The sequence below is a fragment of the Arachis hypogaea genome, chromosome 18 (genome assembly GCF_003086295.3).
Source record: "Arachis hypogaea cultivar Tifrunner chromosome 18, arahy.Tifrunner.gnm2.J5K5, whole genome shotgun sequence".
NCBI classification, from domain to species: domain Eukaryota; kingdom Viridiplantae; phylum Streptophyta; class Magnoliopsida; order Fabales; family Fabaceae; genus Arachis; species Arachis hypogaea.
This window is the reverse complement of record NC_092053.1, coordinates 55,723,158-55,795,246: the sequence shown is the minus strand read 5'-3', so window position 1 is coordinate 55,795,246 and position 72,089 is coordinate 55,723,158. Positions and strand designations below refer to the sequence as shown.

The 72,089-nt window shown below is 36.4% G+C and overlaps 1 non-coding gene and 1 pseudogene across 1 annotated transcript; both read left to right on the top strand.

Moving 5' to 3' along the window:
- The first annotated feature begins 33,800 nt into the window (after positions 1-33,800).
- Positions 33,801-33,908, top strand: LOC112773874 (small nucleolar RNA R71). The gene has a single exon (XR_003188398.1). It is a non-coding gene; the product is annotated as a small nucleolar RNA R71 (small nucleolar RNA).
- Positions 33,909-39,759: 5,851 nt separating this feature from the next.
- LOC112770026 (receptor-like protein 35) lies at positions 39,760-40,511 on the top strand (annotated as a pseudogene).
- Positions 40,512-72,089: the final 31,578 nt, after the last annotated feature.

The following is a 72,089-nucleotide window of genomic DNA, read 5'->3' as shown; positions in this document are numbered from 1 at the left end:
TACTTTTCTGGGCCGAAAACTGGGTCAAAATAAGGCCCAAAATTGCCCCCAGCGATTCTGCAGATTATGCAAATCGCGCATGTCACGCGGTCGCGTCATCCATGCGGCCACGTCATTTGGCATTCTGCTTTGCCACGCGGTCGCGTCATCCATGCGGCTGCGTTATTCGGCTTTCTGCTTTGCCACACGGTCGCGTCATCCATGCGGCCGTGTCACTCATGCTATTCCATGCCGCGCGGTCGCGTCATCCATGCGGCCACGTCGCTTCTCGCTGGTCATCTCCTCAATTTCTTGTGTTCCTTCCATTTTTGCAAGCTTTCTTTCCAATCTCCAATTCATTCATGCCCTATGAAGCCTGAAACACTTAACACACAGATCACGGCATCGAATGGAATAAAAGAGAAATAAAATATATAATTAAAAGTCTCTAGGAAGCAAGTTTTCAATCATGCAATAACTTTAGGAAGGAATTATAAATGCATGCTTATTTAATGAATAAGTGGGTAAGGATCATGATAAAACCACATAAATAAACACAATATAAACCATAAAATAGTGGTTTATCAAGGTGTCAAGTGAAAACTTGAGACTGAGCGGTTAAAGTCAAGGTCCAAAGCAAAAAAAAAGAGTGTGCTTAAGAACCCTGGACACCTCTAATTGGGGACTTTAGCAAAGCTGAGTCACAATCTGAAAAGGTTCACCCAATTATGTGTCTGTGGCATTTATGTATCCGGTGGTAATACTGGAAAACAAAGTGCTTAGGGCCACGACCAAGACTCATAAAGTAGCTGTGTTCAAGAATCAACATACTGAACTAGGAGAATCAATAACACTATCTAAATTCTAAGTTCCTATAGATGCCAATCATTCTGAACTTCAATGGATAAAGTGAGATGCCAAAACTATTCAAGAGGCAAAAAGCTACTAGTCCCGCTCATCTGATTGGAGCTAATTTTCATTGATATTTTGGAATTTATAGTATATTCTCTTCTTTTTATCCTATTTGATTTTCAGTTGCTTGGGGACAAGCAACAATTTAAGTTTGGTGTTGTGATGAGCGGATAATTTATACGCTTTTTGGCATTATTTTTACCTAGTTTTTAGTAGGATTTAATTAGTTTTTAGTATATTTTTATTAGTTTTTAAATAAAAATCACATTTCTGGACTTTACTATGAGTTTGTGTATTTTTCTATGATTTCAGGTATTTTCTGGCTGAAATTGAGGGACCTGAGCAAAAATCTGATTCAGAGGCTGAAAAAGGACTGCAGATGCTGTTGGATTCTGACTTCCCTGCACTCAAAGTGGATTTTCTGGAGCTACAGGAGTCCAAATGGCACGCTCTCAATTGCGTTGGATAGTAGACATCCAGGGATTTTCAGAAATATATAATATTGCATACTTTGCCCGAGTTTAGTTGACGCAAACTGGCGTTTAACGCCAGCTCTCTGCCCAATTCTGGAGTCAAACGCCAGAAACAGGTTGCAAAGTGGAGTTAAACGCCAGAAACAGGTTATAAACTGGCGTTCAATGCCAAGAAAGACCTCTCCACGTGAAAGCTTCAATGCTCAGCCCAAGCACACACCAAGTAGGCCCCAGAAGTGGATTTCTGCATCATTTACTTATCTCTGTAAACCACCTAGTAACTAGTTTAGCATAAATAGGACTTTTTACTATTGTATTAAACATCTTGGGACGTTTAGTTCTTAGATCATGGGGGCTGCCCTCTCGGCCATGCCTAGACCTTGTTCTTATGTATTTCCAACGGTAGAGTTTCTACACACCATAGATTAAGGTGTGGAGCTCTGTTGTTCCTCATAAATTAATGCAAAGTACTATTGTTTTTCTATTCAATTCAAGCTTATTCCTATTCTAACATATTCATTCGCACCCAAGAACATGATAAATGTGATGATTATGTGACGCTCATCACCATTCTCACTTATGAACATGTGCCTGACAACCACTTCCGTTCTACATGAAGATGAGATAGAATGAGTATCTCTTAGATATCTAATACAGGGGACCGAGTCTGAGATATTAGAGTCTTCGTGGTATAAGTTAGAACCCATGGACGGCCATTCTTGAGATCCGGAAAGTCTAAAACTTGTCTGTGGTATTCCGAGTAGGATCTGGGAAGGGATGGCTGTGACGAGCTTCAAACTCGCGAGTGCTGGGCGTAGTGACAGACGCAAAAAGATAGTAAATCCTATTCCAGTGTGATCGAGAACCGACAGATGATTAGCCATGCAGTGACAGCGCATTGGACCATTTTCACAGAGAGGACGGGATGTAGCCATTGACAACGGTGATGCCCAACATAAAGCTTGCCATGGAAGGGAGTAGGAATGATTGGATGAAGACAGCAGGAAAGCAGAGGTTCAGGAGAAAGGAAAGCATCTCTATACGCTTATCTGAAATTCTCACCAATGAATTACATAAGTATCTCTATCCTATTTATATTTTAATTATATTTTAATTATTAATTCTCTATAACCATTTGAATCCGCCTGACTAAGATTTACAAGGTGACCATAGCTTGCTTCAAGCCGACAATGTCCGTGGGATCGACCCTTACTCACGTAAGGTTTATTACTTGGACGACCCAGTGCACTTGCTGGTTAGTTACCCGAAGTTGTGAAGAAGTGTTGAGATCATATTCGAACGCACCAAGTTTTTAGCGCCGTTGCAAGAGATCACAATTTCACGTACCATTCATCCCACAAGTAGTACTTTGCATCAGAAATCAATTTTTTTGTTTGCTGCTTACTGTACTCCTTAGGTATGAATCTCACAGCTTTATAGTTTGCAATGTCTACAAACCATGGCACTTCCTGAATGGCAAAGATTTGCTCATCCGGGAAGGTTTCAGAGATCTCAGTAGGAGGGAGGGACGCTCCTGCTACTGGTTCTATCCAGGACAGGTGATCAGCTACCTGGTTCTCTGTCCCCTTTCTGTCTCTTAATTCTATATCAAACTCTTGCAGAAGCAACACCCATTTTATGAGCCTGGATTTTGAATCCTGCTTTATGAGGAGATATTTTAGAGCAGCATGGTTAGTGTACACAATCACTTTTGATCCCACTAAATAAGATCTGAACTTGTCAATGATATAAACCACTGCAAGCAACTCTTTTTCTGTGGTTGTGTAATTCTTCTGTGCGTCATTCAAAATGCGGCTAGCATAATAAATGACGTGCAGAAGCTTGTTATGCCTCTGTCCCAATACTGCACCAATGGCGTTTTCACTGGCATCACACATTAGTTCGAATGGTAATGTCCAGTCTGGTGCAGAAATGACTGGTGTTGTGACCAGCTTAGCTTTCAGGGTTTCAAACGTCTGCAGACACTCTGTGTCAAAGATAAATGGCGTGTCAGCAGCTAGCAGATTGCTCAGAGATTTTGTGATTTTTGAAAAATCCTTTATAAACCTCCTATAGAATCCTGCATGCTCCAGAAAGCTTCTGATTCCCTTAACATTGGCAGGTGGTGGTAATTTTTCAATTACCTCTACCTTAGCTTGATCCACCTCTATTCCCTTGTTTGAAATTTTGTGCCCAAGAACAATTCCGTCAGTCACCAAAAAGTGACATTTCTCCCAGTTCAAAACCAGGTTAGTCTCTTGGCACCTTTTTAGAACAAGTGCTAGATGGTCAAGACAGGAGCTGAATGAGTCTCCAAATACTGAAAAGTTATCCATGAAGACTTCTAGAAATTTCTCTACCATATCAGAGAAGATAGAGAGCATGCACCTCTGAAAGGTTGCAGGTGCATTGCACAGATCAAAAGGCATCCTTCTGTAGGTAAATACTCCATATGGACATGTGAATGCTGTTTTTTCTTGGTCCTGAGGATCTACTGCAATTTAGTTGTAGCCTGAATAGCCATCCAAAAAGCAGTAGTATTCATGATTTGCTAGTCTCTCTAGCATCTGGTCTATGAATGGTAAAGGAAAATGATCCTTTCTGATGGCTGTATTGAGCCTTCTGTAGTCAATACACATACGCCACCCTGTAACTGTTCTTGTAGGAACCAGTTCATTCTTTTTATTATGAACCACTATCATGCCTCCCTTCTTGGGGACAACTTGGACAGGGCTTACCCAGGGCTATCAGAAATAGGATAAATAATCCCAGCCTCTAGTAACTTAGTGACCTCTTTTTGCACCACTTCCTTCATGGCTGGATTCAGCTGCCTCTGTGGTTGAATCACAGGCTTAGCATCATCCTTCAATAGGATCTTGTGCATGCATCTGGCTGGGTTAATGCCCTTAAAATCACTTATGGGCCACCCAAGAGATGTCTTGTGTGTCCTTAGTACCTCAATTAGTGCTTTCTCTTCCTGTGGCTCTAAAGCAGAGCTTATGATTACTGGAAAAGTGCCCTCTTCTCCCAGAAATGCATATTTCAGCGAGGGTGGTAGTGCTATGAGCTTGGGTTTAGGAGGCTTTTCCTCTTCCTGAGGAGTTTTCAGAGGTTCTTCTGTTTTCTCTGGTTCCTTCATATTAGGCTGAACATCTTTAAAATGTCCTCTAGCTCTGATTCGAGACTCTCAGTCATATTGACCTCTTCTACCAGGGAGTCAATAATATCAGCGCTCAGGCAGTCTGTTGATGTGTCTGGTTGCTGCATAGCTTTGACAGCATTCAACTTAAACTCATCCTCATTGAGTCTCAGGGTTATCTCCCCTTTTTGGACGTCAATGAGGGTTCGTCCAGTTACTAGGAAAGGTCTTCCTAGAATGAGAGTTGCACTCTTATGCTCCTCCATTTCCAGCACTACAAAGTCAGTAGGAAAGGCAAACGGCCCAACCTTGACAATCATGTCCTCAATTATGCCTGATGGAATTTTAATGGAGCCATCAGCAAGTTGGAGGCATATCCGGGTTGGTTTAACTTCATTAGTCAAACCAAGCTTTTTGATAGTGGATGCAGGTATTAGGTTGATACTTGCCCCAAGATCACACAGAGCTGTCTTGGTGCAAGCGTCCTCTAATGTGCATAGCATCATAAAGCTTCTGGGATCTCTAAGCTTCTCTGGTAAGCTTTTCAGAATGACTGCACTGTATTCTTTAGTGAGGAAAACTTTTTCAGTTTCTCTCCAATCCTTCTTATGGCTTAAGATCTCTTTCATGAACTTAGCATAAGAGGGTATTTGCTCAAGTGTCTTTGCAAACGGAATCTTTATTTCAAGAGTCCTGAGATAGTCTACAAAGCGAACAAATTGTTTATCCTGTTCTTCTTGGCAGAGTTTCTGAGGATAAGGCATTTTGGCTTTATATTCTTCAACCTTAGTTGCTGTAGGTTTATTTCCTACAGAAGTGGTTGGAGTGGCCTGCCTAAGGGGGTTGTTATCAGCACTTGCAGGTGTCTGATCCCTTATTAGCATTTGAACGCCAGAGTTGGGTGCTGTATGGGCGTTTAACGCCAGATTGCCACCCTTTTCTGGCGTTTGGACGCCAGAGTTGGCCGTCCACTGGGCGTTTAACGCCACTTTTTCACCCTTTTCTGGCGTTTGAATGCCAGAATCATTCCTCTCTGAGCTCTTACTGTCCTCAGAGGGATTTTGGGCAGTGGTTTGGTTATCCTCTATCAGTTGTTCCTTTCTTGGTTTTCTGCTGCCTTGAGTTGATACATTCAGTGTCTTCCCACTCTTTAATTGAATAGCTTGGCACTCTTCTGTTATCTGTTTAGATAATTACTGTCTGGTCTGATTCAATTATGCTTCCATATCCTTGTTAGCCTTTTTAGTATCTTGTAGCATCTCTTTAAATTCTTCTACTGTTTTGTTATAAAGTGCAATTGCTGATTGAGTTCAACAACTTGTTCTGGAGGACCAAGTTCAGTAGATACTACTTTAACCTCTTCTTTTATGGAGGACTCACTACTCAAGTACAGATGCTGATTTCTAGCAACTGTATCAATGAGCTCTTGAGCCTCTTCAATTGTCTTTCTCATGTGTATAGATCCACCAGCTGAGTGGTCTAGAGATATCTGGGTTTTTTCTGTAAGCCCGTAGTAGATGTCTAACTGCACCCATTCTAAAAACATTTCAGAGGGGCATTTCCTTAGCATCCCTCTGTACCTCTCCCAGGCATTATAAAGAGATTCATTATTCTCTTGTTGGATGTCCAGCCTTAGCTGTGTCATACTTTTTGGAGGGAAATATTGATTTAGGAATTTGTCTGATAACTGTTTCCATGTTCTTATGCTTGCTGTGGGTTGGTTATTTAACCACCTCTTAGCTTGATCTTTTACAGCAAATGGAAACAGTAATAATCTGTAGACATCCTGATCTACTTCTTTATCACACACTGTGTGAGCAATTTGTAAGAACTGTGCCAGAAACTCAGTAGGTTCTTCCTGTGGAAGACTGGAATATTGGCAATTTTGCTGCACCATGATAATGAGCTGAGGGTTTAGCTCAAAATTGCTGGCTCTTATGGGGGGTATACAGATACTACTCCCATATATAGCAGTAGTGGGGTTAGTATATAACCCCAGAGTCCTTCTGGACTGTTCATTTCCACTTAGGTCCATGATGGAGAAAGTGAGATGATGTGGATTGCAAATAAAATATTTTTTTATTTTATTTAATTAAGGATGACCGAATTAAAAAGAAAATAAGATAAAATAAAATAAAATAAAATAATTGGAAAATAGAATATAGATTTCGAAAATTAAAAGAAAAGGAAAATAAATAAAAAAATTCGAATACTGAGATGACTAATTAATTAAAAAGATTTGAAAAATTTTGGATATGACTTTCGAAAAAATCGAAAGAGAGAAAGTGGTTAGGAATTTTTGAAAAAGATATGTCTTAAAATTAAAGATACTTGTAAGAAAATAAATAAAAGAAAAGATTTGAAAAAGATATGATTGTAAAATTTGATATTAGAAAAGATAAGATAAGATTTTAAAAAATATATGATTTTTGAAAAAGATTTGATTTTTTTTCTGAAATTTAAAACTAAGATAAGATAAGATAAAAATTTTAAAATAAAAATCTGAATTTTTAAAGGTAAATTTCGAAAATCAATTAAGATAAAGAGAAAAGATATTTTTGAATTAATGAGAAAAGAGAAAAACAATAAAATGACACCAAACTTAGAATTTTTATATCAAAATAAAGAAAACAACCAAGAACAACTTGAAGGTCAAGATGAATACCAAGAACAACTTGAAGATCAAGATGAACACCAAGAACAAATTTTTGAAAATTTTTAAGGAATTAAAAACACAAAGGACACCAAACTTAAAAATTTTTATACCTTGGACACTAATAATTCGAAAATACACAATAAAAACAAGGAAAAACACAACAAGAAAAACTAAAGATCAAACAAGGAAAATAAACAAGAACAACTTGAAGATCAAGAAAGAACTAAGAACATGTAATTCAAAAAATTGAAAGAAAAATAAAAACATGCAATTGACACCAAACTTAAAACATGAAACTAAACTCAAACAGAAGACTAAATTATGAGGTTATTGGTTTTATAAATTTTCGAAAATAATCTAGAAAAAGAAAACAAGAATTTTAAAATTTTAACAAAAACAATATTAAAAAACTCAAAGAAAAATCCAAGATTAATAAAGAAAAATAAAAATTTTTGAAAGATTTTTGAAAAGAAAATAAAAGACTCAAATTTAGTGACTCTAAACCAGCCAAAAAGGTAAATTCTTCCTAATCTAAGCAACAAGATGAACCGTCAGTTGTCCAAACTCGAACAATCCCCGGCAACGGCGCCAAAAACTTGGTGCACGAAATTGTGATCACACTTTTCACAACTCTACACAACTAACCAGCAAGTGCACAGGGTCGTCCAAGTAATACCTTACGTGAGTAAGGGTCGATCCCACGGAGATTGCCAGCTTGAAGCAAGCTATGGTTATCCTATAAATCTTAGTCAGGAGATTAATGATAAAGATGATTTTGTTTATGAAAAATAAATAACATGAAATAAAAGGTACTTGTGATTCAGTAATGAGGAACGGGTTGAGGTTCCGGAGATACTCTGTCATCTGAATCTCTGTTTTCCTACTGTCTTCTTCTCCAAACACGCATGGCTTCCTTCAATGGCAAGTTGTATGATCCTCTCGGATGAAAAATACCAGGTACGATCTCTGCACGGCTAATCAACTGTCGGATTTCTCATTTCGGATGAAAAATACCATGTACAGCTACCGCACGGCTAATCATCTGTCGGTTCTCACTAGCGTCGGAATAGGATCTCTTTATCCTTTTGCACACTGTCACTGCACCCAATATTCGCGAGTTTGAAGCTCGTCATAGTCACCCCTTTCCAGATCCTACTCAGAATACCACAGACAAGGTTTAGACTTTTCGGATCCCAGCAATTCTGCTAATTGGTTCTAGCCTCTACCACGAAGGTTCTGATCTCACGGACTCGGTCCGTGGATCAGAGACCTAAGAGATACTGATGAGCGGATATGTTATACGCTTTTTGGTGGTATTTTCATGTTGTTTTTAGTATGATTTAGCTACATTCTAGTATATTTTTATAAGTTTTTAAATAAAAATAACATTTCTGGACTTTACTATGAGTTTGCATATTTTTCTGTGATTTCAGGTATTTTCTGGCTGAAATTGAGGGACCTGAGCAAAAATCTGATTCAGAGGCTGAGAAAGGACTGCAGATGGTGTTGGATTCTGACCTCCCTGCACTCGAAACGGATTTTCTGGAGCTACAGAAGCCCAATTGGCACGCCCTCAATTGCGTTGGAAAGTAGACATCTTGGGTTTTCCAGCAATATATAATAGTCCATACTTTGCCCGAGTTTTGATAACACAAACTGGCGTCTAAACACCAACTTTCTACCATTTTCTGGCGTTAAACGCCAGAACTAGCATAAAAGTTGGAGTTAAACGCCCAAAGTGGCACAAAAGCTGGAGTTTAATGCCAGGAATAGCCTATGCACATGAAAGCTTCAAAGCTCAGCCCAAACACACACCAAGTGGGCTCCGGAAGTGAATTTATGCACTATCTATCTTAGCTTACTCATTTTCTGTAAACCTAGGTCACTAGTTTAGTATAAAAACCACTTTTAGAGATTCATTTTGTACCTCATGACATTTTACATCAGAACTTGTATTTTCTACGGCATGAGCCTCTAAACTCCATGGTTGGGGGTGAGGAGCTCTGCTGTGTCTCGATGGATTAATGCAATTACTATTGTTTTCCATTCAATCACGCTTGTTTCTATTCTAAGATATTCACTCGCACTTCAACATGATGAATGTGATGATCTGTGACACTCATCACCATTCTTAACCTATGAACGCGTGCCTGACAACCACTTCCGTTCTACCTTAGATTGAGTGTGTATCTCTTTGGTTCCTGGTTCACGAGTTTGATTGCCTCTCCTGACAACAGAGCATTCAAATTTGTGAGATCAGAGTCTTCGTGGTATAAGCTATAATCAATTGGCAGCATTCTTGAGATCCGGAAAGTCTAAACCTTGTCTGTGGTATTCCGAGTAGGATCCGGGAAGGGATGACTGTGACGAGCTTCAAACTCACAAATGTTGGGCGCAGTGACAGTGTACAAAAGGATCAATGGATCTTATTCCAACATTAGTGAGAACCGACAGATGATTAGCCCTACGAAACCCGTAGCTGGACCATTTTCACTGAGAGGACAGATGGTAGCCATTGACAACGGTGATCCACCAACATACAGCTTGCCATGGAAGGAGCCTTGCGTGCGTGAAGAAGAAGACAGTAGGAAAGCAGAGATTCAGAATACAGAGCATCTCCAAAACCTCAACCTGTTCTCCATTACTGCATAACAAGTGTTATTTAATCCATGTTCTTTTACTCATTCCAATTAAAACTGAGAATTATTATTGATATCCTGACTAAGGTTACAAGATAACCATAGCTTGCTTCAAGCCGACAATCTCCGTGGGATCAACCCTTACTCACGTAAGGTATTACTTGGCCGACCCAGTGCACTTGCTGGTTAGTTGTGCGGAATTGCAAAAGTGTGATTGTGATTTCGTGCACCAAGTTTTTGGCGCTGTTGCCGAGGATTGTTCGAGTTTGGACAACTGACGGTTCATCTTGTTACTTAGATTAGGAAAAATTGTCTTTTTGTTAGTTTAGAGTCTAGCTTCATATTTTAAGTTTGGTGTCTTTTGTTGCTTTTTATCTTATACATTTTCGAATTATTAGTGTTCAAGGTATAAAATTTTTAAGTTTGGTGTCCTTTGTATTTTTTATTCCTTAAAAAAATTTTCAAAAATTTGTTCTTGGTGTTCATCTTGATCATCAAAGTGTTCTTGGTGTTCATCTTGACATTCAAAGTTTTCTTGTTTGTTTTCTTTGTTTTGATCTAAAAAATTTTAAGTTTGGTGTCATTTTTATTGTTTTTCTCTTTCTTCATTAAATTCAAAAATATCTTTTCTCATTATTTTAATTGATTTTCAATTTTTTGCCCAAGATGTCTACTTTCCAACACAATTGAGAGCGCACCAATTGGGCCTCTGTGGCTCCAGAAAATCCATTTCGAGTGCAGGAGGGTCAAAATCCAACAGCATCTGCAGTTCTTTCTCAGCCTCTGAATCAGATTTTTGCTCAGGTCCCTCAATTTCAGCCAGAAAATACCTGAAATTAAAGAAAAACACACAAACTCATAGTAAAGTCCAGAAATATTTATTTTTGAATAAAAACTAATAAAAATATAATAAAAAGTAACTAAAATATACTAAAAACTATGTAAAAACAATGCCAAAAAGGGTATAAATTATCCGCTCATCAGGCCCTAAAGTGGATTTTAGTACTTCTTAGCTTATTTTATTTCCTTTTTTGTAATTTTTAATTAAAAACAATATCTTTTAGGTTTAGTCTTAGAGTTTTTATTATAAATAAGGGACTTTTTTCCTCCTGAGTAGGATGCCTCCCAAGGGGGGAGAAGCACAGACACATTACATTACACCTTTTTATCTGTTTACTTTATAAAGCATGAGCAACTAAATCTCCTGAGTTAAAGATAGGAGCTCTGCTCATTTTCATAGATTAATATTATTAATTTTCTACTTTAATACATGTTTGATTCCATTCTATGATGTATTGTCGTTCTTCATCTTTATGAATCTGGGGTGGAACGAGAGTATGACCACTTATTCCACATGAGCTCTTGCGAAGCCTTAGCCGGATAGTATTGAGCTACTGCTTGAGAATACATCACAGGTTCCAACAAGTTATCTGGGCTAATTGGGATACGTGACATAAAATCTCATTAGTCATGGGTAATTGAGGTCTCTATGACGTTAAGGCTAGAATACTAAGCATCATTCTCCGATCCAAAAGATCTGACCTTGTATATGACGTTTTGAGTAGGATCACCAAAGATTAAATTGCGTGAGCTTCACCCTCATCTAGATTGAATGACCACTAGGGGTGTTTGGTTTGGATCAAAGGAGATTAATGACCACTAGCCCTGGCTTAATCACTTACAGTCTTGCCATTGAATGAATCACTCATTGTTAAAGTAGTTAGTAAGAAGTGTGATATGCGGGAATTTATCTCTCAACAATTTTCCCTCCGGCAAGTGCACCGAATTGTCGTCAAGTAAAAACTCACTGTAGGGTGAGGTCGAATCCCACAGGGATTGGTAGATCGAGCAATTATAATTGGAGAATTATGCTAGTTGAGTGAAATCAGAATTAAAATTTGGATTGTAAAATGTAAAATGGCGGGAAACTTAAATTGCAAGAAATTAAAAGAACAGAAAATTAAATTGTAGGGAATTAAAGTGACAAAATCTTAAATTGCTGGAAATTAAATGGGGATGGGGATCAAGCATGATATTAAAGATGCAGAAAGTAAATAGAACGGGTAGATCAGAGATGGGGGTTCATTGGGTTTCAGGAGATATTGAATTCTCCGGATCAAATCATTTTCAATTCTTCCTCAATCAATGCATTCGTTAACATTGCTTGGCAATCTTAGATGATTGGATCCCAATGTCTTGGCTCACCAATCTCTCTAAGCATGAACAATTGCCCAATGTCATGATTTAATTGCTCATGGGAAGAGTTTAAGTTCGGTCACTGACTATACCACACAGATTCATAGATCAATGTGTTGGTAGGATTACATGTCACTATATCCATCCAAACCCCAATCTAATCCACTGTGGAAAAGCAATTCTAGAAGGAATTCTTCATTCCTCTCTCAAGGCTTCGAAGAATTCCAATTATGGAAGTTTCTCTCTCAAGACAACTATCCAATTGAATTAAGACCGAAAGCTTTCTAACAAAAATCAAGAGAAAAGAAAGAAGAAGATGATGAAAACTACTATTGATCCATTGAATTACAATAGAGCTTCCTAACCCAATGAAAAGGGGTTTAGTTGTTCATAGCTCTCAAAATGGAAATTGGAATTGAAAGATACATTCTGAATGAAAAGTGCAGTTAGTGTGAGAAATTCTAAAAATTGGAAAAAAAAAGCTCCGTCTAACTTAAATTCTAAGCTATTTATACACTTTCTTCCATTGATCTTCAAGCCTTGAATTGGGCTTTTGGCCTTGATGGAATTGGGTTGAAGATGGCTCCAATTGGTTGTTCTTTTGTGTTGAGAAGAGATCTGTGTGAAATTTTGAATCCTGATGCTTCATGTTTGAGTCAACGTTTGAGGGCCAACATTGACTCAAACGCCATTTCAAACAAACCAGCAAAAACCAGAAAGCTTGCTATCATTGGCGTTTGACTCAATGTTGGAGGGCCAACGTCATCTAACCCACGCGTACGCGAACCATGCGCTTCCACACAAAAGGGCCAAAAATGCTCATCCACGCGTACGCGTACTGTGCGTGCGCGCGTGGATGCAAGGTTTTCATTTTTTAGTTTAAAAACAAAGCAGGGGACATTGGCCTCAGCGTTGGACCTCCAACGTTCCCTCCAACGTTGGCATTTTCACGCATATGCGTATCGTGAGCTTAGGCGCGCAACGCTTTTTTTCCATCCACGCGTACGCGTCACTGACGCGTACGCGTCGATTCAAAATTTTCAAATCTGAATTCTGGGCTGAGCGTCACTAACATTGGAGGTTAGCATTTGAGGTAACGTTGGACCTCCAATGTTCGGGTTTGGCGAATACGGTACCGTGCGCTTCCGCACAAAAAGGGTCAAAAAGACTCATTTACGTGTACGCGTGATGCATGCTTCCGCGCAGATATCAAAATTTGCATTTTTACGTGTACGCGTCATAGACGCGTACGCGCCACTCAAAATTCTTTCAGCCCTAGAATTGATCATTTTCTCACAACGTTGGGGTTAACGTTGGACCCCCAACGCCACCTCCAACATGAGCATCAGCCATGTTTACAAAGAAGTGCTCTATTTCTCTTCCAACGTTTGAGGCAACATTGGTGGTCCAACTTGGCCAACAACGTTCCTTCCTCTTCATCCTTTCCATGCTCCTTCTTCAACCTTCCTCCATGCCTTCCTTCACCTATCATCAACCAATACATGTATCATAGCCTTGCTAAAGTCATGAGAATTCTAATCATTCTTAGCACACAAGTAATTATAGCATAATTCTAATGAAATTGCATCAAATTAATCATAATTGGGGGACTCTAAGTATGCATGAATTCCTAACCCAATTGATTACTTATAGCTCAAGAAAGTGCATAGAACCTATCAAAAACAAAGAAAAAGGCTAGTGAAACTAGCCTAAGATGCCTGGTGCACGAAATTACAATCACACTTTCGCAACTCCGCACAACTAACCAGCAAGTGCACTGGGTCATCCAAGTAATACCTTACGTGAGTAAAGGTCGATCCCACAGAGATTGTCGGCTTGAAGCAAGCTATGGTTATCTTGTAACTCTTAGTCAGGATATCAATAATTCTCATATTTAATTGTAAAAAGTAAAAGAACATGAAATAAATACTTGTTATGCAGTAATGAAGAACAGGTTGAGGCTTTGGAGATGCTTTGTCTTCTAAATCTCTGCTTTCCTACTATCTTCTTCTTCATGAACTCAAGTTTCCTTCCACGGCAAGCTTTATGTTGGGCATCACCGTTGTTAATGGCTACTTCCCGTCCTCTCAGTGAAAACGTTCCAAATGCGCTGTCACCGCACAGCTAATCATCTGTCGGTTCTCGATCATGCTGAAATAGGATCCATTGATCCTTTTGCGTCTGTCACACGCCCAACAATCGCGAGTTTGAAGCTCATCACAGCCATCCCTTCCCAGATCCTACTCAGAATACCACAGACAAGTTTTAGACGTTCTGGGTCTCAGGAATGGCCGCCAATAATTCTAGCTTATACCACGAAGACTCTGATCTGAATCATGAGGCTAAGAGATATGCATTCAATCTAAGGTAGAACGGAGGTGGTTGTCAGGTACGCGTTCATAGGTGAGAATGATGATGATTGTCACGGATCATCACATTCATCAGGTTGAGGTGCGAATGAATATCTTAGAATAGAAGCAAGCGTGATAGAATGGAAAATAGTAGTAATTGCATTAATTCATGAAGAACAGCAGAGCTCCTCACCCCCAACAATGGGGTTTAGAGACTCGTGCCGTAGAGAACACAACAAGAAACGTGTAAAGTGTCATGAGGTACAAGATGAATCACTAAAAGTAGTTTTTATAGTGAACTGGTGACCTAGGGTTACAGAAAATGAGTAAGCTAGGGTGTTTAGTGTAAAAATCCACTTTCGGGGCCCACTTGGTGTGTGCTTGGGCTGAGCATTGAAGCTTTCATGTGTAGAGACTTTTCTTGGAGTTAAACGCTAGCTTTTGTGCCAGTTTTGGCGTTTAACTCCAGTTTTTATGCCAGTTCCGGCGTTAAACGCCAGAATTCTTGAGCTGACTTGGAACGCCTGTTTGGGCCATCAAATCTCAAGAAAAGTATGAACTATTATATATTGCTGGAAAGCCCAGGATGTCTACTTTCTAAAGCAATTGTGAGCGCGCCAATTGGGCTTCTGTAGCTCCAGAAAATTCACTTTGAGTTCAGGGACGTCAGAATCCAACAGCATATGCAGTCCTTTTTCAGCCTCTAAATTAGATTTTTGCTCAGGTCCCTCAATTTCAGCCAGAAAATACCTGAAATCACAAAAAAACACACAAACTCATAGTAAAGTCCAGAAAAGTGAATTTTAAATAAAAACTAATAAAAATATAATAAAAACTAATTAAAATATACTAAAAACAATGCCAAAAAGCGTATAAATTATCCGTTCATCAATGCCCTGGCATCACAACACCAAACTTAAATCATGCTTGTCCCTAAGCAAGTACTGAATTTATTAAGAAGAAAGAATGAAACAGAAGGGAGTATTCATATCAGCAAAGCATTCTTAGTAGCTCATGGGATTTTATGCAGACAATGCAGTAGCTAACTTCTTATTGATCTTTAAGCATAGAATGTCTCTTTCAAGCATCAATTAACACACTGCTATGACCTCTTATTATTTACTTATCCTTGGTAATTGCTTTTCTTTATTTTCTTTTCTTGTAAGCTTTAGCTCAGTGTCATGTGTGTAGCATTTTCTCAACTTATTTGCACTCAACACATTATTCACTACAGACACTTGGCTCACAATTCTTCTTAGAACATTGATGCCCAGCACTTCTTTGGGTTACTAAATGTCTTGTAACTAGGTTGCTCTTGATAATGGATTTTTAATTGATAATCCCGGATTAGTTAACCCAAGTTACCAAGTGTTAAAACACTCCATAGAACCTAATCATCCAAGCAGATCCTAGTATAGAGACACCACAGGCATATGTCCTAAGGTCCAAGCTATTGGTGTCTAGCATTATTCTTTTCTTTCTTTTGTTTTTGTTGCCACTTTTGGCTTTTCTTTTTCTTTCCTTTTTTGTTTGTTTTTCTTTCATCCAAGGATTCTTATTTGCTAAGATTCATAGACAGCATGCTAATCTACACTAAAGGGGGACAATCTATCCTTTATTCATTATGAGTGAGCCACTACACAATCAAATATATATACCACCACTTACTGTTATTTTACTACTTGCTAAAAAGGAACTATTCCACTTCTTGTTCAAACATTTCTTTTATTGAAATTGAAAAGACTCAGGGGACAAGACAAGCATCCAGACAGGTGAAAGTGAAAGCACACACACTTAGACTAGCATACTTATTGCAAGATTAAACACACAGAATGCAAAGTGACTTAAACTAAAAGCTACCATCAACTAAAAACAAACATGTTCTTTCTTTATTTAATGTGATAAACAAGGAGCAGGTCCACCTTTCATTTTTTATCCTGTTTGTCTTTCTTCTTCTTCTCGCTTGCTTACTTACTAGTTTCTCCCTTGCCTTTGCCCTTCAGCTTTTGCCAGAATCCAGCTTTCTTCATTGTCTCTTCCACTCTGTTTTCAAGGTGTATTACTTTGTCTATTTCTCTGTCACTCCTTCCCTTGAAGTATTCATCATAAATTAGAAATGCTGGGTCCATGCTATGTAGATGTTCTACAATGTAGTGGAGCTTGACTTGACTATTTATGTTATAGTCAGCTTGAACTCCATATCTTGCATCCTGAAGGGTCGTGAACTCATTGAAAGCTCTCATGTTCTCAACTTGAAGTTGGGCCAGCTGGTTAAAATATTCTTGAGACTGTGAAGCTTGTTCCCTTTGCATAACTAAGCATCTTGACTCATAGTCTCTCTGTTGACTCATCATCCTCAACTGAAGCTCCTCTTGTCTTTGTTGAGCACTCATGTACTGTGAATGAAATTCTTCCTGCTTCTCTTGAATTCTCATGTACTGTTCTGATAGCCTTTCAATTGCTTCTTGCATCCGCCCCATGTCCATGTTATTTTGTGGTTGGAATGGTTGCTCCTCTTCTTGTTCTTCTTGTTGCTCTTCTCCTTCCTGTGGTTTTTCTCTCCTTCTCCTCCTTTGTGGTCTTCGAATTTGCTGTGCCTTTGTGACATTCATCATTCTTTCAAGGGTCATAGGCATGCCGGGATGTAGCCATGTTGGGTTTGCATCCTCCAGTGAAACTTTGGCCTTCATTCTTCTCTGAGATCTTTTAAATGTCATTTGCAATGATCTCGTGAACCTTTACCTCTCCTCCCACTATTATGCAGTGTAGCATGATAGCTCTTTGCTTGTTAACTTCCAAGTTGTTCACTATCCCCAAAATTGATCTCTTTATAAGTTCATACCAACATTTTGCCTCCGGAGTTAGATCTCCTCTTCTCAGGTACTTTGGCCCTCCTTCATTGTCTCTCTCCCAGTCAGTATTTATCACACAGATATCACTGTAAATTTCATCATAATCGAGGTTCCCATTCACTCTTTGTTGGTATCCTGGCTCATCAAAATGTGCTTGCCTTAGTCCTAAAACCTTCATAATAGCCTTCGGGCTAAAGTCTACTTCTACACCCCATACAAAACTCTTGTATGTTGGTGCTTCAGTCATATCTAGCCTTGTAGCATTAGCATAGAACTTCCTTATGATGTTCGCATTAATCTTGGTGATTGGTGAGGTCAGCTATTCCCACTTCCTCTTTTTGATCTTGGCTTTTATTTATGGATCCCTCCTCGGGCAACAGGAAAGGGATTTCTGGATATATCTTTTTGTCATTCATCCATCCAAGTTGCATTTGGTGGAAGCATGATTTGAATTTCCATCGATCATACTCATTTTCAGCTCCCTCGGTGACTGGTTCCTTTCTTCTCCTTCTTTTAGAACTTGAAGAGGAAGCCATCCTTCTCTTGATGGCTGGCCGAGTTGAGGTTAAAGGTTGATGAAGAAGGTTGGTTGTGTGATGCACTGTCAGAGGAAAGGTGTTTGAAGTTAAGGTAGTGTTATGGAAGCAAGTGAACAAGGGTGTTTAGTTGCACAAGGAACACGGTTTCTCGGCTTTGGTTTTACAGAACACAAGAGTTGAATATCATGAGTACAAGAAATGTGAGATTTTAGTTCAAATGCACGGTTCAAGTAAGGCTTTTTATAGTAAACTTTAATGAAGATTGGATGGCTAGGATTCCTTGGGCAAGTTTATGGATCAAGGGTTTGCATGTAAAATTGAATAAAGACAAAAGTTGCCTCCTCATGAAGCATATTTCCTCGGTTTTCCAAGTGCTTCTTCCAAGGATGTGCAGACTCACCCTTCAAGCCATGTGATCCACTTTTGTCTTCATGCTAGCCTTACCCTTCTTTGTCTTGTCCCTTTCATTAAATAGTTCTCTGCTCACCTAACCATCATAACAAGACAAAAGGAGTGAGTGTTCACAGGTAGTGGTAAGAGACAATTAACATTTAAACTAAAATTTTGACTATCATTCTTCATGCTTGTTTAACCAACCGTGACTCTTTTTGGTGCCACCATATATAGTCTTGAAGGACACCAAACTTAGTGTTTGGTCATATGGTTCAAAGTGTTACTTCCTCCAAGTGTTGCCATTGAAATCTCAACGAAATTGGTGTCACTTTTTGGTTGAACCATCATGAGAAAAACTTTATTTTGCTATTTCTAAACATGAACTCAAAATTTTAACCATGGTTGCACTTTCATGTCTTTCAAAACTCAAGAAAACTTTGACTCTCATGACTTGTTCTTGCAATATATAGAACACCAAACTTAATGTTTGGCTATATATTCCAGGAAACACATGTCAAACTGGCGCTATGATCATTATTTTTGAAAGGCATCTTAGTGTGCCTGTAGGCACACCAAACTTAGAATGGGATCATATGCTTCTCAATGTCATGGATAATTGTCAAAATTGTCTATACGAGCTTGAATCCATGTTAGAGCAACACTTATTATTCATACTGAAGTATTAAAAAAAAGGTAAACTAAATGATGGGCTGCCTCCCATGGAGTGCTCTTTTAGCGTCACTAGCTTGACGGTTGGACTTTGTCATGGTGGGTTGTAGTGCCTTAGATCTTTTCCCCTTACAGTGAAACTGTCTCCACTTGATTCCTTGGTTATCTCTACACGTTCTAGGGAGAGGAATTTTCTGATAGTGAACACTTGAGGTAGCTGAGATGGAATGGTTAGAAGATGGGGTGGAATTGGTGGATGGTAGATTGATATCACCTTGTCTCCAGGTGAGAAACCTTCTGTAGGAACCTTCTTGTTTCTCCATCCCTTGGCAATTTCTTCACAACTCTTTTCTCTTCCTCCATTAGTGCTCCATTGTTAGGGAAATCCTTGTTAGCTGCTCTTCCTGATTTTTGTGGCTTCGGCTTTTCCTTGACCTCCATTGGTTGCTTCATTTCTTGAGTTTCTTGTTTATCTATCAAGAAGAGCTCATGATGCTTGCTTGGTGGTTTATTGCTATTTTCATGCGGAGAGCTCTCACTATATTCTTCCTTTGATTTCTTGCTCTCTTGCTCAGATTCGTGCACGGGCTTGAAGGCCTGGAAAGTGAGCTGCTCATCATGTATTCTCAGTATCAACTCTCCTTATTCTACATCAATGAGTGCTCGACCAGTAGCTAGAAATGGTCTCCCCAGAATAATTGGATGGAGGTAGCTTTCCTCTATGTCCAGAACAACAAAATCTGTTAGGAGGAAGTAGTTTCCCACTTTCACCAACATATTTTCTACTATTCCTTCAGCCTGCTTCTGAGTTTTATCAGTCAATTATATGATTACATCTGTAGATTTCACCTCATTGATTTGCAACTTATTCATAAGAGATAGAGGCATCACATTAATGCTAGCTCCTAGATCACAAAATCCTCTGTCAATTTTTGTTTCTCCTATGATATAGGAAATATGAAAGCTCCCTGGATCTTTTTTCTTCATGAGTACGTCCTTCTGAATGAGAGCACTGCATTCCTTGTTCATCACCACTGTTTGGCCACCTTTCAGGTTGCTCTTCCTGGCTAGTAGCTCCTTCATCCACTTTATACAAGTAGGCATCTATTTGAGGATTTCAAGGTAGGGAATGTTGACACTAAGAGATGCAAACATATCTAGGAATCTTGAATATGATCTTTCTTTCTCACCTCCCCTGAGTCTCTGAGGAAATGGTGCTTGTGGCACATATGGTTGAAAGGTTTTTTTCTCTTTTGATTCTCTCTTTTGGGCAGCATCAGTCTTTTGCTCAATCTCTTCTTTCCTTTCTTTTGAAACTCTTTGATTATGTGCTGTAGGATTGCTAACTTCCTCTTTTCAAACCTCCTCACTTGCTAGGCTTACTGCCTTACATTCTTCCCATGTCACCTTTTGTGTTCCTCCTCTCGGATTCTTCTCAGTGTCACTTAGGAAGCTATCAGTGGATTTGGGAATTTGTTGAGATAGATATCCCACCTGTGACTCAAAGCTTCTGAGTGGCAACATCTTGATTTGCGGATTGGATATTACTTCCTCCTTGAATTTTTTTATGCCTTCAAATTCTTTGCAGAGGTTTGCAAGCATTGCTTCCATCCTGGCCATTCTGTCATTCTCCTATGGTGAGGGTTGGTTGAAATTGGGGTGTTGAGAGTGGTTATTGTGGCTTTGGTATGGTGGCTATGAGTAAGTTTTTTGTGTGGTCTGGTAGGGTCTATGGTTGGAGTTTAGGTGAGTGGAGTTGTTATACTAGGTTAGATTGTGTGGCCTGTGGTCTTGTCCTTGGTTTTGTTGGTTCCCTCACCCAAAGTTTGGGTGGTTTCTCCAACCAGAATTATAGGTTTTGGAGTAAGGATCATTGGTTTGCCTGGATGAATTTCCAAGGTAATTAGCTTCCTCCCAGTTAACTCCTTCTTCAGTCTCCAATTCTTCTTGAGGTGTGGGTTGAGTGTGGATAGCTGCAGCCTGATTCTTCTTCATTTGCTTGGTTAGTTCAGCAAGTTGCTTGGTGATCATCTTGTTCTGGGCTAGGATTGCATCCATTTTATTCAATTCCAAGACTCCCCATGTCGTTGCTCCGATCTGAGGCATAAAAATACTCATTGTCAGCCACAGGCTTCATAAATAGTCTCACCATCCAACTGTCTGAACGTTTACACTTCAGTTCTCAGCCTGTTGACCTTCTGTGGGGGATAGAATCTTGTTAAGAATCTATTCACCACATCCTCCCAGGTTGTCAAGCTTTCCTTCGGAAATGATTCTAGCCATTTTGATTCTTTGTCCCTCAAAGAAAATGGAAATAGTAACAATCTATAGGTGTCAAGATGAACACCATTAGACTTAATGATGAGCGAATATTTTATACCCTTTTTGGCATTGTTTTTACATAGTTTTTAGTATGTTTTAGTTACTTTTTATTATATTTTTATTAGTTTTTATGCAAAAATCACATTTCTGGACTTTACTATAAGTTTGTGTGTTATTTTGTAATTTCAGGTATTTTCTGGCTGAAATTGAGGGATCCGAGCAAAAGTCTGATTCAGAGGCTGAGAAAAGACTGCACATGTTGTTGGATTCTGACCCTCCTGCACTCGAAGTGGATTTTCTAGAGCTAAAGAAGCCCAATTGGTATGCTCTCAATTGTGTTGGAAATTAGACATCTTGGACTTTCCAGCAATATATAATAGTCTATTCTTATCCTGAGATTTGATGGCTCAAACTGGCGTTCAAACGCCAGCCAGAGACCTCTTTTCTGGCGTAAAACGCCAGAACTGGCACCAGAATTGGAGTTAAACGCCCAAACTGGTACCCAAGCTGGCGTTTAACTCTAGAAATGGCCTATGCACATGTAAACCCAAGTAACTAGTTTAGTATAAATAGCACTTTTTACTATCTATTCAGGGGACTTTTGGAATCTCTAGACGTTTAGTCCTTAGACATTTGAGGCTGGCCACACGGCCATGCTTAGACTACATTCTCTTGTGTATTTTCTACGGTAGAGTTTCTACACCTCATAGATTAAGGTGCGGAGCTCTGCTGTTCTTCATGAATTAATGCAAGTACTATTATTTCTCTTTCAATTCACGCTTACTTCTTCTCCAAGATATACTCTCGTACTTAATTCAGTTAAGTCAGAATGAAGGGGTGATCGATGACAATCACCCACTATCTTCGTTAATCGCTTAGCCAAGATCCACGTGCCTGACAACCACAAGCAGTCTACATGATGTTCAACGTAGTCATTGGACGACAGCCGGAGTATAATCTCTTGGGTCTCTAATCCACGATTTGCATCGCCTCTCCTGACAACAGAGCATCCAAATCCATGAGATTAGAACCTTTGTGGTATAGGCTAGAACCAATTGGCAGCATTCCTGAGATCCAAAAAGTCTAAACCTTGTCTGTGGTATTCCGAGTAGGATCTAGAAAGGGATGACTGTGACGAGCTTCAAACTTGCGAATGTTGGGCGCAGTGACAGTGTGCAAAAGGATAGAGAGTTCCTATTCTGACGCTAGTGAGAACCGACAGATGATTAGCCGTGCGGTAGCTGTACCTGGTATTTTTCATCCGAGACGAGAAATCCGACAGTTGATTAGCCGTGCAGAAACCGTACCTGGTATTTTTCATCCGAGAGGATCATACAGCTTTCCATGGAAGGAAGAACGCATGATTGGATGAAGACAATAGGAAAGCAGAGGTTCAAAAGCAACAAAGCATCTCCAAACGCTTATCTGAAATTCCCACCAATGAATTTACATAAGTATCTTTATTTTATTTTATGTTTTATTTATCTTCTAATTATGAAAACCTCATAACCATTTGAATCCGCCTGACTAAGATTTACAGGATGACCATAGCTTGCTTCAAGCCGACAATCTCCGTGGGATCGACCCTTACTCACATAAGGTATTACTTGGACGACCTAGTGTACTTGCTGGTTAGTTGTGCAGAGTTGTGAAAAGTATGATCACAATTCCGTGCACCAAGTTTTTGGCGCCGTTGCCGGGGAATTGTTCGAGTTTGAACAATTGACGGTTCATCTTGTTGCTTAGATTGGATAATTTTATTTTATGTTTAAGCTTTTCTATTTTTATTTTCGAAAAAAAAATTATTTTTCTAAAAATTCATCAAAATTCTTAAGAATGAATTCCACCTTCGAGCTTCATGATGATTTGTTAAAGCTTGGCTGGCAATTAAGCCATGTCTAATCTTTTGGACCGAAGCTTTAACTTATCATTGCAGCTATTGAAGGAGCCTTTGAATTCTTAGTCATTGGATTGTTGTATGTATTTGTTATGCTAAAGCTTGGCTGGCCATTTGGCCATGTCTAATTCTTTTGGACTGAAGCTTTAGAATAACATTGCATGAACCTTTGGATTCTTAAATCTGATATTCTTATTTACAGTGTTTTACTAAAGCTTGGCTGGCCATTTGGCCATGTCTTATTAAAAAATTTTGAATTTCTTTATTTTCTATTTCCAAAAAGAATTTTTCGAAAAATATACAAAAAAAATTTAATAAAATCATAAAAACCACAAAAAAATTTATGTTTCTTGTTTGAGTCTAATGTCAAATTTTAAGTTTGGTGTCAACTGCATGTTTTTAATTTTTCTTAGATTTTCGAAAATTCATGCATGTGTTCTTCTTTGATCTTCAAGTTGTTCTTGATGATTTTCCTTGTTTGAACTTTAATTTTTCTTGTTTTGTGTCTTTTCTTGTTTTTCTTGTGCATTTTCGAATTATTAGTGTCTAAAGTTTAAAAATTTTTAAGTTTGGTGTCTTACATGTCTTTCTTTTCTTAAAAATTTTCAAAAATATGTTCTTGATGTTCATCATGATCTTCAAAGTATTCTTGGTGTTCATCTTGACATTCAAAGTGTTCTTGCATGCATTATTTGTTTTGATCTTAAATTTTTATGTCTTATGTCATTTTGTTGTTTTTCTCTCTCCTCATTAAAAATTCAAAAATAAAAAAAACATTTTCCTTATTTTACTCATAAATTTCGAAATTTTGGGTTGACTAGTCAAAGATTTTTTTAAAAATTAGTTGTTTCTTGTTAGTTAAGTCAAAATTTCAATTTAAAAATTCTATCTTTTTAAATCTTTTTCATTTTTCTTTCATGTTTTTCGAAAATTCTTCAAAATAAATTTTCATAATCTCTTTCTTATTTTTTATTTTCGAAATTATTGCTAACAATTAATGTTTTGATTCAAAAATTTCAAATTTGTTACTTTCTTGTTAAGAAAGGTTCAATCCTTAAATTCAAGAATCATATCTTTTAGTTTCTTGTTAGTCAAGTCATCAACTTTAATTTTCGAAAATCAAATCTTTTTAATTTCTTTTTCAAATCTTTTTCAAAATAAATTTCAATCATATCTTTTTAAAATTTTAATTTCAAAATCTTTTTCTAACTTCTTATCTTTTCAAAATTTAGTTTTCAAATCTTTTTCAATTAACTACTTGACTTTTTGTTTGATTTTAAAAAGTTTACTATTTCTTATCTTTTTCAAAATCACCTAACTACTTTTCTCTCTCATTAATTTCGAAAACTAACTAACAAATTTTTTTTCAAAAATCTTTTTAATTAATTAATTTATTTTTCAATTTGCTTTTATTTATTTTCTTAAATTTTGAATTCTAACTTATAATTAAAATAAAAACAAAAATATTTTTCTTTTCTTTTAAATTAATATTCAAATACTCTCTCTCTCTCATATCTTTCTATTCATTTTATTTATTTACTAACATTTCTCTTCTACTCATCTAATAATTTGAACCCTCTCTCTCTCTGTGTGTGTTCGAATTTCTTATTCTTCCTTCTTCATTCTATTCTTCCTTCCCTCTGACACATAAAGGAATCTCTATACTATGACATAGAGAATTCCTCTTCTTTTCTATTCTCTTCTTTTTCATATGAGCAGGAACAAGGATAAGGATATTCTTGTTGAAGCTGATCCTGAACCTGAAAGGACTCTGAAGAGAAAGCTAAGAGAAGCTAAAGCACAACACTTTGGAGAGGACCTTACAAAAAATTTTGAAAAAGAAGCAGACATGGCAGCCGAACCCAACAACAATGCTAGAGATGCAAGGAAGATGCTTGGTGACTTTACTGCACCAACTTCCAACTTCTAGGGAAAAAGCATCTCAATTCCTGCAATTGGAGCAAACAACTTTGAGCTTAAGCCTCAATTAGTTTCTCTAATGCAGGAGAATTGCAAGTTTCATGGACTTCCATTGGAAGATCCTTGTCAGTTCTTAGCTGAATTCTTGTAAATCTGTGACACTGTTAAGACTAATGGGGTTGATCTCGAGGTCTACAGACTTATGCTTTTTCCCTTTGTTGTAAGAGACAGAGCTAGGATATGGTTGGACTCATAACCTAAAAAAAGCCTGAACTCTTGGGAAAAGTTGGTCAATGCTTTCTTGGCAAAATTCTTTCCACCTCAAAAGATGAGCAAGCTTAGAGTGGAAGTCCAAACTTTCAAACAGAAGAAGGTGAATCCCTCTATGAAGCTTGGGAAAGATACAAGCAATTGATCAGAAGGTGTCCTTCTGACATGCTTTCAGAATGGAGCATCTTATGTATATTCTATGATGGTCTGTCTGAATTGTCCAAGATGTCATTGGACCACTCTGCTGGTGGATCTCTTCATCTGAAGAAAACACCTACAAAAGCCCAGGAACTCATTGAAATGGTTGCAAACAACCAGTTCATGTATACTTCTGAAAGAAATCCTGTGAATAATGGGATGACTCAGAAGAAAGGAGTTCTTGAGGTTGACACTCTGAATGCTATATTGGCTCAGAACAAAATATTGACTCAGCAAGTCAATATAATTTCTCAGAATTTGACTGGATTGCAAGCTACATCCAGCAGTACTAAAGAAGCCTCCTCTGAAGGAGAAGCTTATGACCCTGAGAATCCTACAATGGAAGAGGTGAATTACATGGGAAAATCCTATGGAAACACCTATAATCCTTCATGGAGAAATCATCCAAATTTCTCATGGAAGGATCAACAGAAGCCTCAACAAGGCTTCAATAATAATAATGGTGGGAGAAATAGGTTTGGAAATAGCAAGCATTTTCCATCATCTTCTCAGCAACAGACAGAGAATTCTAAGTGGAGTCTCTCTGACTTAGCAACCATAGTCTCTGATCTATCTAAGACCACTCTCAGTTTCATAACTGAAACAAGGTCCTCCATTAGAAATCTACAGGCACAAGTGGGTCAGCTGAGTAAAAGAGTTACTGAAACTCCTCCTAGTTCTCTCCTAAGCAATACAGAAGAGAATTCAAAGAGAGAGTGCAAGGCCATCAATATACCCAAAGTGGCCGAACCTATAGAGGAGGAAGAGGCAGTGATTTCCAGTAAGGAAGACCTCAATGGACGTCCACTGACCACTAAGGAGTTCCCTAATGAGGAACCAAAGGGATCTGAGGCTCATACAGAGACCATAGAGATTCCACTGAACTTACTGTTGCCATTCATGAGCTCTGATGAGCATTCTTCCTCTAAAGAGGATGAAAATACTGTTGAAGAGCAAATTGCTCAGTATCTTGGAGCAATCATGAAGCTGAATGCCAAGCTATTTGGTAATGAGACTTGGGAGGATGAACCTCCATTGCTCATCAATGAATTAAATGCCTTGGTTCAGCAGAATTACCTCAGAAGAAATTGGATCTCGGAAGATTCTTAATACCTTGTACCATAGGCACCATGACCTTTGAGAAGGCTCTGTGTGACCTGGGGTCAGGTATAAACCTCATGCCACTCTCTGTAATGGTAAAACTGGGGATCTTTGAGGTATAAGCTGCAAGAATCTTACTAGAGATGGCAGATAAATCAACGAAACAGGCTTATTGACTTGTAGAGGATGTCTTAGTGAAGGTTGAAGGCCTTTACATCCCTACTGACTTCATAATCCTAGACACTGGGAAGGATGAGGATGAATCCATCATCCTTGGAAGGCCCTTCCTAGCCACAGCAAGAGCTGTGATTAATGTGGACAGAGGAGAGTTGGTCCTGTAATTGCATGAGGACTACCTTGTGTAAAGATCAAGGATCTTCCCCTGTAACCATGGAGAAGAAGCATGAAAATATTCTCTCAATACAGAGTCAAATAGAGCCCCCATACTCAACTTCTAAGTTTGGTGTTGGGAGGCCACCATTAAGCTCTGAGTCTCTGTGAAGCTCTCTAAGAGCTCACTGTCAAGCTATTGACATTAAAGAAGCGCTTATTGGGAGGCAACCCAATGTTATTTAGTTATATTTATTTTTATAGACATTTGTTTTCCATTGCCATGTTATATTTTCTTTAGGTTGATGATTATGTGGAGTCATAAAAACAGCTGCAGAATTAAAGCGGAATCAAAAACAACATCAAAAATAGCACACCCTGGAGGACAGGCTTACTGGTGTTTAAACGCCAGTAAGGATAGCAGAATGGGCGTTTAACACCCATGCAGGCAGCATTCTGGGCGTTAAACGCCAGAATGGGCAGCATTCTTGGCGTTTAATGCCAGAAATGGCAGCATTCTGGGCATTCAGAAAAATGCCCAGTAAAGAAGGATTCCTGGCGTTTAATGCCAGCTGGCTGGGCGTTAAACGCCCAAAGAGGCAGTCAAGTGGGCGTTAAACGCCAGAAATGGTAGCATTCTGGGCATTTAGTGCCAGGATGACACAAGGGAGGTAGTTTTGTTTCCAATTTGATTTTTTTTTTCAATTTTTCATGTTTTAATTCATAATTTTCTGCATCAAACATATTTTAAACGTTCATCTTTCAATTTCTATTTTCCAAAATTAATAATATTTCCAATTCTTTTTAATTCTTTTTCAATTCTTTTCAAATCCTTCCAAAATGTTTTCAAAACTTACATATCTTTTCAAATTCTTTTCAACTCTTTTTTAATTTTTCTTGCATACAGTAATAAGTTTTCAAAATTAAATGTATCATTCTTCTTCTACTCCCTTCTATCTTCTTTTGCTCGAGGACGAGCAAACCTTCTAAGTTTGGTGTGAAAAAAAGCTTTGCTTTTTGTTTTTTCATAACCATTAATGGCACCTAAGGCCAGAAAAACCTGTAGGAAGAGGAGCAACAAAGGCAAGGAAGAGACATAGAGGAGCTCAAGAACTCCATTGGTTCGTCAAGAGGGAGAAGAAGCCACCATTACTAAGGTGGACCCGTTCTTTAATCTCCTTGTTTATTTTCCTTTCTGTTTTTGGTTTTTATGCTTTATGTTGTTGACTATGTTTGTGTCTTCATTACGTGATCATTAGTGTTTAGTGTCTACGTCTTAAAGCTATGAATGTTCCATGAATCTTTCACCTTTCTTAAATGAAAAATATTTTCTGAAAAAGAAAAAGAAGTACATGAATTTTGAATTCTATCTTGAAAATAGTTTAATTATTTTGATGTGGTGGCAATACTTTTTGTTTTCTGAATGAATGCTTGAACAGTGCATATTTTTTATAGTGAAGTTTATGAATATTAAAATTTTTGGCTCTTGAAAGAATAATGAAAAAGAGAAATGTTATTGATATTCTGAAAAATCATAAAATTGATTCTTGAAGAGAGAAAAAGCAGTGAAAAACACAAAGCTTGCGAAAGAAAAAAAAAAGAAAAAGAAAAAGCAAGCAGAAAAGCCAATAGCTCTTTAAGCCAAAAGACAAGAGCAAAAAGCCAATAACCCTTTCAACTAAAAGGCAAGGGTAAAAAGGATCCAAGGCTTTGAGCATTAATCGATAGGAAGGCCCAAAGTAATAAAAATCCTGGCCTAAGCGGCTAAATCAAGTTGTCCCTAACCATGTGCTTGTGTCATGAAGGTCCAAGTGAAAAGCTTGAGACTGAGTGGTTAAAGTCGTGATCCAAAGCAAAAAGAGTGTGCTTAAGAACTCTGGACACCTCTAACTGGGGACTCTAGCAAAGCTGAGTCACAATCTGAAAAGGTTCACCCAGTTATGTGTCTGTGGCATTTATGTATCCGGTGGTAATACTGGAAAACAAGATGCTTAGGGTCACGGCCAAGACTCATAAAGTAGCTGTGTTCAAGAATCAACATACTAAACTAGAAGAATCAATAACACTATCTGAATTCTGAGTTCCTATGGATGCCAATCATTCTGAACTTCAAAGGATAAAGTGAGATACCAAAACTGTTCAGAAGCAAAAAGCTACTAGTCCCGCTCATCTAATTAAAACTAATCTTCATTGATATTTTTGAAATTTATTGTATATTCTCTTCTTTTTATCCTATTTTGTTTTTAGTTGCTTGGGGACAAGCAACAATTTAAGTTTGGTATTGTGATGAGCGGATATTTTATACCCTTTTTCAGCCTCTGAATTAGATTTTTGTTCAGGTCCCTCAATTTCAGCCAGAAAATACCTGAAATCACAGAAAAACACACAAACTCATAGTAAAGTCCAGAAATGTGATTTTTGAATAAAAAATAATAAAAATATAATAAAAAGTAACTGAAACATACTAAAAACTATATAAGAACAGTGCCAAAAAGGGTATAAATTATCCGCTCATCACAACACCAAACTTAAATTGTTACTTGTCCTCAAGCAAAAAAAAAATAAAATAGGATAAAAAGAAGAGAATATACAATAAATTCCAAAAATATCAATGAAAATTAGTCTCAAATAGATGAGCGGGGCTATTAGCTTTTTGCTTCTGAACAGTTTTGGCATCTCACTTTATCCTTTGAAGTTCAGAATGATTGGCATCTATAGGAACTCAAAACTCAGATAGTGTTATTGATTCTCCTAGTTCAGTATGTTGATTCTTGAACATAGTTACTTTATGAGTCTTGGCCGTGACCCTAAGCATTTTGTTTTCCCGTATTACCACCGGATACATAAATGCCACAGAAACATAACTGGGTGAACCTTTTCAGATTGTGACTCAGCTTTGCTAGAGTCCCCAATTAGAGGTGTCCAGAGTTCTTAAGCACACTCTTTTTACTTTGGATCACGACTTTAACTGCTCAGTCTCAAGCTTTTCACTTGACACCTTCACGCCATAAGCACATGGTTAGGGACAGCTTGATTTAGCCGCTTAGGCCAGGATTTTATTCCTTTGGGCCCTCCTATCCATTAATGCTCAAAGCCTTGAATCCTTTTTACCCTTGCCTTTTAGTTTAAAGGGTTATTGGCTTTTTGCTCTTGCCTTTTGGTTTAAAGAGCTATTGGCTTTTTCTGCTTGCTTTTCTTTTTCTTTATGTTTTTCTTTTTTTTTTTGCCAATTTTTTTCCGCAAGCCTTTGCTTTTCACTGCTTTTTCTTGCTTCAAGAATCAATTTTATGATTTTTCAGATTATCAATAACATTTCTCTTTTTTCATTATTCTTTCAAGAGCCAACAATTTTAACATTCATAAACTTCACCATCAAAAATATGCACTGTTCAAGCATTCATTCAGAAAACAAAAAGTGTTGCCACCACATCAAAATAATTAAGCTAACTTCAAGATAGATTTCGAAATCATGCACTTCTTGTTCTTTTTCAATTAAAAACATTTTTTATTTAAGAAAGGTGATGTATTCATGGAATCATTCATAGCTTCAAGACATAGGCATTAAACATTAATGATCGTGTAATAAAAACACAAACATAGATAAAACATAAAGCATAGAAAATCGAAAAACAGAAAAATAAGAACAAGAAAATTAAAGAACGGGTCCACCTTAGTGATGGCGGCTAGTTCTCCCTCTTGAAGATCCTATGGAGTGCTTGAGCTCCTCTATGTCTCTTCCTTGCCTTTGTTGCTCCTCTCTCATGGCCTTTTGGTCCTCTCTGATTTCATGGAGGATGATGGAGTGCTCTTGGTGCTCCATTCTTAGTTGCTCCATGTTGGAACTCAAATCTCCTAAAGAGGTGTTGAGTTGCTCCCAATAGTTGTGTGGAGGAAAATGTATCCCTTGAGATATATCAGGGATTTCTTGATGAGGAACTTCCTCATGCTCTTGTTGAGGTCCATGAATGGGCTCTCTTGTTTGCTCCATCCTTTTCTTAGTGATGGGATTGTCCCCTTCAATGTGGATGTCTTCCTCTATGACAATTCCAGCTAAATTGCATAGGTGACAGATGAGATGAGGGAAGGCTAACCTTGCCAAAATTGAGGGCTTGTCAGCTACTTTGTATAGTTTTAGAGATATGATCTCATGAACTTCCACTTCCTCTCCAATCATGATACTATAAATCATGATAGCCCGGTCCACAGTAACTTTGGACCAGTTGCTAGTGGGAATGATAGAGCGTTGGATGAACTCCAACCATCCCATAGCCACAGGCTTGAGGTCAGGCCTTCTCAATTGAACCGGCTTGCCTCTTGAGTCTCTCTTCCATTGTGCTCCTTCCACACAGATGTCCATGAGGACTTGGTCCAACCTTTGATCATAGTTGACTCTTCTAGTGAAAGGATGAGGATCTCCTCTCATGATTGGAAAGTTGAATGCCAACCTTATAGTTTTCAGACTGAAATCCAAGTATTTCCCCCAAACCATTGTGAGCCAATTCTTTGGGTTCGGGTTCACACTTTGATCATGGTTCTTAGTGATCCATGCATTAGCATAGAACTCTTGAACCATTAAGATCCTGACTTGTTGGATGGGGTTGGTGAGAGTTTCCCAACCTCTTCTTCGAATCTCACGTCGGATCTCCAGATATTCACTCTTTTTGAGCATGAAGAGGACCTCGGGGATCACCTTTTTATTAGCCACAACTTCATAGAAGTGGTCTTGATGGACCTTTGAGATGAATCTCTCCATCTCCCATGACTCGAAGGTGGAAGCAATTCCCTTTCCTTTCCTCTTTCTAGAGGTTTTTCCGGCCTTAGGTGCCATTAATGGTTATGGAAAAATAAAAAGCAGAGCTTTTTCCACACCAAACTTAAAATTTTTGCTCGTCCTCGAGCAAAAGAAGAAAGAAAGGAGGAGAAGAAGAAGAAATGGAGGAGATGGAAAGGTGTGTTGGGTTCGGCCAAGGGAGGGAAAAGTGTGTGTGATGTGTAAAAATGAAGGTGGAAAGGAGGGGTATTTATAGGGTAAGAGAGAGGGGGAATTCGTGTATGAGGACTTGGGTTTGGGAGGAAAATGGTTTGAATTTGAATGGTAGTAGGTAGTGTTGGTGGGTTATGGGGAAGAGGGTAGGATGTGAGTGGTGAAGGGATTATGGGGAAGAGGTGGTGATTGGATTGGTCAAGGGTGTTTGGGGAAGAATGTTATTGAAAGGTGTGAAGAGGAGAGAAAGAGAGGTGGGGTAGGTGGGGATCCTGTGGAGTCCACAGATCCTGAGGTGTCAAGGAATTTAGGTCCCTGCACCATTCTGGCATTTAAACGCCCATTGTGTGCCAATTCTGGCATTTAACGCCAGCTCTGTTACCTTTTCTGGCATTAAACGCCAATTTGCTGCCCCTTTCTCGCATTTAACGCCAGCCAGACACCCTTTTCTGGCGTTAAACGACAGTCTGCCTGCCTATTCTGGCGTTTAACACCAACCTTCAGCCAGACACCCTTTTCTGGCGTTAAACACTAGTCTGCCTGCCAATTCTGGCATTTAACGTCCAGAATACTGCCAGGCTGGGCGTTAAACGCCCATTCTGCTATCCTTACTGGCGTTTAAACGCCAGTAAGCCTGTCCTCCAGGGTGTGCTATTTTTTATGCTGTTTTTGATTCCTTTTTAATTCTGCAGTTGTTTTTGTGACTCTACATGATCATCTACCTAAAAAAATAGAAAATAACAATGCAAAACAAATAAATATAATTAAATAAAATTGGGTTGCCTCCCAATAAGCGCTTCTTTAATGTCAATAGCTTGATAGTGAGCTCTTAAAGAGCTTCACAGAGACTCAGAGCTTAATGGTGGCCTCCCAACACCAAACTTATTGAACCAAAGCATTCAGTTCATTGATGAGCAATGGAGGTTCATCCTCCCAAGTCTCATTACCAAATAACTTGGCATTCAGCTCCATGATTGCTCCTAGATACAGAGCAACTTGCTCTTCAATAATGTCTTCATCCTCTTTAGAGGAAGAATACTCATCAGAGCTCATAAGTGGCAACAGTATGTCCAATGGAATCTCTATGATCTCTGTATGAGGCTCAAATTCCTTTGGTTCCTCATGAGGGAACTCCATAGTGGTCAGTGGACGTCCATTGAGGTCTTCCTCACTAGGATTCACTGCCTTTCCCTCCTCCTCTATAGGTTCGGCCATGTTGGACATATTGATGGCCTTGCACTCTCTCTTTGGATTCTCTTCTGTATTGCATGGGAGAGTACTTGGAGGGAGTTCAGTAACTCTTTTACTCAGCTGACCCACTTGTGCCTTCAAATTTCTTATGGAGGACCTTGTTTCAGTCATGAAACTGTAAGTGGTCTTAGATAGATCAGAGACTATGGTTGCTAAGTCAAAGAGGCTCTGCTTAGAATTCTCTGTCTGTTGCTGAGAAGATGATGGGAAAGGTTTGCTATTGCCAAACTGAATTCTACCACCATTATTATTGAAGCCTTGATTCGGCTTCTGCTGATCCTTCCATGAGAAATTTGGATGATTTCTCCATAAAGGATAATAAGTGTTTCCATAGGATTCTCCCATGTAATTCACTTCTTCCATTCCAGGATTTTCAGGATCATAAGCTTCTCCATCAGAGGAGGCTTCTTTAGTACTGCCGGATGTAGCTTGCAATCCAGTCAGATTCTGAGAAATCATATTGACTTGCTGTGTCAATATTTTGTTCTAAGCCAATATGGTATTCAGAGTGTCAACCTCAAGAACTCCTTTCTTCCGAGTCATCCCATTATTCACAGAATTTCTTTCAGAAGTGTACATGAACTGGTTATTTACAACCATCTCAATGAGTTCCTGGGCTTCTGCAGGCATCTTCTTCAAATGAAGAGATCCACCAACAGAGTGGTCCAATGACATCTTGGACAATTCAGATAGATCATCATAAAATATACATAAGATGCTCCATTCTGAAAGCATGTTAGAAGGACACCTTCTGATCAATTGCTTGTATCTTTCCCAAGCTTCATAGAGGGATTCACCTTCCTTCTGTCTGAAGGTTTGGACTTCCACTCTAAGCTTGCTCAACTTTTGAGGTGAAAAGAACTTGGCCAAGAAAGCATTGACTAACTTTTCCCAAGAGTTCAGGCTTTCTTTAGGTTGTGAGTCCAACCATGTCCTAGCTCTGTCTCTTACAGCAAAGGAGAAAAGCATAAGTCTGTAGACCTCGGGATTAACCCCATTGGTCTTAACAGTGTCACAGATTTGCAAGAATTCAGCTAAGAACTGATGAGGATCTTCCAATGGAAGTCCATGAAACTTGCAATTCTACTGCATTAGAGAAACTAATTGAGGCTTAAGCTCAAAGTTGTTTGCTCCAATTGCAGGAATTGAGATGCTTCTTCCATAGAAGTCGGAAGAGGGTGCAGTAAAGTCACCAAGCATCTTCCTTGCATCTCTACCATTGTTATTGGGTTTGGCTGCCATGTCTTCTTCTTTTTCAAAAATTTCTGTAAAGTTCTCTCCAGAGTGTTGTGCTTTAGTTTCTCTTAGCTTCCTCTTCAGAGTCCTTTTAGGTTCAGGATCAGCTTCAACAAGAATGTCGTTATCCTTGTTCCTGCTCATATGAAAAAGAAGAGAACAGAAAAGAAGAGGAATCCTCTATGTCACAGTATAGATATTCCTTTATGTAAGTAGAAGAATAGAAGAATGAGGTAGAGAGAGAATAAGAAGAATTCGAACACAGAGAGAGGGAGAGGGTTCGAATTATTAGTAGAAGAGAAGTGTTAGTGATTAGATAAAATAAATAGAAAGAGAAGAGAGGGAGAGAATTCGAATATTAGTTTAAAATAAAAGAAAAATATTTTTGTTTTTATTTTAATTATAAGTAGTATTAGAATTTATTAAAAGAAATAAAATAAAATTAGAATTTAAAATAATTAGTTAATTAAAAAAAGATTTTTGAAAAAATGTTAATTATTTTCGAAAATTAGAGAGAGAGAAAAGTAGTTAGGTGGTTTTGAAAAAGATAAGAAACAGTAAACTTTTAAAAATCAAACAAAACAAACAAGTAATTAGTGAAAAAGGTTTGAAAATCGATTTTGAAAAGATAAGAAGTTAGAAAAAGATTTTGAAATTAGATTTTGAAAAAGATATTATTGAAATTTCTTTTGAAAAATATTTGAAAAGGAAATGAAAAAGATTTGATTTTTGAAATTAAAGTTGATGACTTGACTAAGAAGATACTAAAAGATATGATTCTAGAATTTAAAAATTGAACTTTTCTTAACAGGAAAGTAACAACTTGAAATTTTTGAATCAAAACATTAAATGTTAGTAAGATTTTCGAAAATTATGAAATAAAATTAAGAAAAAGATTTTGAAAATCAATTTTAAAAATTTTTGAAAAACATTAAAAGAAAAATGAAAAAAATTTTGAAAAATTTTAAGAAAGAATTTGAAAATATCAAAAGAAAATTGAAAAAGATTTGATTTTGAAAAAAGATTTGAAAAGATAGAATTTTTAAATTGAAATTTATGAGTAAAATAAGGAAAGACATATTTTTTTATTTTTGAATTTTTAATGATGAGAGAGAAAAACACCAAATTGAAACAAAACATAAAAATTTAAGATCAAAACAACTAATGCGTGCAAGAACACTTTGAATGTCAAGATGAATACCAAGAATACTTTGAAGATCATGATAAACATCAAGAACATATTTTTGAAAAATTTTTAAGAAAAGAAACACATGCAAGACACCAAACTTAGAAATTTTTATTGTTTAGACACTATGAATTCGAAAATGCATATGAAAAACAACAAAAAAAAAAAACAAGAAAATCACAAGATTAAACAAAGAAGATCATCAAGAACAACTTGAAGATCAAGAAAGAACACAATGCATGAGTTTTCGAAAATTAAAGAAAAATCAAACATGCAATTGACACCAAACTTAAAATTTGACCCTAGACTCAAACAAGAAACATAAAATTTTTTTTTTTTGGTTTTCATGATTTTATTAATTTTTTTTTGTATTTTACAAAAATTATGTTTGGAAAAAGAAAATAAAGAAATTCAAAATTTTTAATAAGAATTTTAGGATTCATACCATGTTGATCTAAAGCTCCAGTAAAAAAAAAAATTAGACATGGCCAATGGCCAGCCAAGCTTTAGCGTAGAATTATAAATGAGAATCCAAAGGTGCATGAAATGTTATTCTAAAGCTTCGATCCAACAGAGTTAGGCATGGCCAAATGGCCAGCCAAGCTTTAACATAACAAATACATACAACAATCCATTGAATATGATAAGTTAAAGCTCCAGTCCAAAAGATTTAGAGATGGCTTAATAGCCAGCCAAGCTTTAACGTATCATCATGAAGCTTGCAGGTGGAATTCATTCTTAAAAATTTTGATGAATTTTTTAGAAAACTAAATATATTTTTTTTTCGAAAATAAATAAAAAAACTCGAACAAGATAAACCGTCAGTTGTTCAAACTCGAACAATCCCCGGCAACGGCACCAAAAACTTGGTGCACGAAATTGCAATCACACTTTCACAACTCTGCACAACTAACCAGCAAGTGCACTGGGTCGTCCAAGTGATACCTTACGTGAGTAAGGGTCGATCCCACGGAGATTGTCGGCTTGAAGCAAGCTATGGTCATCCTATAAATCTTAGTCAGGCAGATTCAAATGGTTATGGAGTTTTGATAATTAAAAGATAAATAAAACATAAAATAAGATAGAGATATTTATGTAATTCATTGGTGGGAATTTCAGATAAGCGTATGGAGATGCTTTGTTGCTCCTGAACCTCTGTTTTCCCATTGCCTTCTTCTAATCATGCGTGCTCCCTTCCATGGCAAGTTGTATGATCCTCTCGAATGAAAAATACCAGGTACGATCTCTGCACAGCTAATCAACAGTCGGATTTCTCGTCTCGGAAGAAAAATACTATGTACAGCTACCGCACGACTAATCATCTGTCGGTTCCTGCTAGCGTCGGAATAGGATCTCTCTATCCTTTTGCACACTGTCAATGCGCCCAACATTCGCAGGTTTGAAGCTCATAACATTCATCCTTTCCCGGATCCTACATGGAATACCACAGACAAGGTTTAGACTTTCCGGATCTCAGGAATGCTGCCAATGGTTCTAGCCTATACCACGGAGATACTAATCTCACGGACTCGGTCCATGTATTAGAAACCCAAGAGAATATACTCCGGCTGTCGTCCAATGACTACGTTGAACATCATGTAGACCGCTTGTGGTTGTCAGGCACGCGGATCTTGGCTAAGCGAGTAACGAAGATAGTGGGTGATTGTCACGGGTCACCCCTTCATTCTAACTTAATTGAATTAAGTACAAGAGTATATCTTGGAGAAGTAGGCGTGAATTGAAGGAAAAATAATAATACTTGCATTAATTCATGAAGAACAGCAAAGCTCCACACCTTAATCTATGAGGTGTAGAAACTCCACCGTAGAAAATACATAAGTGAAAAAGGTCTAGGCATGGCCGTGAGGCCAGCTTCCAAATGTGAACAATGGCATAAGCTCTAAAAGAGTCCAAAGATGTGAATACAATAGTAAAAAGTGCTATTTAAACTAAACTAGTTACTAGGGTTTACAGGAAATAAGTAACTAAGTGCAGATGGTGCAGAAATCTACTTCTGGGGCCCACTTGGTGTGTGCTTTGGCTGAGCATTGAGTTTTACACGTGCATAGGCCATTCTTGGAGTTAAACGTTAGCTTGGGTGCCAGTTTGGGCGTTATACGCCAGAAATCTCAGGTGGGCGTTTGAACGTCAGTTTGGTCCATTAAATCTCGGGCAAAGTTTGGACTTCTATATATTGCTGGAAATGGATTGGCAATTTGATTCGCAATAGTTAAAGTCAGGTTTAGATGACGACCAATTCTACCTGTTCAACTGCATTTTTAATATGTATACTGTCATATTCATAAAAAAATATATTTACATATAATGTGAACAAATAGAAATTTATATTCATTTTTTTTTTTTACAAATGCTTAGTATTACCGAGCTAATAATATATAAATAACATGAATTATAGAATGATTCACTATTATTTTTTACTGGATTTTTTTTTTTTTTGCAGTGTTGAATCGAATATATAGGATCAAACTAGATCGAGAAGAATCAGATCGAGAATCTTCTTTGAATCATGTGTGTTTTGGAATTAAAGTAATTGTAATGATTACTTAAAAAAAAAAATCCGAAGAGTTAGGGTGTAATAAGCAGTAATTGAATCCTCCTATACTTTCTAGTGTTATATATATAGGACTTCAAATACTGCTATGTTATGTATTGATGATGTGATTTTTTTTTTTCAAAAAGTTAAAATATCGGTTTAAAATACAAGCAAGCATTAAATAAAAATTGTGAGCCTGCAAAAATCAAATGAACCAAAATAAATTATTATCCATGAACAACATATTATAAAGTTAATAAGTGTTGCAATAGCGCAATCAATTTGTCTCATTATTTATCACGAACTTCACGCAATAAATAATATATCTTCCAAAACACATGAAATGTATGAGAAACTCAATATAGCCACACACCACTCACCAGTTACTATTGTAATCAACTTTGAGTGGAAACTCATATTCGACCAAAGTGCAAATAGGGAAAGCAAATTGGTTGATACCATGCAATGATGCAAATATATTATATATAGAAAGGGCACGTGAAACTTGCTTGTGACCACGTGTATATCCCATCATTGTTTAATGCTGATGAACAACCCACATGAAATCTGAGGCATCAGTCACATGGATTTCAAATATATTTTTTAGTAATTAAAATTCAATACATGTAATTGATTAAACTGTATTATTTTTGTCAAAATTAAATCACAAATTGATTTGGCCAAAAAATCAATAAGCCAAATCTTGAATCGGTCAAAATTAATACTATTTTTATAAAATAACTATAATATTCCTATTATAGAAAACGACTAAAATACTTTTATATATATATATATATATATAAATTTAGAGAATCCTAAATCCTATCCCTTCTCTTCTCTTTATGTCATCGTAGAATTAAAATTTAGGGTTCTCAAAATTAATTATAAGAGTATTTTAATCATTTTCTATAACAAAAGTATTGTAATCATTTTTTATAAAAAAAATATTAATTTAAACAAATTTAAAATTTGATTCATCGATTTTTTGGTCAAATCAATTTATCCGATCTAATTTTAATGAAAATAATCTAGTTTAATTGATTACATATGTTAACTTATAATCGCTAAAAAATATCTTTAAAAAAAATGTTTTAAATATTTTTATCTAGGTGGCTCTCAAATTTTATAACATTACCGGTGTTCAAAATCTGCCTTGATTCAAAATTTGAAATATATTTTATAGGGTTTTAATTTGTTACTTTTATTCAACGTAATTTTTGGATGGATAGTTTAATCTGGCCTTATAATCATGACTAAAATACACATTTTATAAATAAATTAATAATAAAATATTATATTTTATATTTTAATCAATATTTTTATTTAAAATAATTTATTTTAATATAATTGTTACGTGACATTTATTAAATTTAATTTTTAAAAAATAAAATTTTATTATTTTGTTATACAAAATTTTAAAAATTTACATCGATCAAATTATTAGTTTAGCTTAGTTTATTTGCTGTCGAATTCAATTCTTTGTAATTGACTTGATAAAACATTAGGATTGACCCGACCTAATCCAACCACGTACTATACTATTACATATTTTTATTTTCAATTTTTATTTTCATATAGTGAAAATATATATTGTAGAATGGTGTTATGTAAATTTTTATAATGGTCCTTGAGATTGACAAAATTATTCAATTTGGTTATTGAGGTTCTAATTGCACTATAATGGTCTTCCAGATTCAACTTCGGACACCATAATGGCCCCTAGACATATTTCCAACGATGAGTCACCCATTTCAATGATGACATGGCTACAGTGTGCCATGCTGGCACCTGCAACGACGTTGTACCTTATTTGGTCCCTCCATCTCTATTTAACCCTAATTCTCTTTGCTCCCTCCTTCTTTACGGTAACTTCTAGTGCTTCTTCCTCTTTTTTTGTCATTATTCCTCGATTACAATAACCTCACCGAAGCTATCCCTGTCACCTTCAACGGTCTTAAGAACTTGAAGAGGTTGGAGCTTCTATCCAACAAGCTCCAGGGTTTGGTTCCTCCATACATGAGTCTCCTTAACAAAATTAATTATCTCCACACCAGCGACAATTTTCTGATAGGAGAATTGTTAATGCTAGCTGCTGGCTTCCCAAGTTCTGATTTTGATGAGGAATAACAAATTGAGCGAAGTAATAAAACTAAGAGTGTTGAAAAACCTGCAGGATTTGCAGATTTTGGCCGGATTTGAGTTCGAACAAGCTGAGTGGGCCAGTTCCTTTTGCTCTTTTCGAGCTTTCACCGTTGCAGCAATTAACGTAATGTTGTCTTTCAATGAGTTTTCTTCAGTGGAAGAAAATTTTGCAGGATTTGAGAAGAGCGGATTGATCGCGGTAGACATAAGCAACAACAAGCTTAGGGGTACTTTGCGATGGTTCATGGCGTGGATGCCTAAGCTTTCAGCATTATTGCTAGAGAACAATAAGTTGAGTGGCATGATACCAAGGGAGTATTAATCATTGATATGAAGAAGAAGAAGGATAATAAAAAGAAAAAAAGGAGGAAGAAGACGAAGGAGGAGGTAACGTTCACAAAGGGACCAATGAATGTTAGGGTTTAACAGAGAAGGAAGGACTAAATCAGGTACAAATTGTAATCTACACTACAAGAAAAATGTCCTGTCGGCACACTTTTTTCTTATCACACTTTAAACGTGAGGGTGGCGACTGATTTATGATTTGGCCATGCTTTCTTTTGCCACGCTTCAAAAGCATGGCTGTAGTGGGCAACCAGCATACTTTTATGAGGGTGGCGATAGAATAGGTAGTTGGCCATGAGTTTGAGGCGTACAAATAGGTACACTTTTAAAGCGTGGCTAATTTTTCTTCCTACGGTCACATTTTTAAAGTATGCCCATATCCTCTAATTATTTGAGCACCTTAAAAAAGCGTAGTGACAGAGTTCCAACGAAAAATTTAATTTTCCACCAATTTTTTTTCAAACACTTTAATTTTTTCCAAATTTTCACTTTAACTCTAAAGAAGTGATAACTATTTCATCACTACTCAAGCCGTCGCACACAGCTGCCCTTCATCTTCATCACTGCCAATGAGAACCGTCATACCTAGCTGCCCTCTCTCCAATGAGAACCATTGCACCCAGTTGCCCTCTCTCCTAGCCTTCCATCTTCATCATTTCTGAGAACCCTCGCATCTAGCCCTCTCTCTGAGCCCTCTATTGCAACCCTCTTTCGTACCCTCAACACAAGCCTCCTCGTCAGATTCGCAACCCTCACACCCTCTCTCAGAACCCTCCATCGGCGCTGCTCCGTTGGCGGACCCTGCATTGGCGTGCTCTCCCTCAACGGTCTCTCTCTCGCAAACCCTAAACACTAAAGACACTTCCTTTCTCTCACTTCTCCCTCAACTGTTGCTACCTCTCCCTCAATCAACGCTCAACCCTCACAGTAAACACTACACTATTTTCTATTCACAGTAAACACTACACTTAGGTATGCATTCTCGTTCTTCATGTTCTATTAGTTGCCCTTTTTTGTTTCTAGAACTTAAGTCGCTTGTTTTATTTTACCCAAATATTTGTTATTTTTTTTATCTTCCTCTGTAAATTGAATGTATTTATTTCAAACGATGGTACTTTGTACGGTGTTTTGTGTCATTTTCTGAAACCATTGAACTTTGGCTTTAGAATTTTCCTAATGGAATGGTATTGATAGTGTGTTGTGTTGTTGCTTTGATAAGTTGTGTTTCTTGTTCATGGGCTAGGTATTCATATACTCATTAGAGCGTGGAAAAAAGTGGGAAAAAGCATAGTGATAGCTTTTTGCCACTCTTTTTGAGGAACCGGCTTGCTTATGAAAGGGTCACATTTGCTAGCGTGTCGGTTGCTCTATCGCCACGCTTTTGGTGACCTATGGCCACGCTTTTTTTGTCGCCATGATTTTATTTATTGCCATGCTTTTAAGCGTTGCCGTATGCGAGAGGATATGGCTACGCTTTTAAAGCATGCCGGTAGCTAGATACGGCTACGCTTTTAAAGGGTGCCAATAGCTACAGATATGGCTACGCATTTAAAGCGTGACAGTAGCTAGAGATATGGCTACGCTTTTAAAGCTTGCCAGTAGCTACAGATATAAAAGCGTAGCCAGTAGCTAGAGATATAGCTACGCTTTTAAAGCGTGCCAGTAGCTAGAGATATGGCTACGCTTTAAAGCGTGGTGAAAAGTGGCTGCTGTACGGAATAGCTACGCTTTCAACGCGTGGCTATAAGTTTGTTCAAGTTCAATTGTTTTTTTAATCTTCGTTATAAAACCTAACAAAATTCATAGATAATGTAAAATAGACAATATAACCTTCATTACAATTTTTTAATTACTATTAACAATATAAAACCTTCATAAATTTGTACACCAAATATAGTGGTTGATCACATGACAAGCTCTAACAAAAAATCAAAGTCATAACAACTACCCATGAATTTGTAATAGATGAATTACAATTCCAACCACTATTACATTATCTACTTCCTTTACATACTTAATTACAAATATGAAATTTTATGATTACTGATCATCCATTGTGAACAAAGTTATTTTCACCACTGCCTTGCATAATTTTAAATATTGTTGTGTTAGTGCATAGATTGAAAACCACGCAATACTCACAATATTATACACAATCTCTCTTCAATATCTCTCTATGACAAAGAACAATAGTCAATACTATACTTTGTTAAACTAGCAATCAAATCATTATTTCCAAGTAGTATTCTTATGTATTTTTTAATAAAGTGAAAATTATGCATAAGTCTTATTCACTTAACCTACTTTTAATAAGTAGAAATATCTCTCCAAAACAAAGAACAATCAATAGTACACAACTAGAAAATTCAACAACTAACAATGTACATTTAGCCAGCAACAGTAGCATGAACTACAAACAGAAAATTCAACATGGGAAATGAAAACAAGGAAGTGACCACTTTTATTCTTTTTATCAGTATCTCTCTATAACAAATATGGAAAAGATAGTTACTTACAGCATCTTTGGGTGGAATTTAAGTTGATTCAGAAGAGCGAGGAGTATTCTTGGTCTGCTACTAAGGGAAATTTTGGGGAGCTTGCACTAAGGCTGCTACCTCTTCTTCACTCATTCTAGGGTTGATTTGGTGCACCAATACCTTTAATAAACCACACACACCATCCATCTTCATCTCTAATGATGAGACCTTCTCGTTGTATTCAACTTTGACTTGCCAAATTTCCTCATCCTTTTTAAGAGAGCTTCTTGTAAAAACGAAGTCGACTTTGTTGGTCCTTTCCTAACACTCCTACAAATGCTTCCTCATCATTTTTCCCTGCCTCTATACGGTTTTAAAGTTCAGTCTATCAAAAGTAACAACCAATAGAATACAAAGCATGAGAAATCACTTTAACTTAATATAAATAGAAATACAAATCACTTTAAAGAATTTATTGTACAAATCTAAATACAAATACCTTAGAATTGTGGTTTGTGTTTTTGCATCAATTTCTTTTCCTTTTTTACTTATGCAAGTTGCTATGAAAATCTCAGCCCTTGATGGTTCTACACCGCTCTCTTTAGAGTCGCGCTAGAGTACATAGAGAAAAATTTACATGAAGCATATAAACTAGACAACTACAACACGAATATAAAGGAGAAATCACAAAAAAACTAGGTTATATTACCAGCTGTTTGCGCACTATTCCAAAATTTGTGGATCCCATTCGATGAGGACATGTTTGCTTTGACCTATTTTCAGTATTTTTGGCAAACATAGCCTAAATATAAACATGAAGAAGAGATAGTATTATTCTTAGCAGACAACAAAATCACATCAAGTTTAATCACATAAAGAACCAATGATAATATGCTTGATGGTATATAAGAAGAAATAAAAGACAATATTACCTTGATAGCTGGAAGACCCTAATACCGAATTAGTTTGTGAAATTGAACTTCAAGAGTCTCTAATGGTCGGTTCTTTATCATTTCTTTCTTTGTGTTGTACTTCAAGAAATGTTCTTTTTTTATTTCGGCCTTGTATTTTTTTCATGCATGACAAAATCCCCGCATTACCCACGACTTTGAACCCATTGGAAGAATGAACTTTTGCTTATGCAACACAACACATTAGAATGTCAAAGGTCAGCACAAATAAAGTTACAAATATATTAAAAAAATTATCCATAATGCCATATTTACATACATTGGCATACTCCCACATGTCCTCTTTGAGGTTTTTAGGCACACCATGCTAACTAGTATATAGCAAAGTCACAAAGCGAGGGTTTCTAACTGTTGTGCCCAAAAGTTGGTTGAGATTAGATACAACCTCCTTGGTTGGACCTATAGGCTGTCCTTGAAAAAATTTCACCTCCCGTCGTTCATTAAAATCAGTGGCATGAAGCCTTTTGCACAAAGTCTTTCCATGAGTTTTCTTTTTTATTGTGCCTAAGTCCAATTAAAATAACAGAATTTTAAGTCAAATCAATTGAGAAGTAATATAAGCTATAATTAGACAATAAGGTAAACAAGAAACATACCTTTATTACTAGCTTGTCCTCTACTGCCCTCATCATTTGGAGCATCATCAAGCTCATATTCCTCATCTTCCTCATCTTCTTCATTTTCCAAATTTATCCCATGTACCTTAAAATACATGTCAAGACTCATTCCTTTTTTCTTTGAACTTGCACTCAACTCGCTTGTATCTTCTCCCTCATCATCATAATTTATATCATTTTGTTCTATTATTGTATCAGTTTCAGTAGTCTTTTGATTCCCAGGTTTGGAATTCTTTTTCAGGTTGAAACATTGTCCCATTCTCATTATGCTCACATTCTTGAAAAAGTGACGTCAGTTGGACCTTCGTTTTCTCTTCGATGTCCTAGCTTGCTCTTCAAATGCATATTCCACTATTGTGATGGGTTATTTTTTTGTTGGATTTTTTGGGTCTTGAGCTTGCAAACTAGCTTTCTTATTTTCAGCCATAAGGTTTTCTCTCTTAATATTGTATTGTTGTCGCAATTCGGCACTTGACTTCACTTATGTATCCTCAAAGGACTTGTTTCTCTTTTGGACTTTGTCCTTTCATTTTTTGGCCTAAGGTAAGTATCCGTTTTCTTTTAGTGATCTCTCCTTTCTCCATTCTGCAAACACAAGAGTTCCAATGAAAAAAATATTATTTTATTAATAATTAAATGAACATAATCAACATAAGCAAGTAATAAAATAAGCAAAACAACTAAAAAAGTGAGTTGTTTAGGATTCTACCAAAAAAATACTACATGACAACATGTCAAGATTTTTTTAATTAGAATCAGAGTCTTTCACATACTCAAATTCGCTTTCCTCATCTTCCTCACAATGTTCTTTGGCAAAAATATTTAGAGCCATATCTATAATGGTTCCTCGTATATCATTCTGCACTAGATCAACTTCGCCATTATCATTCGGAAGATTTGGAATTACCTTAGGTTCACATGGCTCCCTTGCAAATATTATGGGAGAATGAGACTCAAGGTCGTCACTTATCCTAAATAAATCTCTTGGAACTGTTTTCGTAATATAGTGTTTATCACTCACATATGGGTCTTGCACATAAAAGCATTGGCTTACCTAAGACACTAACACAAATGGTTCTTCTTGGTAGCATTTTTTACTAAAATGCACATATGAGAGACTAAAGTTGTCCTTTGCAACTGTATACCACTCACACTTAAACCGGACTACTTTAAATTGGCCATATTAATCTAACTCAAACATATCAACTATTCTAACATAGTAGGTTACTTTTGCTTCAATTGGGTTCTTATATTTCACACTAGCAAAACTAGGCATCAATGCCTCTAATATAACACCACTATTTTGGGTTTTATGTCTCGCATCACGGTGCCTTGTATGGAACCTATACCCGTTGATAACATAACCTGAAAATCTTTTTGCAACTCTATTTGGACCCTTAGCCAACCATTTTGCCCAACCAGGCACATCCTTTTTGATGGCACGAATTTTAAACCATTCTGAGAATTATTGACTATGGTCTTTGGCATTCTCCCACTTTGTTCTTCGTGGATTGTTATCATTAACTGCCTCTTCCAATGGAAATAATATTAACTAACAACTCTAGATCACCAACATAAGTTGGGTATTAATGACTCAAGATTGCCTAATTTCTCTTTCCAAACCAAGAATGCTCAAAAAGCTACTCTAACATCCAACTAAATATTTTGTCAAACACTTGGAAGGCATAAAAGAAAAACATGATAAATTGTAAGAAATATAAATCCTACAACTACCCAATGCAAGGAATCAACAATAACAACTAAAGAAAGTAACATTAACCATGAAATACCTCAAATTGTATTAAAGGAAATTGAAATTGACAAGAGTGTTCATAAACATAAAAATGACATAAAAGAGAAATTAACAAAAGGAACTAAGAGAACAAGGATGTAGGAACAAGAAATTAAAAAGAAAACAAGATGAAAACAAGAATTAAGCCTTATATCTAAGAGAGATTAAACTAATTCTACCTTAATTCTAGAGAGAAAAGGGAGCTTCTCTCTCTAGAAACTACCTAAAGCATGATCCTAAGCTAATCTAATTGCTCTCCCTTTGTCCAATCTTGAATTCTGCAACAAATAGCCTCAGAAATGAGTTGGATTTCAGCCTGGAAAGCTCAGAAATTGCCCCCAGTGTATTCACTTTAATGAGGTCACCTGATTAGCGTCACGCGTGCACGTGGTTGACGCGTGCACGTCGCCTTGCAAATTCCTTCCTCACGCGTACGCATGGGTGACGCGTGCACGTGGTCTTGAGTTTAGCAAATCCTCATTTCTTCATGAATTCTCCACTTTGCATGCTTTTCTCTTCACTTCTTCCATCCAATCCTTGCCTTATAAACCTGAAATCACTCAACAAACATATCAAGGCATCGAATGGGATTAAAGTGAATTAAAATTGGCAATTTAAAGGCCTAAAAAGCATGTTTTCATTCTTAAGCACAAATTAGGGAGAATTACAAAAGCATGCTATTTCATTGAATAAATGTGAGATAAGTTGATAAAATCCCCTCAATTCAATATAAGATAAACCACAAAATTGGGGTTTATCAGGCCCTTTCTAGTTGAAACCTCAATTCATCCAACATCTGATTCCTTTCCTCCATAAGATTTCTTACTTCTTCAACTGCAGCTTCTCCCTCACCTCACAACAGAACCGTGGGTTCCCTTCCATAAAGGCCTTGAAATGGGTCATTTCAATCGACCCATGATAATTGGTGTTATACCAATATTTTGCCCAATTTAACCATCGGGGCCATTGTTTTGGCGTAGACCCCACGAAGCACCTGAGGTAAGTTTCCACGCACTTGTTGATCGCCTCGCTTTGCCCATCCGTTTGGGGATGATGAGCTGAGGTCATCTTTAATGATGTGCCTTCTGATTTGAATATTTTTGACTGGAAACCACTCATGAATAGCCGGTCATGGTCGGAAACAATCAATGTAGGGAACCCATGAAGTGTAACGACCCAATTTTCAGTACGACTAGGACATACCAGAAATTGAGTGCTACCAATTTGTCATCCTAATTATTATCTATTATTTATTATATGAGCCTGATTCGTTGTTAAAAGCGTAGTTAGTTAGCGAGGTACTTTTTTTTTTTGAAAACGTTTGGATTAATAAACATAATCATTTATAATCAATTCACAAATAATAATAGATAAAACAGTTATAAACAACCACACATAAATACATCACAAGTAGCTAACAACATTCAGTGATCCAGCCTTTATTAGAGTATAGACTTTTAGTTAGAACACCCCTAGATATAGCTAGATAATAACTATATACTTATATATACATACAACATCCCAGGTCCTGACCTGTTCAAGAAGTCCCTCAGCTGGCACCCAGGCTAGCCTAGACTCTATCCTCAACTAGTCCCTCTAAACTACTAAAGCGAGGAAAAGTACGTTCTAAGTCTTCCCAACTCAAGTCAGGTGAAACGTCATCAAAAGATAGAACATCATCTGCTACTCCTCTGCACGATCAGACTTTTCCACAGGATGTCTCTCTGGTACCTCATGAAGTAGCCACACAACAGGAATCTCGTACACATGATTTAGGTTAAAGTGCACATACGAACGGGGTGCAGACATTGGCTGGTCTCATAGTAGATACATATAAACAGATAAAGAGATTCACCCTAGACTCAGAAGACTACCTAGAGCGGAATCCTCTTTGCAAAACGGTCATCAGTAGATTACGGAAGGGTACTCATGCCTCCATCTGAAGGGGAAGGGAGAGAGAAGGGGTAAGAACTGGGGAGTTCTTAGTAGGGCCGGGGTTATTAGTTACGTTCAGTAATTTGTGTCGCTTAGTAGATATATAGCAGAATATAGAGACGCAGTAAACAGAAGAAACAGATAAATAGAAAAAATAGAAAGGAAAACACAAACAAAAGAATACAAGAAAACAAAACACAGACACAGAGAATAGAATGAAAACAAAGAAAGCATACATTCAAACAACAATCATAACAGAGGAAATGCGCAACCAAGTATGATGCATGTCTGTCCTATGCAGGCCATGAGCTCACGTGTCGGTTTACACCCTGCAGCCCGACATTACCCAGGAACTAGTCCTAGATATGGCTTATTCTCTGTAGGTGAACTTCGGCCTAGAGAAATAGCACTCCCATAAGTGAACTTCGGCTTACAGGAATAGTCTAATCACAATACAACAACTTTCTGTAGGTGAACTTCGGCCTACAGAAATAACATCTCTGTAAGTGAACTTCGGCTTACAGAAATAGTCTAATTATAGCACAACAATTTTCTGTAGGTGAACTTTGGCCTACAGAAATAGCACATCTGTAAGTGAACTTCGGCTTACAGAAACGGCGCCCCTGTAAGTGAATTTCGGCTTAAAGGTATTACAACTCTCTGTAGGTGAACTTCGGCCTATAGGAGCAACACCCTGAGGTACACAATTGATATTCACTGCAGGTGAACTTTGGCCTACAGGAATAACAACTCACTGTAGGTGAACTTGGGCCTACAGGACCTCTAGGGCCAATAGAAAAGCATCAGTTGAACATATAATAGAACATCATGCCGCAAGGCTTAATTCTTTATTTTTATACTCTTCTCCTCTATTCTCTTTGTTATATTACTCTTTTCTCATTATCATCATTCATTATCATTCTCATTATTCATCATCACTTTCACATTCTTATGCAATACTTCTTTCTTTCTCTGTTCAATCATACTATATAAACTTTACAGCTTTTACTTTTACAACATCTTAACTCAAACCATTTCTCTTTATCAGATTGCTCTTTTCTATGTATCCCTTTATTCTACTCTGGTTACTTTTTTCTCTGTATCTCTTTACTTTTCTCTGGTTACTCTGTTCTTTGTGTTTCTCTACTCTACTCTGATTTCTCTGTTTAACGTATGTATTTAAAGCTTATGTAAATTTCGGTATGAATAGTTAGCTTGTCCCAAGTATAGGTTCATTAAGTCTATACTGAAAAAAATTTAACTTTTCATATAATACCTAACCCTAGTCGCAACTCAAGGACTAACTATGTTGCCCTAGTTCGTTCACTAATCTCTGTCTGTTTTTCTGTCATTAAAACTTTACAGACTTTTTCTTTGGTTTTTATCTTTCCTTTAATTTTTTATCTTTCTCATTGCCTCACTAATATGTTCTTACCACTCCCTAAGTGTTTTATGAAGATAATTATGAGATTCTGCACTTAAAGTTGTCTTTCTAAAACTTTTACAGAAAACTGCATTTTCTGCATTATTTTATTATTTTTATTAAAATATTATTTTTAATTAAATATTATTATTTAATATTTTATTATTATTTATTATTTTATTAATATATTTTCGAAAATTACCTTCCTTTAACCTTTTACTTTATAAATTCACTTTTTACCACCTGTAACTTTTAATATTTCTACTTTAACCACCCTAACTTTCAGAAATTACAAAATAACCCCTCAAACACCAAAATATTTACTTCCTTGCCCTTTCTAAGATCTAAAAGGTGTTCTTCATTGTTCTTCACCACACTCAAAGTGTTCTTCGTGTTCTTCGTAAATTCTTCAGATTCTTTCTCTGTTTTTACCCGTTTTTCAGTCTTTTCAGCAACCAATTTTTACCATAATTCATAATAAATTTTCAGCCACTAAAACCCCATCTTTTCTACATGATTTTAACACAAATTGAACCTCAATTTAAGCTTAGGGTTTCGTTTTTCTAGCTGCCCAAGAACATGAACTTTAAAGCTTGAATTTCATCAAATTTCATCAAAATTTCACCAAATTTTCACCAAGAATCAATCATATAAACAATCAATTTCAAGCACAACCAAACCATATCATAATTATACAACTCAACACAATCAATCAAGATTAAATTCGTCAAACCCTACCTTGATTTTCTGCTCCAAATCCGGCTACTCTTTGAAGTGTTCTTAAAGAACTTTTTCCTCCTAAAACACATCAAGAACAACTTTAAATCCAAAAATCCTCAACCGACTAAATCTTGCTCAGCAAATTAGGAGGTGATTTCTAACCTTAGACTTGCTAGAAATTCACGTTTCTTGGCCCTCAAGTCAAGTTAAGCATGATTCCTAAGGAAGAACATCAAGAAAACACATGTTTAAGCATGTTTCCTTGAAAACCGAATTGAAAGGGGAAAGGAACAGCCATCTCACCTTATTTCCTGCCTTGATAAGTTACATGGTTATGTAGAGGAAGAAGAGAGGATCATTTTGGTGAAATCGGAGTTTTGATTTGAGTTTTAGTTCAGAAGAAATCAAGCTTTGAAGATTAAGTGTTCATGAAAGTTTCTCTCTTTTCTCTCTACTCATTTTCGTCCAAAGGGAGTAAATGACCAGCCTTGGAGTGTCTTGGGGGTGTAGGGTGAGTTGTGATTGGTTGGCTTGGAGGTGGGTTAAAATAATATTAAAATATCTCAGGTGTATAACTACTAAAACTAGATGTATCGGAACACTTGTAAAAACATCTCTAAAAATTATTTTCTGAGCTACTAGCATAAATGACACTAGTAACATATTTATTATGAGAATAAAACATGTATAATGAGGCCTTAGCATTGCTAAAGTCATCAGAGAGTGCTGGTGCCAAGCTGCACCAGTAAACCGTAAACCCAGTTAAACCGATTTTCTGTTTTTAACAAAAATAGACCAGGTAACCTTATAATGTCATTCAAGTATTTTCTAATACTAATATAATGATAATATTATACTATTATCTCTCTCCTCTCATGAATCGAGTCCGGTTCATCAAACAGAAACTATTTACGAAAATCAGAATCAAAACTGCCAACCGATACGGTTCAAAAACTAAGTTCTTCGTGACCGCGTTATCGAGCTTTCCTCGGAAAAGGTTCTAGCTTAAGGATGACATAATGACAATGAGGATTGAGATACTTGTTGATATAGAAGAGGTGTTCCCTTTACTGATCTTCTGGCGAAATCTGTGCCTTCGGAAAAGATCTCGCATACTCGAAAATCAGGGTTGTTACATTCTACCCTCCTAAAAGAAAATTTTGCCCGCAAAATTTTAGCCGCATGCAAGAAATCCATCTTTAAGCGGTCTATTTCCTTCAATCCATCCTGACAAAGAGATCGGTCCACTCCTTACAGCATCCAAATCTCACACAGCCATAGCCATGAAGATCATAAGAGCTATGAAGATAGCTGTGGCTCACATCGATTCGTCGTTCGTAGCTCGATTAAACTATGCCTATTCGCAGTCATTAAGGTCCTATCCGCACCAAACAATCAACATTAAGGTGACCAGTCTTAATATCTCAAGTTAAGCACGAACATTTCCAAAATGAATCCTCATAGACATTCATGCCAAATGTATCTTGAAGATACCCTAACAGCATGAGACACACAAGCAGAGTATGCAATGAAGCAAAGTCAGTCCACTCCCTAGGCTCTACTGGAAACGAACTGCTCTGATACCAAATTGTAACGACCCAATTTTCAGTACGCCTAGGACAAACCAGAAACTGAGTGCTACCAATTTGTCATCCTAATTATTTTCTATTATTTATTATATGAGCCTGATTCGTTGTTAAAAGCGTAGTTAGTTAGCGAGGTACTTTTTTTTTTGAAAACGTTTGAATTAATAAACATAATCAATTATAATCAATTCACAAATAATAATAGATAAAACAGTTATAAACAACCACACATAAATACATCACAAGCAGCTAACAACATTCAGTGATCCAGCCTTTATTAGAGTATAGACTTTTAGTTAGAGCACCCCTAGATATAGCTAGATAATAACTATATACTTATATATACCCAGGTCCTGACCTATTCAAGAAGTCCCTAAGCTGGCACCCAGGCTAGCCTAGACTCTATCCTCACCTAGTCCCTCTAAACTACTAAAGCGAGGGAAAGTACGTTCTAAGTCTTCCCAACTCAAGTCAGGTGGAACGTCATCAAAAGATAGAACATCATCTGCTACTCTTCTGCACGATCAGACTTTTCCACAGGATGTCTCTCTGGTACCTCATGAAGTAGCCACACAACAGAAATCTCGTACACATGATTTAGGTTAAAGTGCGCATACGAACGGGGTGCAGACATTGGCTGGTCTCATAGTAGATACATATAAACAGATAAAGAGATTCACCCTAGACTTAGAAGACTACCTAGAGCGGAATCCTCTTTGCGAAACGGTCATCAGTAGATTATGGAAGGGTACTCATGCCTCCATCTGAAGGGGAAGGGAGAGAGAAGGGGTAAGAACTGGGGAGTTCTTAGTAGGGCCGGGGTTATTAGTTACGTTCATTAATTTGTGTCACTTAGTAGATATATATCAGAATATAGAGACGCAGTAAACAGAAGAAACAGATAAATAGAGAAAATAGAAAGGAAAACACAAACAAAAGAATACAAGAAAACAAAACACAGACACAGAGAATATAATGAAAACAAAGAAAGCATACATTCAAACAACAATCGTAACAGAGGAAATGCGCAACCAAGTATGATGCATGTCTGTCCTATACAGGCCATGAGCTCACGTGTCGGTTTACACCCTGCAGCCTGACATTACCCAGGAACTAGTCCTAGATATGGCTTATTCTCTGTAGGTGAACTTCGGCCTACAGAAATAGCACTCCCATAAGTGAACTTCGGCTTACAAGAATAGTATAATCACAATACAACAACTTTTTGTAGGTGAACTTCGGCCTACATAAATAACACCTCTGTAAGTGAACTTCGGCTTACAGAAATAGTCTAATTACAGCACAACAATTTTCTGTAGGTGAACTTCGGCCGACAGAAATAGCACCTCTGTAAGTGAACTTCGGCTTATAGGTATTACAACTCTCTGTAGGTGAACTTCGGCCTACAGGAGCAACACCCTGAGATACACAATTGATATTCACTGCAGGTGAACTTCGGCCTACAGGAATAACAACTCACTGTAGGTGAACTTGGGCCTACAGGACCTCTAGGGCCAATATAAAGCATCAGATGAACATATAATAGAACATCACGCCGCAAGGCTTAATTCTTTATTTTTATACTCTTCTCCTCTATTCTCTTTGTTATATTACTCTTTTCTCATTATCATCATTCATTATCATTCTCATTATTCATCATCACTTTCACATTCTTATGTAATACTTCTTTCTTTCTCTATTCAATCAGACTATATAAACTTTACAGCTTTTACTTTTACAACATCTTAACTTAAACCATTTCTCTTTATCAGATTGCTCTTTTCTGTGTATCCCTTTATTCTACTCTGGTTACTCTTTTCTCTGTATCTTTTTACTTTTGTCTGGTTATTCTGTTCTTTATGTTTCTCTACTCTGCTCTGATTTCTCTGTTTAACGTATGTATTTAAAGCTTATGTAAATTTCGGTATGAATAGTTAGCTTGTCCCAAGTATAGGTTCATTAAGTCTATACTGAAAAAATTTAACTTTTCATATAATACCTAACCCTAGTCGCAACTCAAGGACTAACTATGTTGCCCTAATTCGTTCACTAATCTCTGTTTGTTTTTCTGTCATTAAAACTTTACAGACTTTTTCTTTGGTTTTTATCTTTCCTTTAACTTTTTATCTTTCTTTTATCTTTGCCTCACTAATATGTTCTTACCACTTCCTAAGTGTTTTATGAAGGTAATTATGAGATTCTGCACTTAAAGTTGTCTTTCTAAAACTTTTACAGAAAACTGCATTTTCCGCATTATTTTATTATTTTTATTAAAATATTATTTTTAATTAAATATTTTTATTTAATATTTTATTATTATTTATTATTTTATTAATATATTTTCGAAAATTACCTTCCTTTAACCTTTTACTTTATAAATTCACTTTTTACCACCCGTAACTTTTAATATTTCTACTTTAACCACCCTCACTTTCAGAAATTACAAAATAACCCCTCAAACACCAAAATATTTACTTCCTTGCCCTTTCTAAGATCTAAAAGGTGTTCTTCATTGTTCTTCACCACATTCAAAGTGTTCTTCGTGTTCTTCGAAAATTCTTCAGATTCTTTCTCTGTTTTTACCCGTTTTTCAGTCTTTTCAGCAACCGATTTTTACCATAATTCATAATAAATTTCCAGCCACTAAAACCCCATCTTTTCTACATGATTTTAACACAAATTGAACCTCAATTTAAGCTTAGGGTTTTGTTTTTCCAGCTGCCCAAGAACATGAACTTTAAAGCTTGAATTTCATCAAATTTCATCAAAATTTCACCAAATTTTCACCAAGAATCAATCATATAAACAATCAATTTCAAGCACAACCAAACCATATCATAATTATACAACTCAAACACAATCAATCAAGAATAAATTCGTCAAACCCTACCTTGATTTGCTGCTCCAAATCCGGTTACTATTTGAAGTGTTCTTAAAGCATTTTTTCCTCCTAAAACACATCAAGAACAACTTTAAATCCAAAAACCATCAACTGACCAAATCTTGCTCAGCACATTAGGAGGTGATTTCTAACCTTAGACTTGCTGGAAAGTCACGTTTCTTGGCCCTTAAGTCAAGTTAAGCATGATTCCTAAGGAAGAACATCAAGAAAACACATGTTTAAGCATATTTCCTTGAAAACCAAATTGAAAGGGGAAAGGAACAGCCATCTCACCTTATTTCCAGCCTTGATAAGTTACATGGTTATGTAGAGGAAGAAGAGAGGATCATTTTGGTGAAATCAAAGTTTTGATTTGAGTTTTAGTTCAGAAGAAATCAAGCTTTGAAGATTAAGTGTTCATGAAAGTTTCTCTCTTTTCTCTCTACTCATTTTCGTCCAAAGGGAGTAAATGACCAGCCTTGGAGTGTCTTGGGGGTGTAGGGTAATTTGTGATTGGTTGGCTTGAAGGTGGGTTAAAATAATATTAAAATATCTCAGGTGTATAACTACTAAAACTAGATGTATCGGAACACTTGTAAAAACATCTCTAAAAATTATTTTCTGAGCTACTAGCATAAATGACACTAGTAACATATTTATTATGAGAATAAAACATGTATAATGAGGCCTTAGCATTGCTAAAGTCATCAGAGAGTGCTGGTGCTAAGTTGCACCAGTAAACCGTAAACCCAGTTAAATCGATTTTCTGTTTTTAACAAAAACAGACCAGGTAACCTTATAATGTCATTCAAGCATTTTCCAATACTAATATAATGATAATATTATACTATTATCTCTATCCTCTCATGAATCGAGTCTGGTTCATCAAACACAGACTATTTACCAAAATCAGAATCAAAACTGCCAACCGATACGGTTCAAAAACTAGGTTCTTCGTGACCGCATTATCGAGCTTGCCTCGGAAAAGGTTCTAGCTTAAGTAGGACATAATGACAATGAGGATTGAGATACTTGTTGATATAGAAGAGGTGTTCCCTTTACTGATCTTCTGGCGAAATCTGTGCCTTTGGAAAAGATCTCACATACTCGAAAATCTGGGTTGTTACATGAAGTCTCACCACTTCCTTCACAAATAGGTCTGCAACTTCCTTTACTGAATAAAGGTGAGATAAGGGAAAGAAATGAGAGTACTTCATCATCCTATCAACCACAAGGAAGATGGTGTCCTTCCCTTGTGCCTTTGGTAGTCCTCCAATGAGGTCCACGGCTATATCCGACCAAATATTTGTCGGGATGGGGAGTGGTTGTAGCAATCCAGCTGGAGTCAAGGTGATGTTTATTCCTTTGGTATACTTGACATTATCTCACGTAATCCATGATGGCTTTCTTCATTCCCTCCCAATACAGTATTTCAGCTATCCTCTTATAAGTTCAAAAAAAAACCAGAATGTCCTCCTAACTTTGTGTCATGAAATTCCTACAATATCTTGGGAATCAACCTCGAAAGCCTTCAAATAACCAAACACCCTTGGTGCAGCAACCTCCCTTTTTTCAATGCCTATCCAGCAGTAACCTCCTTTCCGAAAATCAGATCCTGCATGATGCTCTTGAGTTTTGGGTCGTGTTGCACCTCCTCTTCTAAGTTTGCCCATTCAGCAGCTGAAACCATGGAAACAGAAGCAAATTGGAATTTTCTAGAGAGGGCATTAGCTACTTGGTTGGCTTTCCCTGCCTTGTATTTTATTTCAAAATCAAACCCAAGCAACTTGGTCATCCACTTCTATTGTTCCTCACCTCTAATTCTCTGATCAAAAAACAATTTAAGACTTTTTTGGTCCGTATAAATAATGAACCATTGACCCAAGAGATAATGCCTCGATTTTTGAATTGCCAAGACCATAGGCACCAACTCCCTCTCATAAACAGATTTATCTTGAGCATGTTCAGAAAGTTTCTGACTCATGTAAGCCACCAGCCTGCCTTCTTGCAGCAGTACTGCCCCTATTTTCTTCCCAAAAGCATCAGTTTCCATTGCGAAGGGCTTTGAAAATGAAAGGACAGCCAGCACTGGGACTATCACCACCACAGTCTTAAGTGCTTCGAAAGCTGCTTGGGTCTCATTACCCCACTTGAATTGATCCTTCTTCAGTAGTTATGTAAAGGGCCAAGCTATGCCTCCATAATTCTTCACGAAACGACGATAGTAACCAGTTAACCAAAGGAATCCTGATGAGCGGATATTTTATACCCTTTTTGGCATTGTTTTTATATAGTTTTTAGTATGTTTTAGTTACTTTTTAGTATATTTTTATTAGTTTTTATGAAAAAATCAAATTTCTAAACTTTACTATGAGTTTGTGGATTTTTCTGTAATTTCAGATATTTTCTGACTGAAATTGAGGGACTTGAGCAAAAATCTGATTCAGAGGCTAAGAAAGGACTGCAGATGCTGTTGGATTCTGACCTCCCTGCACTCAAACACGTTTTTCTAGAGCTACAGAATTCCAATTGGTGCACTCTCAATTGGGCTGGAACGCTAACATCTTGGGATTTCCAGCAATGTATAATAGTGCATACTTTGCCCGAGATTTGATGGCTCAAACTGGCGTTAAACGCCAGCTAGAGACCCTTTTCTGGCTTAAAATGCCGGAACTGGCTCCAAAACTAGAGTTGAACACCCAAACTGGCACCCAAGCTGGCGTTTAACTCCAGGAATGGCCTATGCACGTCAAAGCTTCAAAGCTCAGCCCAAACACTCACCAAGTGGGCCCCGGATATGGATTTCTGCACTATCTGCACTTAGTTACCCATTTTCTGTAAACCTAAGTTACTAGTTTAGTATAAAAACTACTTTTAGAGATTCATTTTGAACTTATGACATTTTACATCTCATATTGTATCTTCTATGACATGAGTCTCTAAACCCCATAGGTGGGGGTGAGGAGCTCTGCTGTGTCTCAATGGATTAATGCAATTACTATTGTTTTCTATTTGATCACGCTTGATTCTGTTCTAAGATACTCACTCGTACTTCAATATAAAGAATATGATGATCCGTGACACTCATCATCATTCTTAAATTTATGAACGCGTGCTTGACAACCACTCCCGTTCTATCTGAGCTCAACGTAGTCATTGGGCGACAGCTTGAGTGCGTATCTCTTGGGTTTCTAATCCACGAGTTTGACTTGCATCTCCTAACAACAGAGCATTCAAACCCATGAGATCAGAACCTTCATGGTGAATGCTAGAACAAACGAGCTTCAAACTCACAAATGTTGGGCACAGTGACAGTGTACAAAAGGACAGACAGGTCTTATTTCGACACGAGTGAGAACCGACAGATGATTAGCCGTGCGGTAGCTGTGCCTGGTATTTTTCATCAAGACGAGAGATCCGACAGATGATTAGCCGTACAGAAGCCATTGACAATGGTGATCCACCAACATACAGCCGGCCATAGAAGAAGCCATGCATGTTTGGAGAAGAAGACAGTAGGATAGCAGAGATTCAGACGACAGAGCATCTCCGGAACCTCAACCTGTTCCTCATTACTGAATCACAAGTATCATTCATTTTATGTTATTTACTTTTCATAAACAAAATCATTCATATCATTTAAATCTCCTGACTAAGATTTACAGGATAACCATAACTTGCTTCAAGCCGGCAATCCCCGTGGGATCGACCTTTACTCACGTAAGGTATTACTTGGACGACCCAGTGCACTTGCTGGTTAGTTGTGCGGAATTGTCACATAAAGTGTCTTGCAATTTCGTGCACCAAGTTTTTGGCGCCGTTGCCGGGGATTGTTCGAGTTTGGACAACTGACGGTTCAACTTGTTGCTTAGATTAGGAAAAATTTATCTTTTTTTGGTTTAGAGTCACTAAATTTGAGTCTTTTATTTTCTTTTCAAAAATCTTATTTTTCTTTATTAATCTTTAATTTTTCTTTGAGTCTTTTATTATTGTTTTTGTTAAAATTTTAAAATTCTTGTTTTCTTTTTCTAGATTTTTTCAAAAATTTTTAATAAATAGATAAAAACCAATAAACTAATAATTGAGTCTTCTGTTTGAGTTTAGTTTCATGTTTTAAGTTTGGTGTCAATTGCATGTTTTTATTTTCTTTCAATTTTTCGAATTGCTTGTTTTTATTTTTCTTCATATTTTTAATTACATGTTCTTAGTTCTTTCCTGATCTTCAAATTGTTCTTGATAATTTTCCTTATTTGATCTTTAAATTTTCTTGTTTGGTGTCTTTTGTTGTTTATCTTATACATTTTCAAATTATTAGTGTCCAAAGTATAAAAATTTTTAAGTTTGGTATTTTTTGTGTCCTTATTTCCTTAAAAAATTTCAAAATTTGTTCTTGGTGTTCATCTTGATCTTCAAAGTATTCTTGGTGTTCATCTTGACATTCAAAATTTTCTTGTTTGTTTTCTTTGTTTTGATCTAAAAATTCTAAGTTTGGTGTAATTTTATTGTTTTTCTCTTTCCTAATTAAATTCAAAAAAATATATTTTCCTTTATTTACTCATCATTCTCGAATTCCTTAGGTTGACTTAGTCAAAATTTTTAAAATTTGGTAGTTTCTTGTTAGTCAAATCAAAATTTTAATTTTAAAAATTTATCTTTTTAAATCTTTTTTCAAAATAAATTCTTTTTCAATTTTCTTTTTATATTTTTCGAAAATCTTTTATAATTTTTTTTTTCAAAATCTTTTTCTTTTTTTTATAATTTTCGAATTGCTTGTCCTATTTTATTATTTTGATTGACAAATTTTAAGCTGGGTGTTTTCTGTAAAACCTCCTAATTTTAAAAATCAAATAATTAGTTATTTATAAGTTATTATATTATATTGAGATCTTATTTCTTTTAAGAAAATTATTTTTGTTAACAAAAATAATTAAATAAAATTTTATTATTATTAAAATTTAATTTAATTATGATTTATTCTATTAGTTTGAATTACTTATTAAAAACTATTTTAGTAGAAAAAATTTATTATTATTATTATTATTATTATTATTATTATTATTATTATTATTATTATTATTATTATTATTATTATTATTATTATTATTATTCCATTTAACTAACCAAAATCATTAAAGGGAACAAGCTAAGGAAAATGGATTTGAGAACGTGACTTTTATGCATAAATGCACATATACAACCATGACACTTCATTAGTTTCATTCATTAAGTTTATATAATATATAATCATCCTTCATTAAAGCCAAACGTGGCTTATGCCTCATTACATATATACATCTAAAGGTGACAGCTAACCACCCTTCTTTGCCCAAATCATCATCAAATCCATTAAGCACATTCATTGTGCAATAACCGAGCTTGCATGTTATCCAAACAAAGGAGAGAGTGGCCGAATTTCATGGTGAAAACCGTGAGTTCTTTTTATTTTCTTTTTTCGATTTCTTTTGATTCATAACTTTAATAAAAAATTTAATCCGATAAAAGTGTTCGTATCCTTCTTCTTTATATGTTGGCGTTATTTTTGTCCGATAGAAGTTGACGATGACGTAGCTCCTATTCCCTTTGAGTTCGACCAATTAGAGTTCTAGAAGACACAGATGATTTCTGATATTTTTTTCTTTAGCAGCTCGGTTAGAAAGTTTCTCCAGAATTTTCGTTGATTCTAATTTCGTACAAATATAAAGGGTTTTATTTTAAAATTAACAGTTTTCAATTTAAGAATGCCCAAAGTATAGTAAATAATTGCAAATATGTTAGTAATTATAATGTTATTGAGTTTGGATTTTTAGCTGTGAATGATTGGCTGTGTTTATGATTGAGTTTTTGGTTATAAAAGTGAATGGAAATTGATTTTTAACTAGAAGTAGTAATTTTGAGAGTTTATGAATGATTTTACTAGAATTGGAATCATATGTCGATTATTGAGAAAATATTTTTGTTTTAAGTTATAATTGAGTTCGGTTTACTAAGAAAAAAGGAGTTTTTATTAAGCATTATGAAGTTTGATTACCTAGAAACTTATTTGAGGGTATGATAGATGAGTGGATAGATGGTGATGCAGAGGTGTGATTGATTATTTGGTGATGCGGAGGTATGTGTAATTAAGCGGTGATGCGGAGGGACATTTAATAATGTAGGTGATGCGGAGGTATGGATATGTAATTGGTGATGTGGAGGTATAATAAAAAGAAAGGAAATGAGAAATAATGAAGGAAATAGATGCTTAATGTAAATCATGTTGCTTGTATGCGAAGTTTGTATTCGTAGTTTTTAATGAATGACAAACCAACAAACGACATGAAAGACAAACCAACAAAAAACTTGAATGAACAAGCATGTTGAAAGATCAACCAACATTAAACGTTGAGGAATGAAGAGTTGAAAGCAACACAACAACATCAAGAAACTCAAGTCCACAACATTTGAAGACAAGTATAGTGTCTTAGGACTTAGGTAACTTCTTGTTAAGAACCAATTGCTAAAATCTCTCAACACACACTCACAAAATGTTTTGATGCACATCTTGCAATTCGATGCTAGCCAAATGGTTTAAAAACTTGTTTTCAAAGGTACAAAAGCATAGGAATTGACTCCAACAAGTTTGAGATCAATCCTAAGCATTTTGAAGTGATTTTAAGCCATTCTTTAAGGTTTGCATCGATGCACACTCATCTTGCATCGATGCAAAGCATGCAACGACTTGTTGCATCGATGCAAAGATGTTTGCATCGATGCAACCTAGCTGAAAATTCAAATTTCAGCTTCAAAGACACATTTGCATCGATGCAAAGTGTTATGCATCGATGCAAATGATTCAAAAACATAAAAAACGGCTAGTTTTAACAAAACGGCTCCATCCCATTAACTCCCCAACGTTTCTAAGGTTTGGGAAGTCTATAAATTGATGGATTGAAGCCTTATTTCATACAGGTGAGTATTTGCAAACTATCTTGTTCATATTCTTTCATTCTACACTTTTTTAAGGTGTTATAATACACAATTTGAGAGAGCAATATCAATTGGTTCAATAGTGCTAAACTTGTAATCATACACTCTTCTAGAGAGTACTCATTTCATCTCAACAATTCTTTGAGAATTGTTTTCTTGTAACACTTTGTAAATTGGAGTGTGATCTCCAAGGTTGAGTCAAGAGTTATAAACACTATAGTCGGTGAGGATACCAAAGGAGTATACTAAGCACTCAAGGCAAATCTTAGAGAAGGAATCTCTAAGTGGAGTGGGTTAGTATACGAGTGGTGATCATATACCGTGAGGTGTTAGAAACTAAGGACTCGGATTGTAAAAAGTTTTGCGCGAGCACCTTGAAGCTTGGCAATAGTGGAACTTCTCAATAGCGATTGAGAAAGAAAGTGGACGTAGGACAAGGATTGTGCCGAACCACTCTAAATAGCGTTTGCATCTCTCCAAACTCATCTCTTCTATATTATTGTCTTTTACCTTTGAGCAAATAAATTGTGATCGAAAAGTAGCTTCGTAAGTACTTAAGAAATAGCTTAAGTCCGATTGGTGAAAAGCTTGATCAATTTATTTGAGTTGGTGTCTATTGGAAAGTAAAAGCTCCTTATAAATGCTTAGCAATTGAGTTAAGCTCTTGGAAAAATACTAGTACAATAACACTTTTGTATATTGTCTTTAACTTTCGCAAAAAGATTCATTGTTGTTGCAATACTCAATTCACCCCCCTCTTGAGTAATTGTGCATAGGTTCTACAAGTGGTATCAGAGCTTAACCCTTTGAAAGACTTAACCGTTTAAGGGAAAAGATCATGGCAAGCACAAGCTTTAACAACAACAACACTAGTGAAGGTAACTCAACCGCTAGACCTCCTCTTTTTAGCGGAACAAATTACTCTTATTGGAAAAATAAGATGAGAATTTGGATCCGTTCTCAAGATGTGAGAATTTGGAAAGTGATTGAGAATGGAAATCACATTCCAACAAAGACAACAAGCGCTAAAGAAGGAGAAGTCTCCGTCTTAAAGCAAGTACCGAAAGGAGAAAATGAATATAGTGACGATGATTGGAAGAAAGTGGCAATGAATGATAAAGCCATCAACTTCATTCATTGTGCACTTAACGAGCATGATTATATGAAGATCTCTACATGTGAAACCGCTAAAGAGATTTGGGATAAACTCCAAATCACTTACGAAGGAACCGACCACGTTAAAGAATCAAAGGTATTTATGTTGGTTCATGAATGGGAAAATTTTAAAATGAAAGATGAAGAGAGCATTGAAGAAGCTCTTGAAAGACTCTCCAAGATCTTCAACAACCTAAGCATGCTTGGCACAAAATACAATGATAAACAAATTGTGACCAAGGTGCTTACAAGCCTTACACCAAAATGGAACTCCAAAGTGAACGCCATTGTGGAAGGAAGGCTCTATGATCAACTTACATTTGATCAACTACGAGGTAATCTTCTCACCTATGAAATGACTATGCTAAATAGACAAAAAGGTGAAGAAAACAAGAAGAAAAGTCTCGCCCTTAAAACAACATCACTACAAGAAGAGAGTGATGATAATGAAGAAGAAGGAGATGAAGAATTTGCACTCTTATTAAAAAGATTCAATAAGTTTGCAATGAAGAAAAACTTCAAGAGCAAAACAAAGGTACCAAAATGCTATGAGTGTGGAGAAGTTGGACACATTAAACCCAATTGTCCAAAACTTCAAAAGGAGGACAAAAACAAGAAATTTAAGAAAAAGGAGAAAGCATACATATCATGGGAGAACGAGGATGAATCCGACTCCGATGACGACGAGGTTGCAAATCTTTGCTTAATGGCAAGCGAAGAAAAGGTTAGTAATGACAACTCCACTTCTTTTAATTTACAAGATGAATATGATGCCTTACTTGAGGTGTACACAAAACTTACCCAAGATTATTCTCTCCTAAAGAAAAAGAATATGGATCTTTTAAAACAAAATGAGATGTTGAAAAACGAGAATATCAATCTTGGAAAAGATAAGTGTAGCACAAGTAGTGATCCATACAAATCTTGTAAAATGCATGAAAATGAAATTACAAATCTTAAGAACACTTTAGCTAAGTTCAATGAATCTTCAAAGAACTTAGATAAAATGTTGAAAAACCAAAAGCATGTTCATAATAAGGAAGGTTTAGGTTTTGAAAAAGGAAAATTTAAAAATGCTAAAACTCCTATTAGGCAACCGCAAGCCCAAAAGGCAAGCATGCCTAAAAGGAATGAAGCCTTTAAACATCCTCCTCAACATGCTTCATTTAGAAATTATAATCACAATGCATATAGATCAAAAGATGTTGCATTTAGGAAACAACCTAGGCAACCATTTAGAAACATGCATAGGATGCATAATCCAAATGTCATATGTCATTATTGTAATAAAGTAGGTCATATAGCACCCGTATGCTTTACTAGAATTAAACATATAAACTTTCGTAGTCAAGATACGAGATGGGCACCTTATGGGCATTATGCTCATACTAACCATCAAGGACCCAAATTCACTTGGGTACCTAAATCCCAATTTTAATTGTTTTGTAGGTACGTGTTGGAGCTAAGGATACAAATTGGTATGTTGATAGTGGATGCTCCAAACACATGACTGGCGATGAATCAAAGTTCACCGCAATAGAGCCTACAAACGGAGGAAACGTGATCTATGGAGACAACAACACCGGCAAAGTAATCGGCGTTGGAAAAGTTGGTAAAAATTCTTCTACCTCCATAGATAATGTTATACTTGTCAAAGGTCTCAAACATAATCTCATTAGTGTTAGCCAACTTTGTGACAAAGGAAACTTAGTCACCTTTGACTCAAAATGTTGTTTGATAAAAAGGCAAGACACTAATGAAATTGTGCTAATTGGACACCGTGTTGACAATGTATACATGATTAATCTAGATGAAGATTCCTCAAATGATGTGAAATGCCTTGTTAGTAAAAATGATGAAACTTGGTTATGGCATCGTAGAGTAGCTCATGCTAACATGGACCATCTTAGCAAGTTGGTCTCTAAAGAGTTAGTAATTGGCTTACCAAAGCTACGTTTTGAAAAAGACGTCCTTTGCGACGCATGTCAAAAGGGAAAACAAGTAAAGGCCTCTTTTAAATCTAAAAACATTGTTTCAACAACAAGGCCATTACAACTTTTGCACATGGATTTATTTGGTCCTTCCAGGACTATGAGCTTTGGTGGCAATTACTATGCTTTAGTTATTGTTGATGATTACTCTCGATTTACATGGACCTTGTTTCTAGCAAACAAGAGTGATGCATTTCGAGCATTCAAAAGATTAGCCAAAGTTATTCAAAATGAAAAGAATTTGCATATATCATCTATTAGAAGTGATCATGGTGGAGAATTTGAAAACAATCTTTTTGAAACTTTTTGTGAAGAAAATGGCATTGAGCATAATTTTTCCTCTCCTAGAACACCACAACAAAATGGTGTGGTTGAAAGGAAAAATCGTCATTTAGAAGAAATGGCGAGAACTATGCTCAATGAGGCTAATATTCCTAAGTACTTTTGGGCGGATGCGGTTAGTACCGCGTGTTATGTTATGAATAGGATTATCATTCGACCTATTCTTAAGAAAACACCGTACGAATTGTACAAAGGAAGAAAGCCAAATATTTCCCACCTTCACGTCTTTGGCTGTAAATGCTTTATTCTAAATAATGGAAAAGATAACTTAGGCAAATTTGATGCTAAGGCTGATGAAGGAATCTTCTTAGGCTACTCTTTAACTAGCAAAGCTTTTAGAGTATATAATAAACGCATCATGACTATGGAAGAAAGTATTCATGTCGCTTTTGATGAAACTAACCGTTGTTATGCTAGAAAAGATTTTGATGAAAGTGTAGAAAACTTTGATTCACTAAATTTGAATGGTGAAGACAAAGAAAAAGATTTAAATAAAGCCTCTACAACAAAGGATAATGTTCAAGTTGAAGAAATTGCACCATCACAAGCACAAATAAATGCACTTCCAAAGGACTGGCGTACTTCAAAGGATCATCCTCTAGACAACGTCATTGGTAATGTTTCGAAAGGGGTAACAACTCGTTCCTCTTTTAGAAATTTATTTGCATATAGTGCTTTTGTTTCTCAAATTGAACCATCTACCATTGAGTCCGCAATTGATGATGAACATTGGGTTATGGCAATGCAAGAGGAGCTTAACCAATTCAAACGAAATGACGTTTGGGAATTGGTGCCTAAACCAAGTAATCAAACAATTGTAGGAACAAAATGGGTTTTTAGAAATAAACTCGATGAAAATGGTACAATTGTTAGAAACAAAGCTAGATTGGTAGCTAAAGGTTATAATCAAGAGGAAGGCATTGATTATGACGAAACTTATGCTCCCGTAGCTAGATTAGAAGCTATTAGGATGTTACTTGCTTTTGCATCCTCTTATAACTTCAAACTTTATCAAATGGATGTTAAGAGTGCCTTTCTTAATGGTTTCATTCAAGAAGAAGTATATGTTGAACAACCTCCCGGTTTTGAGGATTATGAAAATCCTAATCATGTTTTTAAACTCAAGAAAGCTCTTTATGGTCTTAAACAAGCTCCAAGAGCTTGGTATGAACGTTTGAGCAAGTTTTTAATAGAAAAGGGTTTTAGAAGAGGGAAGGTTGATACAACTTTATTTATCATGATTGAAAACAAAAATATCCTTTTGGTACAAGTTTACGTCGATGACATAATATTTGGTTCAACTAACGAATCACTTTGCAAGTTTTTCTCAAACCTCATGCAAAGTGAATTTGAAATGTCCATGATGGGCGAACTCAACTTCTTCCTTGGTCTTCAAATCAAACAAGGAAAAGAAGGAACTTTCGTTAGCCAAACCAAATATTGCAAGGAATTGCTCAAAAGATTTGGAATGGACAATGCTAAGGCAATGGACACACCAATGAGCACTACTTGCTACCTTGACAAAGATGAACAAGGTAAAAACATAGATGTAAAGAAGTATAGAGGCATGATAGGATCATTGCTTTATCTAACGGCAAGTAGGCCAGATATCATGTTTAGTGTATGCATGTGTGCGAGATACCAAGCTAATCCTAAGGAATCTCACTTAAGTGCGGTGAAAAGGATTATGAAGTATCTCATAGGAACATTAAATGTTGGATTGTGGTATCCGAAAGGATCCACTTGTGATTTGATTGGTTATTCCGATTCCGATTTTGCCGGTTGCAAATTGGATAGGAAAAGCACTAGCGACACTTGTCACTTGCTAGGAAACTCTCTTGTTTCATGGCATAGTAAGAAACAAGTAAGTGTAGCCTTGTCTACCGCCGAAGCTGAGTATGTAGCCGCCGGTAGTTGTTGCGCCCAAATTTTATGGATGAAACAACAACTTGTGGACTATGGACTCATGCTTGATCACATTCCTATCAAATGTGATAATACTAGTGCAATAAATTTAACCAAGAATCCGGTTCAACATTCAAGAACCAAGCATATTGAGATTAGACATCACTTCATAAGAGACCATGTTGAAAAGGGTGATGTGGTTATTGAATTTGTCGAAACTAGTAAACAACTAGCGGACATCTTCACTAAACCTTTATGTAAAGAAAGTTTTTTTAACATCCGAAATGAACTTGGTATCTTGGATTCTAATCTAATATGATGTGTTTGAATTCATTGTATTTATATTGCTATTTTTGTATCTCTTACTAACTTAAGCATTGGAGATATCCAATTAGCCATTGTTTTGTAGGTTTATGAGTTGATGAATGAGTGATTAATCTTGAGGTAGATTGAAGAATTTGAAGATTATAAACAATGGAGGATCAACAAATTGAAGTTTATAATAGTTTAAATCATCGCACGGGTCGCTTGGATCGTCGTATTGATGACTTATATGAGCATTTCGGCATCCACCTACCGTATGAAGAGGATAATGATGATGATGAAGACCAAGATTGATTGTCTCCTCTTCATCAAGTCAATTTTTATTGCTTTATGTTTATTTGATTATATGAATTGTTAAACTAACTCCTAGTAAGCTAAGGATTTCTATTATGGTTTAAATACTTTGATATTTCCTTCATAATTTTGTTTCATGTTTAATGCTTGTATGCTTATTTGGTGAATAACTCAAAATAGGCTTGGTACCCCTATTTTAAGTTAATTTGCATGCTTTAATATATTTCACTTATTTAGGGGGAATTATGCATGCTTGTTTTATATATAAAAAGAGGAAAACAAATTCTTTTTGAAAGGGGGAATATCTCATCCTTGAAATTAATAGAGAAATTGAACTTAAAAAAATTCATTGTTTTATGCCTGCTTCTATGACACATTTCAAACTGCTTTCTTTTTGATAATGTCAAAAGGGGGAAGAAAAGTTTGAGGATATTTGAAGTTTTGAACTTTTGAAAAAGAAGAAGTTTCAGGATTTGAAAAGAAGAAACAAGTTTGCGAAACAATGATTTCAAAAAGACTTCCGCTAAGCAAAAACTTTGATATCTAAATCGTTTTCTTTGATAAACGCCCTTTAAGGGAACAAATGCACATATTTAGGGGGAACTCCTACAAAAATTTTTTTGTGAAGTCTTCTCCAAAGCTTTCTATAAAACAAAGTGCATTATTGTTGCTTTCAAAATCATTTATAAATGCATATCCTCAAAATTGGTTTGTCATTATCAAAAAGGGGGAAATTGTAAATCATGTTGCTTGTATGCGAAGTTTGTATTCGTAGTTTTTGATGAATGACAAACCAACAAACGACATGAAAGACAAACCAACAAACAACTTGAATGAACAAGCATGTTGAAAGATCAACCAACATTAAACGTTGAGGAATGAAGAGTTGAAAGCAACACAACAACATCAAGAAACTCAAGTCCACAACATTTGAAGACAAGTATAGTGTCTTAGGACTTAGGTAACTTCTTGTTAAGAACCAATTGCTAAAATCTCTCAACACACACTCACAAAATGTTTTGATGCACATCTTGCAATTCGATGCTAGCCAAATGGTTTAAAAACTTGTTTTCAAAGGTACAAAAGCATAGGAATTGACTCCAACAAGTTTGAGATCAATCCTAAGCATTTTGAAGTGATTTTAAGCCATTCTTTAAGGTTTGCATCGATGCACACTCATCTTGCATCGATGCAAAGCATGCAACGACTTGTTGCATCGATGCAAAGATGTTTGCATCGATGCAACCTAGCTGAAAATTCAAATTTCAGCTTCAAAGACACATTTGCATCGATGCAAAGTGTTATGCATCGATGCAAATGATTCAAAAACATAAAAAACGGCTAGTTTTAACAAAACGGCTCTATCCCATTAACTCCCCAACGTTTCTAAGGTTTGGGAAGTCTATAAATTGATGGATTGAAGCCTTATTTCATACAGGTGAGTATTTGCAAACTATCTTGTTCATATTCTTTCATTCTACACTTTTTTAAGGTGTTATAATACACAATTTGAGAGAGCAATATCAATTGGTTCAATAGTGCTAAACTTGTAATCATACACTCTTCTAGAGAGTACTCATTTCATCTCAACAATTCTTTGAGAATTGTTTTCTTGTAACACTTTGTAAATTGGAGTGTGATCTCCAAGGTTGAGTCAAGAGTTATAAACACTATAGTCGGTGAGGATACCAAAGGAGTATACTAAGCACTCAAGGCAAATCTTAGAGAAGGAATCTCTAAGTGGAGTGGGTTAGTATACGAGTGGTGATCATATACCGTGAGGTGTTAGAAACTAAGGACTCGGATTGTAAAAGGTTTTGCGCGAGCACCTTGAAGCTTGGCAATAGTGGAACTTCTCAATAGCGATTGAGAAAGAAAGTGGACGTAGGACAAGGATTGTGCCGAACCACTCTAAATAGCGTTTGCATCTCTCCAAACTCATCTCTTCTATATTATTGTCTTTTACCTTTGAGCAAATAAATTGTGATCGAAAAGTAGCTTCGTAAGTACTTAAGAAATAGCTTAAGTCCGATTGGTGAAAAGCTTGATCAATTTATTTGAGTTGGTGTCTATTGGAAAGTAAAAGCTCCTTATAAATGCTTAGCAATTGAGTTAAGCTCTTGGAAAAATACTAGTACAATAACACTTTTGTATATTGTCTTTAACTTTCACAAAAAGATTCATTGTTGTTGCAATACTCAATTCACCCCCCCTCTTGAGTAATTGTGCATAGGTTCTACACTTAAGAGGAAAGAAATGAGAAAGAATGAATATGATAGATGCTTAAAAAGTGTATGTTAAATGAACCTTTGTGCCAAAGTGCTAATGCGGAAGTGCCCGCCTAACGGATAGCCTAAGGTTGCTAATGCAGGAATATCCGCCTAATTGATAGCCTATGGTTGCTAATACGAAAGTGCCCACCTAACTGATAGCCTAAGGTTGCTAATGCGGGAAGGTTCGCCTAATTGATAGCCTGATCTTACCGTGATGCCAAGATATCCTGACTGACATGGGTTCGCCCATGATGATAATTGTGCCTGACTGATACGGTAAAGGAACCATATTTGGGGTTTTCCCCGAGTATCGTCGGGTTGCGGGTAGACAACCGACGCGTGAGCTCATGGCCTGCTTAGGACAGACATGCATCATATTGTTTGCGCATTTGCATTTGATTGTGGTTGCTTATTGATGAGAGGAACTTTTGCGTGGTCTAGAAATTTGCGGATCAATCCTCGTTGCAAGTATAGTCTCTAAACCTTCAAAAGTCCTTTCATACAAATATTTTGTTTGTCACAAGTAACAAACCCCTTTGAAATTGATAACCGAGTATTCAAACCTCGGGTCGTCTTCTCAAAGAATTGCAGGGAGGTATGTTCTTATTATTGGTTATGAGTCTTGTAAGGTAGGGGTTTTAGAAAGTAGGGAAGCAGTATGTTGAATGATAAGAAAAATAAAATAATAATAATAAAATAAACTCTTGGCAAGGTATTAAAACTGGAGGTCTTATCCTTATCAGTTGTGATGAAATTTGGATTTTAATCTCACTTTGTTAACCTCTAACTATGAAGGTAGATCAAGTGGATTAATTAGCTTAATCCTCAGGTCCTAGTCAATTCCTGTGGAAAGACTAGAGTTATTGGAGCAACTCCCAATTTCAATCACTGCTTTATTGACAGCTCAAGCGTTACCAATTACTTAACCAAAGCCAAAAGGAAGAAAATATCTAAATTAAAAAGCATCAATATAAATAAAGCAAAGCAAAATTAAATCTGAAAATACCTCAAATTGCATTAACAAAAGAAATTAAATATGGCATAGATGTTCATAAATTGAATTGAGAAAATAAATAAAAATAAAGAACCTGGGATTGAGAGCCACTCCTAAAACTAAGAGAAATCCTAAATCCTAATCCTAAGAGAGAGGAGAGAACCTCTCTCTCTAAAAACTACATCTACTCCTAAAATTGTGAATATGAAAGCGTGATTATGAATGGATGCATTCCCCCACTTTATAGCATCTAATCTGTGTTTTCTGGGCCGCAAACTGGGTCAGAAACAGCCCAAAATTCGCTGGTTGCGAATTCAAACACGCTGATTTTTGTCACTGCGACGCGTCCGCATGGAGCACGCGGTCGCGTCACCTAGCTTCAGGACAACTATGGCATATTATCTATCAAATCGAAGCTCCGAATGTTAGCTTTCTAACGCAACTGAAACCGCATCGTTTGGACCTCTGTAGCTAAAGTTATAGCCATTTGAGTGCGAAGACGTCAGGCTGGACAGCTTAGCAATTTCTCTAACTTCTTGTATTCCTTCCACTTTTGCATGCTTCTTTTCCATCCTCTGAGCCATTCTTACCCTGTAATATCTGAAATCACTTAACACACATATCAAGGCATCTAATGGTGATAAGAGAGGATTAATATTAGAAATTATAAGTCCAAAGAAGCATGTTTTCAATCAAAGCACATAATTAGGAAGGCAAATGTAAAACCATGCAAATAGTATGAATAAGTGGGTAAAGAGTTGATAAAAACCACTCAATTGAGCATAAGATAAACCATAAAATAGTGGTTTATCACTTATCCTGTTTACTTGTGATTGTGTTGTTGTCTTGGTGACTTGCTTGTGTACCTGACTAGACATTCTACTTGTGCTGTGGACTTAATAATGTGGT